The sequence below is a fragment of the Acomys russatus genome, chromosome 15, assembly GCF_903995435.1.
Source record: "Acomys russatus chromosome 15, mAcoRus1.1, whole genome shotgun sequence".
Lineage (NCBI taxonomy): Eukaryota > Metazoa > Chordata > Mammalia > Rodentia > Muridae > Acomys > Acomys russatus.
Window position 1 is genome coordinate 60,223,191 of NC_067151.1, and position 61,253 is coordinate 60,284,443.

The following is a 61,253-nucleotide window of genomic DNA, read 5'->3' on the forward strand; positions in this document are numbered from 1 at the left end:
GCTGTTTTTTTTTCCCCAGATTCCAGCAGCTGTGCTAACTATGGATTGAAAATGTGTCCACTAGTTACGTGAGACAGCTCAGGTCTGGAATTACAGCTATTCATGATGTTGAGGCACATAGGTCACAGATTCAAAGCTACAGATTTGGTTTAGGGCCAGCTTGGGTGATTTAGCAAGACTATGGCTCATAATAAATAATAAACAGGGATGGGCATAGATAGCTCAGTGGTGAAGTCCTCACCCAGCACGTTCAAGACCCTGGGCTCGAGTCTCGGCACTCCTCTTCCCTCTACTAGAAGATTCTACTTTGTATCTCCTTCTACCTATGGATGGCCTCAGATCCCATGACTCCCTCTGCTTGCCCCATGCTTTAGAAACTGCGTGCAGTAGCATGGTTTCTAACTCAATGTCCTTCCCTGGCGTGTCATTCTCCTTACAGGAAACCAATGGAGCCAGAGACACAAGCTACAGAATCTACGTTTCCAGGCTCTCGAGTCTACTAAAAACGCTTTCACGGGTATCTGCAAATCATTATCATACTTGTTCCTGTAGGATCCCCACAAAGAAGTGGAGCATCCCCCTGTCCAGGCCACTGCTTCCCCTATAGGACAGTGAGCTAATGGATAGCTTAGATCTGCCACAGCAGGAGAAAACACAAACGAATAGAAAGGATCTTGTAGACTTCCCTGGAAAAAGAAGAGCCTGCCAGCATTGCTCTGGCAGAGCACCCTGCAGCCTCTCTCTCCCTACAGAAAGACTTCCATCTACGAAGGATACCAGCTTCAAATGCCAGTCTGGAGTTGCAGTGCATTGGGGAGGTAGCACGGAAAATGTCTGTCCAATAGCGCAAAGTGAGCAACCAAGCTTTCACTGGCTTTGAAAGATATTGGGAATAGAGACTGGGCCCTGCCCTGAACACCGGACCCTTCATCACAGCATCACTCCCCTTCAGTGTAAGACAAGACACTGTCCAACACGAGGGAACACAGTGCAGGGGGAGGATAAAATACAACAGTGGTGTTTAGGCACCTGCCCAGCTTGTCCTTCCGACTCCCAGGGACCTGTCCCAGGAGGACATAGCTAAGGCCCTTAGTCCCTAGAGCGACACTTATAAGGGTGTGAATGAAAAACACTGAGAACTTCCTGAGACACAGCTTGCGCTAAAGCGTACATCATATAGATGATAGCCTTTAATTAATATTCATCCATTCTTCCTTCCTCCTTCCCTTCACTGTTTGGAAGATGCTGGGAATCAAACTCAGGATCTTGCACATTCTACCCTGCCCAGCTCTCTAGACCTGAACTAAATCCTCAGTTCACTTTAACATCCCTCAACACATTCTGCTTGTGCGCGTATTTTTCCTTATCCACAATATACCAGTGTACATCTCGATATCTATATGGCATGTTTGAGATGCTCATCCAAATGGATTTAATAGTGCGAAATGACCAGCCAAGCTCAAAGATACCTTCTGTGTAGCATCTACTGGCTTTGAAAGATAATGGGGGTGGGGTGGGGAGGGAGGACTAGAGAGATGGCTCAGTGGTTAAGAGCACTGTCTGCTCTTCCAAAGGTCCTGAGTTCAATTCCCAGCAACCACATCGTGGCTCACAACCATCTATAATGTGTTATAATGCTCTCTTCTGGCATACAGGTGTACATGCAAATAGAGCACTCATATACAATAAATAAAATCTTAAAAGAGAAAAGGATAACGGAAATAGAGGTAGATGGCAGGCACAAAGTTCAATAAAGAAGTGTTGGAGACCAATATTCTTTTTCACTCTATGGTGAGGCGGGACAATATTTTCCTGTGAATATTTTAGAAATAAAGTCAGTTTGATTAAAGAAATATTTGAGAAGTAAGACTTATGAGGCCAAATTGAGGACGATCAAAGGGCTAGGAGTCAGAGGAAAAAAATTTCAACAGTTTTCCCGGAGACTGAAATAAGGATTTAACTGCAAGACACTTGGGTTGGTGGTCTTAATTTCTGAGTATCATCTCTCAACATTGTAGAGTGGATGTGTTCTCAAAGGCTCAGCCAAGGAGGAAAGCATAATTTCCCAGGCTCCCATGAAACTAAATGTTTTCTTGATTTCATTATATTAAACTCCAATAAAAAAGGAAAAGACCCATTAGGCACTGGGTTGTTTCAATCCCAACAGAGACTGAAGGGCGTTATTGTCTTCTGCAGAGAGCAGAGCACGTCCCTGGCCTCTTGCTGCCTCCCTGCTCTGAATATATTTTCAGCCACTGCTTCTGGTGAGCTTGAGAACATTTTCCCCAGTGACTACACCGACGGCTGTCTCTTTGCAGCGAATCCCTTTCCCGTCTGAGGAGTCAGCAGCAAAGAGGAAGTAATTCGTTGCCTTGAGAGGGTCAGGATGCTGTCTTCTTCCTACCCAGCAATAGCTGGCAAAGCAGAGGTGGCGGTGGTGTGGTACATCCTGTCACAACTGGTCAATGGTGAAGAGAATGAGGTGCTGGGTCCTGCCTCTCTTCACCCTAGCCCTGGCTCAGATCCCTTCTGCTGCCTTCTGCTAAGAGGCTTCACTAGGCAGGACCTCCCACGCCCGAGAGAGAGGGAGATCCCAGAGATCTGAAGGAAGGAACAAGGAAAAGACTTGCTTACCCGATTGGACTCCCACAGGAGCTGCAAGGAAACAGTCAGAGAGGTTACACAGGACCAAGGTCTTTGTGCTTTATGAAAGGTTATAACCCTCTAAGGACTCTCAAGCACTTTTTCTTTTTGCCTCATCCTCCTACCCTACTCCTCTCATCTTCCCTCTTTTACATTCTCCATCTTTTCTCTCCATCTTTCTTCTGTCCTTCCCTCTCTCACTCACAAATGATAAACCCTGAGCATGTTCTGAGCAGTCATTGTCCACTCCAAAAAGCTTGTCTATTGCAAGCAAAATTTCAAGAGCTTCGTTTATTGTCTCATCTTTTACCTTTTTATTTAAATATTTTTTATTTTTTGAAATTAAAATATAATTACATCACTTTCTCCCTTCCTTTTCCTCCCCTCCCCCCAACTCTTTCACAAATTTATGGCTTCTAGCTGTATATATGTATGTATACGTCTATATACAATACAACCTGCTCAGTCTATATATTACTTGTATATATATGATTTCAGGGCTGACAATTCAATATTGGGTAGCCAATTTGGGGTCTCTACCTTTAAACTGTCCAGACTATTTTGCTTATGAGAAATGATCTACCCAGGGGCAACCTAGGTGCAAGGAAGGGCCACAAAAGAAACACAGGCTCTGCACCTATTTCACTGACATTAGTTCTCCTTCTTCCTGCATTCTAGAAGCACTGCTGTGCAGGGGGCTATGTAAGAGCGTTGTATTTATAGGCACAGCCTATGATATCTACTATGGTCAGCAAGGCTTGAATTCTATTCAGTGTCTAAGAGATAAGAGTTCAGCCCAACACGAAGTTTGAAGTAGAATCTGGGCCTTAGGGTATAAGATTTATGTGGGTTGTGCATACATTCATTCTAACAGAAAGCACCTTTGAAGTTTTTTAATGAAAATTTACTGGTTTTCTAGAGATCAAACAGAAAATTGAGACAAATAACCGGCCTTTTAGTAAGGTCTCTCTCTCTCTCTCTCTCTCTCTCTCTCTCTCTCTCTCTCTCTCTCTCTCTCTCTCTCTCTCTCTCTCACACACACACACACACACACACACACACACACACACACCTTTTCCTGGGAGCCTTGCTTTGCTCAGTTCTCATTTGTGTCATACCTGCCAGGGCTGCATCAGAAGCAGAAAGCCCATCTCGATACACCCCAGCAAAGAGCCATATGCTCAAGCAGAGTGTTTATGGGTGCCCATACAGAGACAATTCTACCCTGGCACCACCCCAGGCCCTTTTCAGCATCCTACCTACCAAAGACCAGAAGCAGTGACCACAGCAGCATGAGGCTAGAGGCAAGCAGCTCCCTTCCTGACAGGTGCAGCTCGAGTCCTCAGAGCACGTGGACCATGGTTCTGGGATAGAGCCCTGTGCTTCAGTGGGGATCCTAACTGAAATAGAGAAAAAAGGAAGTGGCAAAGTCGTCTGTCATTCAGCACATACCCTGAGCCAGTGGGTGCTGCAAATGCTAATGTCCTTCCTCTTTGCAGAGTTGCTTAGACATGTGTGTGCTCAGGAGAGATGGATCTTCCTGAGGAGGGATGCCTCCCTTTTGTAGATATGTTTTACACTGTACTCCACTGAGATTCAAATCAGGCTCTTGGTAGGGTTCAAAAATAAATCTCCTTTTAGTACTCAAGAGGCAGTCCCTGGTAAGTGGTACCATTGACTGCTCTCCAGAGCTCAGGCCAGGCCAGGGGTTAGAAAAAAGAGGATGGCAGATCTAACACATTATTGTGGGGCAGTGTGCATGCTGCTCAACACTTTCTGTTCAGGAGATGTTTTGGTCAGACACACATAGGAATTAAGACGCAGTATGAACGCAGTATGGCTACTTGAAGGTTTATCTCTGAACCATAGTAGAGAAAAGAGAAGGAAGCCTAGATCTCCCCACAGCAGATCAGTTGCATCCCCCTCTCGCTTAGAGTGATGTAGTCAGAGGAGGCCGGGGAGCAGCCTGCTGTCCGGCGAAGTGGACGCTACATGAAGAGCTCGGGCTTTCTCTCCGCCCAATAACCATAAAGTGGCTTCTCTCCCCCCCCCCTTCATGTCTTCTATTGCATAGTGGCTTACTTCAGTGACCATGTATATTAAAACTAAAGTTCATAATGCTAAATTACAACTTTAACCATTTTGAGTGATGTTACCTATGTCTAGAACTTTCCATCCTCCCTAAATCAAATGCTACTATTAAACATTAACTTTTCATGTCTCCTCCTTCTAGCCCCATAAGCCACCATCCATAGAGACGTTCACACAAGTGGAATCAAACTCTGTGTGTGTGTGTGTGTTTTTATTCCACTAATCAAAATATCTTGAGAATTCATCTGTATCAGAGGAAATGTCACAATTCCCCTCTTTTTCAATGCTGAATAATGTTCTGTTGTATGTATGTATGTATGTAACACATTTATGTGCCATGTCCTATCCATTCATGTGTTGTTAGATACATTGGTTGCTTTTTTTCTCCTAATGAGTAGTTATGTTGAATACCAAGAACAATCGAAAAAACAAGAACAATGGTAACTGCCTACAATGCTTGGGGGTGTCTATGGGACCCTAGTGGCCAATAGCTCCAAAAAACAGGCTTTTAGAAGGGGTATTGTACCCTTGTTATAAGGTAGCTCCATTTAAATTATTTGGGTATGTATACATTTTAGAAATCTTCTAAGACCCTATCAAAGACCCTAGGGAAGGACTTACTATTATTTTGCAAAGCAGATATAATATTAAACTGACTTCTAATGACTTATGCTATACACATAGCTCAGAGCATCTCCCGTAGGAGAAACTTCTCTTAGTAGTACATGGTGGTCAACACAGAGACTCACAACTGGGCAATGTGTGGGGAATAGCAGACTGACGCGTTTAGCTCTAATCTATATCTGTATCTGTATCATCCGTATCTGTATCATCTGTGTCTGTATCATCTGTGTCTGTATCTGTGTTATCTGTATCATCCGTATCTGTATCATCCGTATCTGTATCATCTGTATCTGTATCATCCAAATCTGTATCATCTGTGTCTTTATCATCTGCATCTGTATTATCTGTATCCGGATCTGTATCATCCGTATCTGTACCATCTGTATCTGTATCATCCGTATCTGTATCATCTATATCTGTATCTGTATTATCTGTATCCATATCTGTATCATCTATATCTGTGTCTGTATTTTCTGTATCCATATCTGTATCCGTATCTGTATTATCCGTATCTGTATCATCCGTATCTGTATCATCTGTATCTGTATCATCTGTGTCTTTATCATCTGTGTCTGTATCTGTGTTATCTGTATCCGTATCTGTATTATCCGTATCTGTATCATCCGTATCTGTATCATCTGTATCTGTATCATCTGTGTCTTTATCATCTGCATCTGTATTATCTGTATCATCCGTGTCTGTATCATCTGTGTCTGTATCTGTATTATCTGTATCCGTATCTGTATCATCTATATCTGTGTCTGTATTTTCTGTATCCATATCTGTTTCATCCGTATCTGTATCATCCGTATCTGTATCATCCATATCTGTTTCATCCGTATCTGTATCATCCGTATCTGTATCATCTGTATATGTGTCTCACCCACTCCTTCCAAGGCTCAGGGGTCATTGTGGAAGACGGGACAAGAAATGAATATAGAAGTGGAAGGAGGTAGATGACTACGCTGAAACAGTGTTTCCTGGACAACAGGACAGCTACACCTATGGACTCAGCAGTGCTTGTAACAATATACGAGCAAAATCTGAGATGGATGGGCCGAAGTCCCACCCCTAGCTGAGGAGCGACTGGCAATGGATAGCTTCTGTGAGAGGACGGGATACTTTTATTTAAGGTTGTGATTACTGGTAGGTGATCCATGCTCCAGGAGATAATCTCATACCCAAGATTGACTGGACTTGGTAGGCTTAAAAAGGAGGAGGAAATGGAGGAGACAGGATATTAGGTGGGGAGGGAGGTCAGAGTGGATCTCGGAGAAGTTGGGAGAAGTGAATATGATCCAAGTATAGTGTATCAAATTCTCAAAGAATTAATAAAAATATTTTTATAATTGGGTTCTTTTGTCATTACATTTGAGTTTTTTTGTATATTATGAATATTAATGCTTTATCATGCATTCATTTGGCAAATATTTTCCCTGTTCTTTAAATCACCTTTTCATTTGGTTAATTATACCTTTTGATACACAGAAGTTTAAATTTTTTTTATATAGTTACATTTATTTTTCTTTTATTGCCTATGCTTTTGGTGTCAGAGCCAAGAAATTGTTGTCAAATATAATGTCATTAGCACTTTTCTTATATTTTTAAATTTTTTTAATAGTTCTAGATCTTTTATTTATGTCTTTGAACTATTTTGGGTTAATATTTATAAAAGACATTAAGATTTTTCTTTTATATGTGTATATCTAGCATAATTTTCAAATGTCTTTTAGTTGAAATAAAGTTACATCCCTGGGAGAAGCTAGTTCTTTCCCCCAGAAGTCATCAGTTGCCTAGAGTTCCTTGTTGGGGGTGGACCCCATGAAAATTCCCCTTACCATGTTGACATTGTTTACGCAGCCACTTCTAGGAGACACTTTCACAGCTGACTTCCTGGTATTTTGACTCTTGCACTCTTTCTAACCCTTTCTGAAGATGTTTTCTGGGTCACAGATGAAGGAACTGTGACGTAGACGGACCCTCTGGTGTTGGTCTCGGCATTGCGTCCAATTGTGGTTTGCTTTGATGGCCTTCACTTGTAGTAAAGAGGGGCTTCTTTGACGAGGGGTGGCACTTACACATGTGTGGGTGTAAAGATAAGATTTAGAATGTAGTAAGGAGTTGTGCTGGTCTAGCAAAGTGGAGGTAGTAAATACTTTTCTAAGGTCCAGGACCTCAGGATCCCCTGGAAGCTGGCTAGATTTCCAGTACCAGGCTTGACTTCCCCCCTGGTTAGGTGCCATAAGTCCAACTCAGCAGCTGTTAGCTGCCACAGATATCTGAGTGCTACTTCTCACACCATTATGTTTACCTTACCCTGCTGGTAGTTGTCACGGCTCATAGATGCTGCAGCTGGGTAGGACTGTTAACTGCCTTCCTCTATTGGCAGTATGCATAGTATTTTCTGGAGCCATGGAGGCTAGACTGCAGGGAAAAAGCTTCCAGGTTAGAACCAGCTCACGTCATCTGAGTCATGTGTCCTAAGCATGTGGTGTCTTCGGTAGTATGGGTCCACCCACAACTCCTGAGAGGCAACCACTACATTGACGACCTCTATGGTTTTGGAAGTCACTTGGGCTAACTTGACCAACCCTTCAAAAAGAAGTTTCTTGTGTCTGGAACTATGGATTTTCTTAGTCTATGGTTCTTATGTGGCTTAGCTTCCTTTTACATACATATCTTGTTACATTTACTTGTACTGTATAAAGTTTTAGATACATGTAAATCAATTTAATTCCTTGAAGCTTTATCAAACATTCTTGATGTTATTTGTCCCTTGTCTCTCCTTCTCCTTCTGTGTTGACTTCTCTCCTCCTCCTCTTCCTCAGTTGGAACTTCTATTTCCTACTTCATCTCACCTATATTACGCTATTATGCTTTTCCCTTTCAACAACCCCCTACACATCTATGGTCCCTTTATATGTTCCTGGTTTCTATGGTTACTCACATTGGAGGATTTGGAGCTAGGAACCTCAGCTGAGAGAGAGAGATAATCTTTTCTAGGCCCATCCTTTTGCCTGCAAATTTCTGCTCTCATTTGTCATCAGGTGAATAAGCAATTCATTGTACCATTTCTTAAAATGTCTGTTTTGGTTTTCTTTTTGAGACATGGTCTCACTGTGTATCTCTGTTTGTCCTGGAACTTTGTAGACTAGGCTGGCTTAAAAATCAGAGAGATTCACCTGCCTCTGCCTCCTGAGTACTGAGATTAAAGGTTTCTGTCACCCCAAAAATTTGATTTTATTTTTTACTGCAGTGGTATTGGCATTTCAGTTGGATGACAATGCAATTTCTTGACTCTATTCTATTCCATTAAGCTATGTGAAGGCCATTACACCAGAAGCACACTGTTCTGGTTGCTAAAACTTTGTAGTAAATTTTGGAATCTGAATATTTCTGATTCTAATTTTGTTATGTCTTTGGATTTTGTCTATTAGGCATCTCTTGATATTTCACATGACCTTTAGGGTGGATATTTCTATATTTGCAGAAGCACCTTTGGGATTGTGACATAAATTGCCCTGGACCTCTGGGTAGTTTCAGACAGTATTGACATTTTAATAATAATAAGTTTTCCACTATAAGCATGAATGTCTTTGCATGATTTTTTTGTAATTTTATTTAATTTATTTCAGTAGTATTTCTCAGTTAAGTTTGTCCCTAAGTATTTGATTCTTTTTAGTGATATGAGAATTGTGTCTTAATGTCACCTCTGGATTATTCATCTTTAGTACATAGAAATACTAACTTCAGATTTGTAATTATAGAACACAGGGACACTAATGTGAAAAGATTGTAAGTCAAGGCCAGTGTGTGCTATACAGCCTGTGCTACACAGCAAGGTCTTTATTTTAAACAATGAAACTGAGTCATTGGTTAAAATTACTTCTTTTTCATATATCATTTTATTTTGGGTCTTTTTCTCTGCATCTAGCTATAGATATAATTCATCTTTTCAAAGTGTCAACTCTTGATTTCCTTAATCACAAAATTTTTAGTCTGTAGCTAACTGCTTCTCTGTTAATTATTGTTCGTGTTCCTCTATGAATTTTGCATTTCGTACTTTTTCTTTTAATATTCTACTTCCTTGATGTCCAATCTTTGGGGGATTTTTTTGCTTGTGATCTTTTGCCTCTTCTCTTTTTTCCTTCCTCTTATCTCCTCTTCCCTCCCCCTCCCCCTCCTCCACTTTTTTCCCTTCCTTTTTTCCCCCCGAGACAAGATCTTACTATGCAGTCTAGGCCGTCCTCAAACTTGCTGTATTTCTTCCCCAGCTTCATTTTTCCCCCTTTTCTGGTGCAGGTGTTTATTGGCACAAACTCTCCTCTTAGAACTTTTTTTTTTTACCATTGTTTTGAGACAGTGTCTCATCACCATGGTTCAGGATTCAAAACTGTCATCATTTTGCCTTAGCCTGCCAAGGGCTGAGGTGATAGATGTGTGTTACCGCGTCCAGTTTAGAACTTTGTTCTTGCTGTTTCCCACAGGAGTTGATATGTTTTGTTTCTACTCAACTGATCTCTAAGTTTTAAATGCTCCTGGCCACTGAGGAGCATGTTGCTTGATTTCTGCACATTCGAAGGGTCTCTTAATTTCTCTAACAGTTCTCCTCAAGTGCTATACCATTGTAATCAGAAGAAATATTCAAAACATGTTAGATCTCTCTATGTTTGTTGACTGTTTTGTGGCTTTACGTTGGTCCAATCTGGAGGATATGTCTTGTGCACTTGGGAAGAATACGTATTCTGCTGGTTTTGGGTGGACTATTCTGTAAATGTTTGTCGCACAGTGTCGAGTAGAGTTTGCATATGTTATACCTTTGTTGATTTTGTCTGGGTACAATTTCAATTGTTGATAGTCAGATGCTGAAGTCCCCTACTACCTTAGTTGGGCTTCCATTGCTTTGATAAAACACCACCTACCAAAAGCAACTTGGGGAGGAAAGGGTTTATTTAGTTCACATTACCAACTTACAGCATTCATGAAGAAAAGTCAGGGCAGGAACTCAGGACAGAAACCTGGAGACAGGAACCTGAGCGGAAGTCATAGAAGGATGCTACTTACTAGCTTGATCCCCATGGCTTGCTCAATTTGCTTTCTTGGACTCTCCAAGATCGCTTGTCCAGCAACAGCGACACCCACTGTAGACTGGGCTCCTCTACATCAGACATCAATCAAGAAAGCATCCCCACAGTCATGCCTACAGGCCAACCTGATGGTACATTTTCTCATTTGAGGTTCCTTCTTCTGAGATGACCCAAGACTGTGTCAAGCTGGGGAATAAATAAATGGGCAAGTCCATGCACTGCTTGTATCACAACTCACGTCTCCCTTCAGATCTAACACTCTTTGCTTATGCTTAGATGCTCTGGCACTGAGCGAATGTGTTTATCATTGTTACAAAGTCATCATTAAATTCTTTACTCTTGAGATGTAATATGAATAAATTAATAAAATATACTTTAAAATTTCTTTACTCTTAACAAGTTGACACCTTTAGAGTTGCATGATGGCCTGGCCCTGTTCTCTTAATAAAGCATGTATGAAATGTAAAGTCTGACTCATCAGCTACAAGTCTCTAAAATGTGGTTCTGGTTCTTACATCTTTTTCTATGGCTTTATCTTTTGTTTATGTGTCTTTTCTGGCGAAGTTAGTCCCTTCAGACAATATGGAGTGGGTCTTGTAGTTAATCCATTTAGCTAATTTTGTTTCTTTTCGGTAGAGATTACTGTACTCTTGGGATTTACTGTTGCCATTTTTGTGTAGTTTTCGAATAGCTTTGTGCAGTCTTGCTTCCTGTCTTCCTCTGTTGTCACTTGCTCTGTGGTTTTGTGGCTTGGGGAAATGCTAAGCTGTTTCCTCTCTCATTTGTTTATCTGTTGTATCTGAAGATCTTGTAGTTGTAGCATGTTTAACACAGTCCCAGCTTAATTTGGCTTCATGGGAATATTCTTGAATTTTCCACATACAAATTTTATAGGAGAGTTAGCATCTTTTTATATGTGTATTACTGAATTACTTGTATCTATAATTATTGGACATTTTCTAGAGATTGAAAAGATGTGTATACTGCCATTATTGTAATGTGATATGTGAGTGAATTTGATTATGAATTTGTCCCATTGTCTCTGTTAAACTGAGATGTTTTGACAGATATTAACTCATTGCTGACATTAAGGCACTCCACAATTTCCATTTAGCATCATTGGTGTGATGATGATGATGATGATGATGATGATGATGATGATTATTATTATTATTATTGTTTTTGAGACAGAGTTTCTCTGTTTAGCAGCTCCTTTAATTGCCATACATTCATTTTTATTTTTTAAATTCACAATTACAGATTTTGGGAAAATGTACAAAGAAATTCCACGTACCTTCTGTCTGGCCCGCTGAGTGTCAATAGTATTTTATGTGACTATGAATGCAGGACACTGCTAGAGATGTAACTTAGATCCATAGTCTTCCATGTTCTATTCCAGAGGGCTCTGAGTATCTGGGAACACTCTTGCAGCCTCCTTTTCTTCCAGCCACTGCTAGGGATTACTGATAGATCATTCACTGCTTTTAGAAAGATCTGAATTTTCTCCCTACTCAAACCATCTGGGAATCACAGGCAATGAACCCAGGCACTTAGCATGGATCACATAGTAACTAAGCCTGCTGTTTTGTGATGTAAGATCTCCGCCCCCCGTACCCTGGGCACTTTCAAGAATGGGTATATTTGTCTGTTGAGGCTGAAGCCTCTTCCTTCAGCCTCTCCCCACCCCCATCGCACCCCCACACTGTACTGCTCACCCCCACGCTGTACTGCTCACACCCACGCTGTACTGCTCACACCCACGCTGTACTGCTCACCCCCACGCTGTACTGCTCACACCCACGCTGTACTGCTCACACCCACGCTGTACTGCTCACACCCACGCTGTACTGCTCACCCCCACGCTGTACTGCTCACACCCATGAAGTACTGCTCATAACCAAAGAAAATTTATCTTAAATCTTTTCTCTCCAATCTCCCTTTTTGGTACTCCTCCCTGAAAATCTAACAGAGTAACCCAGAGAACGTAGTTAAGACTTCACCAGTTATCAAGGGGATACAAGTTGGAAAGGAAGAAGTGAAGCTATCACTATTTGCAGATGATATAATAGTATACATAAGAGACCCTAAAAATTCTATCAAGGAAACTCCTACACCTGATAAAAACCTTCAGCAAAGTGGCTGGATACAAAAGTAACTCAAAAAAATCAGTAGCCCTCCTGTATACAAATGACAAACAGGCCGAGAAAGAAGTTAAGAAACTATACCCTTCACAATAGCCACAAATAATATAAAGTATCATGGTGTAACTCAAACCAAGAAAGTGAAATACATGTATGAAAAAAACCTTCAAATATCTCAATAAAGAAACTGAAGAAGATTTCAGAAGATGGAAAGATCTCCCATGCTCATGGATCAGGAGAATCAGCATATTAAAAATGGCCATCTTACCAAAAATAATTTACAAATTCAATGCAATTCCCATCAAGATGCCTACAAAATTCTTTACCAACATTGAAAGATCAATTCTCAACTTCATATGGAAAAACAAAAAAACTCAGAATAGCTAAAACAATCCTGGACAAAAAAACAAAACAAAACAAGACAAAACAAAAAAACGATCGTCTGGAAGAATCTCCATCCTGGATCTCAAGCTGTACTATAGAGCATCAGTAATAAAAACAGCATGGTACTGGCATAGAATAGGCTGGTTGATCAATGGACTTGAATTGAAGACCCAGAAATAAATCCACACACACCTATGGACACTTGAATTTTGACAAAGAAGTCCAATCCATACAATGGAAGAAAGATAGCATTTTTAACAAATGGTGCTGGTCTAACTGGATGGCTATGTGTAGAAAAATGCACAAAACTCAAGTCCAAATGGATGAAAATTCTCAAAATAAAACCAGACACACTTAATCTGTTAGGAGAAAAAGTAGGGAAGAGCCTTGAGCTCATTGGCATAGGAGACAACTTCCTGAACAGAACACCAACAGCTCAGGCTCTAAGGTCAACAGTTAATAAATGGGACTCATGAAACTGAAAAGCTTCTGTAAGGCAAAGGACACTGTCATTAGAACAAAACAACACCCTACAGTCTGTGAAAAGATCTTCACCAACCCTACATCCAGCACCGGCATAGCAGCTCACAACTCTCTAGCTCCAGTGTCAGGGGATAACGCGCCCTCTTCAGGCCTCCACAGGCACTGCATGCATGTGGTGCATGGACATACATTCAGACAAACACATAAAATATAAAGCTCCCCTCCAAAAAAAAAAACCAAACCAAACCAACCAACTAAACAACCAAACAAAAACAAACCAAGTCTGGCTCTATTCTAAAATCTTTACTATGAGTGCAAATTTTACACCTTAATCTACTACTACCTTTGTAGATCAAGTTATTTTTACTCGAAGGACTTGATCTTAGCCATAATGTTGAGTGTGGTGTATAATAGGCAACAAATAGTTATTGGATGACATAATGTACCATGCACTACATAGAATGGAAGAAGGAAGGGATTTATAAAGTTTCAAACAACAAAGAAATGATAAATATTTGAGACAAAAGACATGTTTTAAACACTACCCAATGTATGTATGCATTGAAATATCAAAATAATATGTACAATTTTCATGATTTTATATTGCAGTTAAAATTAATGTCACAACTTTTGCTGATGCTGGATAGCTGTTTATTAAGGAAGAATTAAAACGTTTACTGTGTTGAGTCTCTAGTCAATGCGGCATCATAATTTTCTATAAATTTAGTTATTTGCATCAGTTTGATTATGAAATGTTTCCCAAAGGCTCGTGTGTTTCCCCAGCTGGTACAGCTCTTCCAGAAAGTTGTAGAAGCTTTAGGTGGTAGGGCACTGATGGAAAAAGTGGGCCATTATGGTTAAGCCTTCGTTTTCTGTTCTTGGCTTCCTGTCTGGATACAATGTGGCCAGCTGCCTCATCCCCCTTCCGCAGCCCCACCCCTCCTGCCCCCCACCTCCGCCCCACATAATGCCCCTGACAGGCTATGTCTTTTTAAGTAGCAAACCAGAACAATCCTTTCTTTCTTTAGGTTGCTTCATGTGAGAGATTCGATTGCAGCATGGAGGAAATTAACTAACACAGAAAAACTGGTACAGAGAGTGGGGTTATTGCTGTGCTAGCCCCAAGCATGTTGTTTGCAGGCCTTACTGGTTTGCTGGAGGAACGTGGAAAAGTTTGTGCCTTTAGCCTATAAAAGCCGTAGAGTGGTTGTTAGCCACAGTAAAGCCATGTTGTGGCATTTCATTACACAACGGCAGGTCTCAGACTGAAGTAGCTTTGTTCCCTGAGTTAAAGTAGCTTACTTTTCTAGATCTTTGCCCTCCATATCCTCTCTACCCTGAGTGCTGGCTGAGCACAGGAGATGTTTATCAGTCACCCCACATCCACCCCATCACTCACTGTGCATCCCTAGCAACTACCAACTACAGGCTGAAAAGAAAAATGTTCTACCCCCTTCCCTCTTTTCTGTTTCTGCCTTACAGTGATCCCAGCCTAGAACCGAACAGAAGGCTCTCTGGTTCTTAGCCTGAGGCCTCCCACCCCACAGCCTTTTCCTGAATAAACCCTGTACTGTTGTTGAATTGTGCCTTCCCTTGCTTGTCTGTTTTTCTCACTGAGTAGGAACAGAAAGAACTGGGTTGGCTGTTCTGGTGGGAGTTTGGAGGACCAGTGTCTTAGTTAGGATTTTACTGTTGTGAAGACACACCATGACCATGGCAACTATAATACAATAAAAACATTTAATTGAGGCTGGCTTATGGTTCAGAAGATTAGTCCATTATCATCATGGCGGGAGGCATGGCAGCATGCAGGCGGCCGTGGTGCTGGAGAAGGAGCTGAGAGTTCGCCATCTGGATCGGCAGGCAGCAGGAAGAGACAGTAAGCCATTAGGCCTGCACTGAGCTTCAGAGAGCTCAAATCCAACCCCCTAGTGACACATTTCCTCCAACAACGTCACATCTACTCCAAAAAGACCACACATCAATAAGTACACTTCCTAGAGTCTATGGGGCCATTTTCCATTCAGACCACCACAGCCAATAGGATTAAAGAAATTCACGAGGAGCTGGGCACGGTGGTGCACACCTTTAATCCCAGCACTCGGGAGGCAGAGGCAGGCTAATCGCTGTGAGTTCAAGGCCCTCCTGGTCTACAAAGCAAGTCTAGGATACAGAGAAACCATGTCTTGAAAAATAAAACAAAACAAAATTCATGAGGTTGGATTCTGGCTCCTGAGGGTTTGGAAGGGAACTAAAGGGACTGGATAGATGGTTCTACTGTTCAGAGCACTTGCTGCTCTTGCAGAGGACCCGTGTGGCAGCTCACAACTGTCTGTAACTCCAGTTCCACAAGCTCCAATGTCCTTTTGTGGCCTCTGAGGACCCCAGGCATATACGTGGTACACACGTATACATGCAGGCAAAATGTTCATCACATAAAGTAAAAATAAATCTTAAAAATAAAAGGAGGGAACGAGAGCTCTTTTGGGAACTGGGCTAGAGGCCATTTGTGGGATGATCTGGCAAAGAATCTGGCAGCAGTCTGCACTTGCGCTGAGAATCTGGTGAGCAAAGTACAGTCAATGAGTTTCAAGTTAATTAGCTTATAAGAATCAGCTCCAGTAAGGAGAAACCTTGTGCTCTGTATTGAGACTACAGCAAAGGTGCCCTAAGGGCAGAGTGCATGTGCAAATATGTACCCGTGGCATATTCCAACTTATTAAAATGCATATTTGCTTGAAAGGAGAATGCCTTAAAGGAGAGTGATGCAGTAGGGGTTTCCTCCTCAAAAGAACTGCTTTCGGAAGTCTCTTCTCTGATTTAGCTACCGTGTACATGAGAACAGTGCATCTTTGGTTTAAGGGAGCAGATTAACTGTCGAGTTGGCAGCAGAGCCTGTAGGGTCAATTTTCTTAGCAAATATATTTTATTATGAACTTATTAACTGAGAGTCTCTCACTTTATAACCCGACTAATCTAAACAATAGAAAAGAAGGTTAAAGAATACGATAATGAAACCGTAAGGATATCACTTCTGAGGAACGATTCTCCTGGCGTAGTCAGCAGGATTTCTCCTGCTGGAACCTGGAGCAACCAGAACCTGGAGCCTCAGCCGGAGCCCAGGACCCCAAAGCCGTCCCTTGAGCGGTTCTCTCTAGAAGTGTTTCGAAGTGGAGCGATGAACAGCCAAAACTATCCCAAGTCTCCAAAGGCCTTGCCTCCTGTTTTTGGCCCACATTTATATCTCCTCTCAGAATTTGTTTCAAGGATGTTTTTCAGCTGGTTAACAACCAATCTCCCCCACACGGTGGTTCAACTTCTAAGGGGATAAACATCACCGGCTTTCTCACAAGTCTTTTTCCATCCCCCACTTGTGATCTAAACAAAAAAACATGTTTAGCTCTCCTTCAGCAGCCTTGTCTACAGGTACTTGTTCTGTAGGCATAAAACATGCAAGGTCAGTGGCAGGTCCCAGTGACACAAACCAAGGTTTCAGAAAGCCACTGAGGCCAAGTAATATATGGCAGGGTTGTATTTCCTACAAGAAGGCTATGGTGTGAAACTGTGAAGATAAAACCTAAGTTTTGAAAGAGACCCCCCCCCCCAAATGCCATAGATCCCAGGATCATGGGATATCAGTCGAGGAAAACTGTAGGCATGGTGCGGAGCTAGCTCAAGAGAGAGGCTGTATATCACTCGGGGTTATGCACACCCCTGGAACCCAGATGTTGGACAGGACACTGCAGGATTTAACATCTGGTCTACCCCTTCCTTATTATGGTCTTCCGTAGTGAGCAACTCATGTTTAGATTTTACGAGGACTCATAGCAAAGAGATTGGCTTAAATTCAAAGGAGTCTTGATTTTTTACTTGGAGTGTTGTTGGCACTGCAAAAGTTGTAGAGACTTTTAACATTACAGTGAATACATTTGTGCATCATGGAATGGCCATGAACCTGTGGGGACTAGAGATAGAATGCTGTGGCTTGAATGTGAAATGTAACCCGCAGTGATTGGCGCTCAGCTACTCAAACTAATGCATAGTTGTTGTTTTAAAATATGTGCTCTCCCATGCCTCTGACCCCCCAAAGCAAAGCATGCGGAGCATTTGCTGTAAACATCAGAAATAGAGTTTGAAATCAATCTTACGAAATGACTATCCACCATAAAGGTTGCACGCAACATTGGGATATTGGTCGTGGTGTTTTGTCACAGCAGTGGAAAAGCGACAGAGATAGAAGTTTTTCTGTGTCCCCAGAAAGAGGAAAACAACGTAGGAAAGAATTACCCAGCAAAGAACGGGGTCATGTGCGCAGAGTGCCCCGTCTATATTCACAGATGTCAGGGAACGCTGCTGAAATCATTTCCTTCTCTGTCTCCCACAGGAAACAAGTGTCTGGAAACAGCACCTGCTTAAAATGTTGTTTCTGAATAAAGCTGGTGAGGCATCTCAGAAGGGAGAGGGCTGGTTCTACATGAGAGGACTCCATCCACTACCATGACTTCCTCTTTACCGGAACAGAAAACGGTCATGGTCAACTTAAACAGGGTTGATGCCTTTTTTTTCCCCCCAAGACAGAGTCTCTCTGTGTTAGCCTTGGTTGTCCTGGAGTCGCTTTGTAGACCAGGCTGGTCTTGAACTCACAGCAGTCTGCCTGCCTCTGCCTCCTGAGTGCTGGGATTATAGGCATGTGCCACCACACTCAGCTGATGCCTTTTTTTTTTTTTAAAGACTGTCCAGGGACAAAAAAAAATCATCTAGGACAGGCCTGAGTAAGATGGTTAAGATTTCCAGGGATGAAGCTTTCTGGAGAAACACTCAGGGATTTATCATTGCTTTCTCTTCAGGAGAAAATACTGACTGAATGTGGAATACCACATTCAGTCTCTGTTTTTTCATTATTCAAAACTCTAACTTACCTGCATGTTTGGAATTCAATGTCACGTTGAGTTGTTTAAAATTTACTATGTAAAGCTATTAGCAAAAGAATGTTCATTGTTGAAGCATTAATTGTGTTGAAAATAATGAAATTATTAATGTTAGGGGAGTATTTAGATGGTTATAGATCCACAAAATGGAATGTTATATAGTTATACATGAAGTAGATTTTTAAAAAAACATTATTTGTTGTGATGGGACCTGGGCACCTGGAAATAGTTCATTGGTAGTGTTTGTGGGTATGCATATTGGCTCTAACCTTTGATAAGTGGTTGTCTGGATCCTTGTTTGCTCTGACCAAACTTGTTAGGCTGAGGAACAGCAGAATTATGCTTGGTTTTCAATCCTGGCGACACTTTGTGTTGGTTTGTGAATAGGCTGTCAGAAATGGTCTCAGCTTAGCTAGACACAGGTGTGACCCCCGAGCGGTGGAGTTGAGCCTCTGTGAGCTTAGAAGATTCTTTCCGAGACATAGTTGGCCCACTGTGTTGTGCTACTAATCCTGGGATAGCAGAGACAGCTCTGGGTTGGGACCCATGTTGGTACCGTGTGGGTAATGGATGGGGTGACTGACAGTCAAGTGGCTGGGAAAGCAAGTCTGAGGGACCCAGCTGGAGTTTTAACTTGGTGACTGTGCCAGATGAGGTGTCTGACAGGCAGGCAGGGTATGGGCAACCTGCCTGGAATTATGGGAGGACTGCACGTGGTGCTTCTGCCAGGCAGTGTGTGGGAGTGGGCGCCTGAGAGGAAGGCAGGTGATGAAGTGGCCTAGGTGACCCCAGATACATGACGAAATTATGAAGTGCCATTATCACAAGCTCTACTTCAAAAAAATGTCTCTAAACACTCCTGTTTAAATATCAATTTGTGAAAATTAATCTAGAGATCACAAACAAAATTTATTACAGGAAGAAAACCAATTTGTTCCCCCCTCCCACCTATTTATTTATTCCCTTTACTTCCTGATCTCAGCCCTGCTCCCTCCCTCCTCTCCTCTCAGTCCCACTCTCACACTCCCTCCACCATCCCCCCAATCCTTTCTTTTCAGAGAAGGTAGGGGCACCCATAGGTACCAACCCACTCTGGCACATCAAGTGGCAGCAGGACTAAGAGCATCCTCTCCTACTGAGTCCAGACAAGGCTGCCCAGCTAGGGGAAAGGGACCCAAAGGCAGGACAACCCAAACCTGTTCTTAAAGAAGAGAACATAATGTACTCTATTGCTGCAGGGAGGCCAGTTCCAGCTTCCATGGTTCAGGCCCTGAGACAGGAAGGGGTGTCTCTGTAAAGTGGAGACACTGACCACCTTTTGTCTTTACTTATACAATCGCAATCCTGCTCACCTGAGCAGTGACATCACTGGTTATTTTATTTAAAGAAGTCATAACATCAGCACTACTCATCACGGAAAAAACAAAACAAAACAAAACTCCAATAGTTTCCCTTCCTCCTTCCCCCTCTTCTGCGGTGTCAATCACCACCACCCCAACCTGTGGACATGAGCACCTACCCAGCAGGCAACAAAGGCAGTTAACTCCTGACAAAACCCAGCCTACCTCAAAGAAGATGATGAGCATCAAAGAATCTCCTTACAGAGATGGCTTCAAATGTGGCAAACCAGCCACTGGGCAAAATGTCCTCATTTTGACCACTGACAGAATTTTGCCTGAAAACGGGCAAGCTTGGATGCAGGCAGAGTCGATAGCCAAACTCTGGGAAGGCAGGGTAAGCAAGTCCTCAATAGTTTCTGCCTCACAAATATGTCTGTCAGATATATTGGGCCAGAAGGCTGAAGATGATGCTCCAATGTTATAGAGAGTTTTGGGTGACTGTTCAGGCAGCAAATCATCTCTGTCATCTTCTCATTTGGGAAGCTGCTAACCTGCACTCCCTGTATCCTCAGGTAATCAATTTTATTCCTTCTCTGATGGGGTTGAAGACCAATAGTTTAGTTTTACAATTAAGCTTTGTTGTTTAGGGGTTAAGATGTTGTCAGGTCTAGATAGATGCTTTAAGTTGATAATGGCAAAATATGATAGATATTGATTTATATTCATAATTTTAGACTCACCAAAATAGGAAAGATGTTTTCTTCAAGGCTGCCAAATACAAATAACCAAAACACTATGAATGTAACATTTACATAATTCCTGACTGTTTCGTGGTGGTTCTTGCTGTAGGTAGTTTATTGTATATATGTGTAATAATATAAGTGTATATGTAAAAAAACATACTTAATAAAGAAATTGTAAAAGAAAAAAAAAAGGAATGCATTGCCCTCTATCTTCATTGCCACCATGTTGGGTCAGTAATGGTAAGAGGAGGATGAAAGTGCTTCTGGGTAATGAGGAGCCTGAAGAGTACGGGGAACATCTTCAAAACTGCAGTGCAGCCCTTGTTTATTGATAGATAATCACGCTCAGCTGGAGCTACCTTGTCTGTGGCTGTCCCCCCCCCCCCCGAGTCCTGCTAACACCACCACAGTACCTCACCTGTCCCTCACAGGGATAACAATCCTATCATTCGCAGAGGGAGTGACTTCTCAAAACCACCTGAACGCTGATGGAATGTTCTTACCACGGGCCCTGAGTTCTGGCACCTAAATAAATAAGTCAGACACAGGGAAACACTCCTATCATAAGTGAGTAAATGAAAAATCAGATAATAGACCTGCGGTAGCACAACCCAAATCTCAGAACAAATAATTCCTAAAGGCTATTAGTCTGTGATTTAGACCTAGCAACTCAGTTTTCACAGGATCAGGGGTGAACACACGCCACTGAACTAGTTGTTTGTTTAGATGCACTGAAGACTCATTTATAAACTCAGAGTTCAAGTTATTTTTCTTTAATTTTTAAAAGTTTTATTCATTATATATGTTTCTTAGGGCTCAAAACCCTTAGTTAACTATAGGTAATACTCTGGTGTTTTTTGTTTTTGTTTTGTTTTGTTTTTTTAAGAAACGTCTTTTTTAAGAAGCATCTTTCATTTTTCCTATTCAATTTCAAAACACACAAATATTCTGTAAACAACAGGAAGAGCCAAGAGAGCCTGTCAAGCCTTTGGTTTGTGTGGTCAGCTGTCAGAATCCTCCCTGAGCGAGGGGAGGGGAGCTGCAGACAGGGAGAAGTGGGCCTGGTTTCGCCCACTGTAGCCCAGCCATTTCTCTACGGCAGTTCTGAAAACGACCAAGTTGGGAGTGCTGGGGGTTCCGAAAGGAGGGGACATTTATTTGACTAAATAACACAGGTCTTCACTTCCAGGATTTGCCTTGCAGGTGGCCACTGTTGAGTGTGAGGGGGTTCAAGTGGGCAGCAAGACCCCCAGTGGACAGGTCCTGGCCAGGGCGACCAACAGGCACCTTTGAGTATGTTCCAGCCGAGTTATTCTGGTTCAGTCAGCTAGGATTGTCTGCTGGTCTATGGTCTGCTTCCAGTTAAGTCTATCTTTTTTAAGTCTTCTGGGGTAAATCTCCACTTGTTCTCGGCTGGCAGGGGTGGTATTTGGGGGCTGAATTATTTCCGGGCCTGCTGGCAAGAGGTTGACAAGGAACCAGTGACCAGTTCTTCTAGGAACTTCTGAGCTAAGACTTTCAGACCCCCGGAGAGTGTGAAGAATTTTTCAAACCCATGCTCACACACAGTCGTGGGCACCTGGCTGGCCAGCCTCTTGTAGTCATCGAATAAAATGATGATCTTGCCATGAGCGTTTTTATACTCAATAATATCATTTGAGTAGGGGTTCATTGTCCTGGATAGAGTTGTAACTGGGTAACTGTATGCCCCAACAATGTGACGCTGCTGGTAAGAGTCTCTGTCGCGCACATCCAGCAGCAGGAAGGGGCAGTCGGATAAGGCTTGTCTTTGCCACTAGGTTCTTCTTTCCTCATGAGCCCTTTGTCTACATCCAGTTCCGCAGAGTGGAGCGACTGGAATCCGCTCCGGTGCTGTTGATGAACGGGACAGGACTGGGTGATTTTACCCCAGGGCTCCCTTTCCCGTTGGTCTTGGCAGAGTTTTCAGCATCCGTCTCTGAAGTTGCAGAAATCGTTGTCTTCGAGCCTTTGAATCTCCTCAGCTGTCACTTCCAGTGTTTGATCTGACAGGGAAGAAACTTGAATGGCCAGCTGGGCAAAAGTGGTAACTTTTAAGTCTCTTGAAAAGTTCATCGTTTTTGTATTTATAATTAAAAAAAAAAAAAATCTCTTCTGGCTTCTCAGTGGATTTGGTCATACTGTTACCCGTATCCAGTCTTGACTTGACATGTTGATACCTTGGGTTCTGTGGAAGCCATCTGGACACTCAGGGTTCCCAGTGTGCCTCCGGGCAGATATATTTGCTCCAACCGACCACACTCAGGGTTCTCGGTAATACTCTTATTATTACTATGACAGTTAAAAAATAGAAGTCATTCAATCATTCATTTAGCAATTCAAACATGTATTCCTTGCTTACTCATGTTTTTGGTGAATCTAATGATAGAGACTGATTCTTGAATGACATACAAAAATACATGAAATCCTTATTTCTAGAGTTACAGTTTAATGCAACTCTAGATATGGGTGATGGTGCCATGTGCATGTAATCCCAGCATTTGAAAGGCAGAGGCAGCTGGATCTCTGAGTTTGAGGCCAGCCAGGGCTACAGACTAGTACAGCCAGGGCTACTCAGAGAAACTGTCTCAAAAAACAGACAGACAGACAGACAGCTATTAAGAATTTTGTCATATGTGCCTCAAAGAAAAATTATAAAATGCTACGAGCTGACAAATAAGGTGGAGACATTTATATTTGGCTTTAATGAGTTATGATTCTTAATTGTGACAGAAATCCAAATTTAAGTTTAAAAAAAGAAAACGGAAGAGAGAGCATAATATCTATAAAAACCCTGGGTTTTCTAGAAAAAAGGAGCCTGAAAATAGTTTAGTTGCTGACAATATTGGGGGTGGAGTGGGAGGAGTGTAAGCCCAACAAGGGTGAGGGAGAGGGAGTTAGAGAAGCACAGGTAGGAAGAACTGTGATGTCATATGTAGGAAGAACTGTGATGTCATAGATAGGAAGAACTGTGATGTCATAGATAGGAAGAACTGTGATGTCATAGATAGGAAGAACTGTGATGTCATAGATAGAAAGAACTGTGATGTCATGGGTAGGAAGAACTGTGATGTCATAGGTAGGAAGAACTGTGATGTCATAGATAGGAAGAATTGTGATGTCATGGGTAGGAAGAACTGTGATGTCATAGGTAGGAAGAACTGTGATGTCATGGGTAGGAAGAACTGTGATGTCATAGGTAGGAAGAACTGTGATGTCATAGAGAGGAAGAACTGTGATGTCATAGAGAGGAAGCATTGTCACACTGGCCTTGAGCACATAAAGCCTGAAGGAAAACGGGGTCATAAAATAGGCAAGTTAGCAAGACTTCTCTGGGGAGGCTACCGTGACACTGTTCCTCAGAAGAAATGCCGAGTCCATGTGATTCTCTGTGTCCTGAGTAGTGGTGCTGCATCCAAGCACTAGAATGGCACTTCTCAACCCCAGAGTTATGACCTTTGAAGGTCCTTTTCCCAAGGGTCAGGGTCACCTAAGACCATCGGAAAACACAGGCATCACAACTCATAACAGCAGCCAAAATGGCAGCTATGAAGTAGCAACAAAAATAATTTTATGAGGGTCACCACAGCATGGCAAACTGTCCCAAAGGGTCACAGCATCTGGAGGTTGAGTCACTGCCCTAGAAAGCTTAAAGTGGCCAGAAGTGGCGTAAAGAACTTGCTACGCAAACTGTGGTAGAGTTGGATTCTCCATAAAGAAAGCCGCTCAGCTCCATGTTGGTGGCACATACCCTTACAGCTGGATCTCTGAGTTCGAGGCCAGCCTGGTCTACAGAGCAAATTCCGGGACTGCCAGGGCTACACAGAGAAACCCTGTTTTAACACCCACACACACATCTACACACACACACATCTACACACACACACACACACACACACACGCATTAGGACGATGATTGAGATGATGGTTATAATGGCTGAAGCTGCTGAAACCACCATGATTTATTTCCCACCACAGGGGCCTCCCTGTTCCTTCAGCTGCCTTCACTTCGCACCAGATTACTCTAAAAATATTGCTTGATAAAAGAAATGTGCAAGGCCCGCAGGAGAAGGACGGCACTCCTGGTACCTTTATCTGTGGACTGGGAGGGGCTTCTGTTTGCAGCAGGTGCTGGGGACACACGTGTGCCAGGTTTGCCTTTTATTCTAGAACAGGGCAGCAATTCCCCTAAGCTGAAGAAGGCTGGCAGTGAAGTCATCTAAAGATGTGCAGCCGTAACTGTGCATCACACTGTACAAAGACAGTGAAGTTTTCAGAATGCAGTTCTTGGAGAGACAGGGAAGTTAATTTGCTCTCTTTTGGTTTTTCTTTGTTTCATTTCTTGATACCCTTTTTATTAATTGACACAAATCTTTCCGGGTGTTCTGAGCTTCTGTAGATGATCGGGTCAAATGACTCCCATCAAAGGTCGAAGAAAGTTGAGAAGCACTGACAGTTGATCTTGGATTTTTTTTTTTTTTTTTTTTTTAAGCTTAAAACTTGCAATTCTGCCACTGATGGTCACATTGCTAAATTTTCAGCTCCCTGCTGGGAATGGAGTTTTTAAATTTTATCAGCACAAACCTGTAATTGATTCTTGTGGGTGAATACCCACTGGGGTTTTCTATGTGGCTTTCTAACAGTTCCTGGGAATTGGGGCCGGTATTTATGCTCCTTGCAGCTCAGCTCACCATGCCCTGTTTGAAATATCTTTGAATATTATGGTGTTTACTTTTCTCTTAGTGTATCTTTCTGAAATTGTATTACCAGTACTAGGGAGATGGCTTAGAGGTTAAAAGTGCTTACTTCTCTTTCAGAGGACCTGGGTTTGGTTTCTAGCACCCACATCAGGTGACTACAAACACCTCTTACTCGAGTTCCAAGGGATCTGACACCCTATTCGGGCCTTCACTGTCACCAAGCACACACATAGTACATTTATGTAAGGGAAAACACTCATACACAGTTAAAAAAAAAAAAAAAAGCAGGGTGTGTGGTGTGGTGGCTCACACATTTAATCCCAGCACTCAGAACAAGAGCACTCAGAACTTGAACTCTTGTGAGTTCAAGGCCAGCCTGGGCTACTTGGTGAGCTCCAGGCCAGCCAGGACTACATAGTAAGAACCTGTCTCAAGAGAGTGGGGGTAGACCCAGTTCATTGGTGGCTTTTATGCCCCTGCCAAGGATCCTTACTTGGTAATAAGTTCACTGAAGAGTCAGAGTGGCAAAATCCTGGCAGTTTATTTCACAAAGTCAGGTGTCAGCTCTGGGTGACCATGGAGAACAGCTTTTAAACCCCAAGGCAAGCAAGTTTGTCCATTACTGGATTTTGTTCATTTGTTTGTTTGTTTGTTTGTTTGTTTTTGAGGAACCAGAAAGGCACAGTCCTGTCATGTAGGTCTCATCTTTCTATTTGTTACTTACATGTGTCTCTTTTCAGCAGCAATGACAGATTCAAGACTTTACATCTCTACATTTTACATGCTGTTTAGTTGAAGGGTTGTCCAGTGTATGACCTTGCAGGCAAGCATGGTTGTTAGTACTGTGTGTGTGTGTGTGTGTGTGTGTGTGTGTGTGTGTGTGTGTGTGTGTGTGTGCTGGGGATATTTAGACTAGCTGACACTAGTAACTAAGCTGGCTCAAGGGAATTTTGAAAATAAAGCATCAGTTTTTAGTTCTTAACAATGCAAAAACGCAACCTTCAATTCAAAATGGATAATAGGCAGTCTATTCTGGCTCTGGAACACAGAGTTAGGTTACCTCCAATTCCATGTCCCAACCTTGTAACAGTTTCATGGCAAGTTTATAGTAACAGAGCAAAGAAGTTACAAATCAAGACACTTTCAAATACATATGTAGAAACGGTCAGGTAGGTGGGGTCCAGCAAAGCTGAGGCTTGGATGCTCTCTGACAGTGTTCTCAGACCCCTGGACACTTGGAAACCATGTGTCTGTTCCTGCATTCCAAAGTATTACATTAACAGTCACAAAGATGTTACTTTGTGAAGAGAGGGGGCAATACATGGCTATCAAGTGGGATAAAGACACTCCAAGATAACTCGGCTCTGCCCTTCAACATCCCAGCCTCCCCACGCTATTGAAACTTGCAGACGTTTCTGTGGAAAGTGCAGTTCTTTTCAGCTGCTTCCCTTCATATTACAGTAGCTACCTGTGAGATGTGCATACTTTTGAGGTTACTATTTTAAAATGGTTGCTAAGATATCTAAATGAGATAGTTGGATGATACCTGAGGGTCACCTGACAGGATTACAATCAATAAGGTGACATCTACATCACAGCCATGCAGAAAGGTAGGATGTTTTCTGCTGTACACAGAGACTGAGGAAAGGACTAAGACCCTACCTAAGGTCACATACATTTAGTCATTACCTTGAATTCGCCACTATTTTAGAATAAAAATATCTAAATTTAAAAGCGATACACTCTCTGTGTCAGCAACCCTTAGAGAAAATGTTAATTGAGCTGGGATTATCCAGTCTCCAGGTTGGTGAGAGGCTCCAGGCTGACCTCCCCCGACCCCACCCCCTTATGTCCCCACAATTACCTTGTCCCTCCAGCTTGCTGCAATTAGAGATAGAAGAGATTATTGCTACGGATGCTCCAGGAAGGCAGAGAGTTTTAGAAAGTGTTCATCTAACAGCCCTAGTGCTGAGTACCAACACCCAGCAGAGGAAGAAGATGCAGGGACGCCCAGCTTTCGTTATGCAATGAAATTTCTGTTTTATATTTGCAGTTAGCAAAGGAATCATTTTCACTAAGCTGACCACAGCTTCTGACTTATGTGTAAATAGTAGGAACACAGCTCTGTCACCTTGTTACAATCTTCTAAAGACCCTTTCAAAGTTGTAGCAATAACTGTGAAGAAAAAGGCTTTAGGCTTGTCTTTTTTTTTTTTTTAAGATTTATTTATTTATTATTATGTATACAGAGCTCTGCCTGCGTGTACATCTGTAGGCCAGAGGAGGGTGTCAGATCATATTATAGATGGTTGTGAGCCACCATGTGGTTGCTGGGAATTGAACTCATGACCTCTGGAAGAACAGTCAGTGCTCTCAACCGCTGAGCCATCTCTCCAGCCCCTTGTCTCTATGGGGGATTTGCACCAGGCCACTAAACCTTCCAGTTCTCAGGACTTACCTGCTACCCCTTCCCTCCCTTTCAGACTCTTGGGACTTTTGGATCTACCTCCTCGACCCCTACTGTAAAGCCTCCTGACAAAGCAGGAGGGAACCAAGGGAGGAAAATAAAATAAACATCTGGAGTAGATGGAAGGAGGGAACTGGGTAGGAGAGGGGGGTCAGGAGGGTAACAGGGGTGGGGATCAGGTGTAGGGAGGCGGGGGTAAGACCAGAAGAGAGGATGGAAATTGGTGGTGGGGGGCATTTCTGAGACAAGGGAGGCTATGGGGGGGCCTAGCAGCTGGGGTGGGGGTAGTTAAAGAGCCTGGAGTAGCCACCTCCTGCAGCTAGGTGATACTTCCAGTAAAGGGAGGGCCACCTATAAGCCATCTGTAAAACCTTCAACCAAAAAATTGTCTTGCCCAGAAGAAATGTAGGGACAAGGATGGGACAGAGATTGAGGGAATGGCAAACCAATGGCTGGCCCAACTTGAGACCCACACCATAGGAGAAAGGCAACCCCTGTCACTATTAATGATACTCTGCTATGCTTGCAGACAGGAGCCTAGCAAAATTGTCTTCTCAGAGGCTTCATCCAACAGCTGATGGAAACAGATGCAGAGACCCAAAGCCAAAGAATAGGCTGAGCTCTGGGAGTTTTGTGAAAAAGTGGGAGGAAGGCTAGAGGGAGCCAGAGGGGTCAAGGACACCACAGGAAGACCTACAGAGTCAACTAACCTGGGCCCATGCGGGCTCACAGAGACTGAATCACCAACCAAAGAGCAAGCACAGGCTGGACCTAGCCCTCCTACAGATATGTAGCAGAAGTTCAGCTTGGTCAACATGTGGTCCCCTAACAACAGGAGTAGGGGCTGTCTCTGACTCTGTTGTCTGCTTTTGGATCCCTTTTCCCAAGCTGGGCTGCCTTGTCTGGTCTCAGTGGGAGAGGATACACTTAGTCCTGCTGCAACTTGAGATGCAACTTGAGGTACCCATGGGGGGAGAGATTCCCTTTTCTGAGACGCAGAAGGGGAAGTTGGGGGAGGGGCACGAGGGTGGAACTGGGGGATGAAGAAGGGGGGCTGGGATCAGCCATGAAGTGATTTTTAAAAAAGAAAATAAAAGAAACAGCAAGTCAGCACTAGAATGTTAACACTTGCAGCCACACTCTAAAGAAGGGAAGAAAAAAGCCTGAAGGGTTAGTTGCTCAGCAGTGGGCAATGTTTAAATCAATTATGCTTGTGTAATGAAGAGAATTTAAAACCTCCAAACAGGGTCCATGGAATTAGAGAAAGTACTGTAGCCCTGCAACCCTCTTCTAGCTTGATGATATATAATCTATATCCTTTGTTATAAGCTTTAAAATAATCCAGTGAGTGTGATTTCTTGAATTTTGTGGGGATCTTGCACAAATTACTCAAAATCAAGGAGGGAACTGGGGAATTCTGACACAGCCGGACGTCCAAACGCACAAGTTAAGCAACCTACGGCCTTTGTTTCTTATCTAGAGTACACTAGTGGAAGTCAGGGGCTGAGCCCTCAAGTTCTGAGACCAGATGCTATTTCCAGACAGACAATGACAGAGCCACATCAGATCAGATGCTACTCTGGGATCTACACTGTGGCTGGGACGCTATGCTGCCGGGAGACGGCATGCCTGTATGGTGGTAGAGATGGGTAAGAGACTAGGGGGTGGTGTGAGGAAGAAGGGGGCATAGAAAGGAGGCAACATAGGCAGACGGGCAGCTTCCTCTGTATGGGCTTCATTCTATTAGGGGAGTGTGCTCAGAAAAGCCCTGGTGACATGGCAGAAATAGATACTATGTAAGTGACTCCTTAGAAGTCACCAAGGCCACATCCATTCTGATCTTGGAGCTGGACCACAGTCTATGTCAGGCACATCTCCAAGTGTGTACTATCCTTTAATAAACAACCTTCTTTTCTATGTAACCATCCATATGTCTCTGTCCAGTTCACTAGGAAGAGACACAAGAAATTCCAGCAGCCTTTTTCCAGGCTCAGAGCCATGCCAACAACAGGGACAAATGTCACGCCTCTTAGGATCTCAGAAAACTTTTGTGTTGATTGTGGTTGTGATAGTATTTAGTGCGTGCTGTCTCTCTGTGTGTGTAATGACTGCAAATCTGGCGATGTTTAGAATCACTATGGGAAAAAAAAACCCTCTTGGCATATCTTTGATGCTTTATCTGGATTTGGTTGATTGAAGTGGCCGGACTCATCCTAAATGTGTGGTACCGTTTCAAGGACTAGGGCACCTGACTGAATGAAGACAAGAAATCAAGCTGCACACGCCCGTGGTGTGCTCTGTCCCTGACTGTTGCATCATGCTCCTGACACTGTTACAATATAGATATCACAGATAACAGACTGTACCTTTGGACTGTGAGCCAGTGTAAACCTCCCCTCCATTAAGCTGCTTCTTGTCAATGCTTGGCCACAGAAACAAGAAAAGTAACCAATACAGTGGTCCAGAGCAGGCGGGAACAGAGAGGTTTTGTTTTCAACCCAGTGGCTCTCTGGCTACTCCAGCACCTTTTAAAAATTGAATGTCATTAAGGATTCACTTCTATACCGTGTATTTCCATAAATAAGAGACCGTTGACCACATCAGGTATAATGGGCAAGCTGAGAAAGAAACTGTAGAGATGGCAGAAAAGGAGATTCCAGACCATGAAGAATTATCATGAAAAAAAGCCAGTTGGTAAAGGAAGACTGTCAACCTCTCCCACTGCTGCCTTTAAATAACAAAATAGGGCAGGTTTATGAAAAGCGCCTTGAAGCCTGTTGTGGTGGTGCCCACCTTTAATCCCAGCACTTGGGAGGCAGAGGCAGGCGGATCTCTGTGAGTTCGAGGCCAGCCTGGTCTACAAAGTGAGTCCAGGACAGTCAAGGCTACACAGAGAAGTCCTGTCTCAAAAAACCAAAAAGAAAAAAAGAAAAAAAAAAAAAAAAAAAAAAAAAAAAAGAAAAGCTCCTTGAATCTGCAAGTGTCAGAGGAAGGGCTGCTACATGAGTGAGCTGTAAAGGGGGCAGGCAGTCAGTTCATGGTTCAGGCTTTAGCATATTGGTCTACCCTCACTATCCGTTCCCACCAATGTCTTTTTCTACAGATACTGGGGCTTGCAGCCAGACTCTGGACGGAGAGCTGAGAGTGGTATGGAAGAGAGGAAGGGGTCTGGAAGGACCAGGAGGGGTCAGGAGCTCCACAGGGAGACCACTAAGGCCAGTGGATCTGGACCTAGGGGTGCTGCACAAACTGATGCGCCAACCAAGGACAGTGCATGCAGAAGTACCTAGACCCCTGTTCAGATGTCACCCGTGGACAGCTCACTCTCCATGTGTGCGGGGAGTGGAGAGGGAGGAGACTGCCTCTGACATGAACTCTGGTGCCTGTGCTTTGATCACTACCTCTTAGCGGGGCTGCCTTTCAGGCACACAGGGAAGAAGATGCTAGCTATCCTGATGAGACCTGATAGACTGTGACCAGAAGGTGGGAGGAGGTACCCCTCCCCCCTTTTGGAGGTCTAGGGGAGGGGAATAGGAATGCAAGAGGGAGGGAGGAAGGGAGGGTGGGAACGGGAAGATAAGAGTGAGGGGATAACAACTGGGATGTAATGTGAATAAACTATAATAAATAAATAATTTTTTAAAAAAAGGAACCATGTATTTCTGTCACTATCTGTGTCCCCTGACCAATTCTTTGTTCTAGTACCGAAGAGGCTGGACATCTGTGTGTGCCACCTGGATTCGGATCCTCAACTCTAATCAGAGCTAAGTCTATAGATGAGTCAACCTGGAAGGTAAGGAAACATCAGGGATCACGTCGACACTGCACATTCCTGCACATTCCAGCTCATTCCTACTGTTGGGCTGCGATTGATGGAGGAGACCTGGCAATAACAGGGCAGATGGGCATCTCCAGAAACAGAACTGCTTTATTCAGAACAACTGAAGGGAACAGAGACTGGGTTGCTGCTGCTGCTGCTGCTGCTGGTGATGGTGACTGCAGTGTGTGTGTCTGCTTGCGTGCATGCGTGCTGCGTGCACCAGCGTGTTGGAGATTCATGGGCCAGAAAAGGATGGGATGGAAGAGCCCACTCGAAAGTCGTCTCTCCAGCAGTCACAAAGCAGATACAACTCACAGTACATTGATCCTCTTATCAGAAGTGCCCAGGAACCTAACAGTTCACAGGCATTATCAGTGCGCTTAGTTCCCACACAGAGCTTCTCAGTCCACCCAAAGCTTTCTGTCCTTGACCCTTCACCTACAATGCCCATCCGTGGTGTTCCAAGTTGAGTAACAAATTAGGATTTTGCAGCCCTGCATTAGTCCCAATTAGGTATCAGAATAGTGACATCTGGTGGTGCCAGTTAAGCAACAGCTCCACAGCACTGCCGCCAGGTGTATTGTATTGAAACCGAGCACTTGAGTGTGTGGGAAGCCAAAACAAGCGAGGCAGCTAAGAAACCAGAACCGGAAAGACACTGAGCACTCCAGGAGAGCATGGCTGTTATTTCTAAGCATTGCCGACCGGAACAAAAAAAGTGTAGGGTTTTACTTGGAGGGCTTGTGCACACTCACATAGGAAAGTGCTTTAGAGTTGGGCACACGCTGATTACTGATTGTTAAGGGGTTTGCTCTAAAAACAGTCCTGTGAGGAGGGATATAGGATATGTTAGACACACTCAGCTCAAGAGAACGTGGCGAATGTTCACGGGGTTAAAAGGGCTGGGTCTACTCAGTTTGCCATCATAAATAACAAACAAGAATGCCTCTGGGCATGCTCAGTTTGTACCAGTATCGAAGCGAAAGAAGGCTTTTTTTTTTTTTTTTTTTTTTTTTTTTTTTAGGTACATTAATATAGACTTTTGCCTTAATTAGATTTTGAAAGCCTTTGAAAATTTACATTAATTTTAATGACTGAGAAGTCATTGGGGACAATAATCAAATAGTAACATATCAGGTAGCTCCGCCCCCCCCCCCATCCTTCCCTTCCTCAGAAAATTTTCTGTTTTTATCATCAGATAAACTGGACCTTAAGGTCTGAGGATGCCAGGTGTGGTGGAACCTGCCCATAAGCCTAACATTCAGAGACAGAAATAGAACTGTCTGAGGCCTGCCTGCTCTACATCGTGAGTTCTAGGCCAGCCAGCACTACATAATAAAATCCCCTGTTTAACTTCGAAGAAAACCACAGAACCAGCATTCAAGGAGTGGCTGCAGGTCCGACCTAGGCTCTCCTCATGCATGTTATGGTTACACACCCTGGTCTTATGGGACTCCTAACCGTGGGAGCAGGGGATGTCTCTGACCCTGTTGACTGCTTTTTGGGACCCCTTTCCTCCTACTGGGTTACCTTGTCCACCTTCAATACGAGAGGAGGTGCCTAGTTTTACTGCAACTTGGTATGCCATGGCTGGTTGATAGCCATGGGAGGCCCACCCTTTTCTGAAGAGAAATGCAGGAGTAGATGTGGAAACAAAGGCTGGAGGAGAAGAAAAAATGTATTCATGATGTAATATATGAGAGAATAAAAAAAAAAAAAAAAAAAAAAAGAACAGAAGCAAACCAAAAAAAAAAAAAAAATTAAAAAAAAATTAAAAATCTAAAACCCACCTAAGGTTAGTGCCAATGGGGTACTTGAGGATAACTTGAAGACACTACAGGACTTCTTGGATGCTCAAGGTTTCTGTAGTTTCAATGTACTGAATAACAACAGAACAAAAAAATAAATATTCAGAATTGTAAAGTTTTTTAAAGATTAAAATACGTTTGTATGTATGTGTGAAGAATGTGTGTGTGTGTGTGTGTGTGTGTGTGTGTGTGTGTGTGGTGTAAGAGCCCAAGGAGAGCAGAATAGGGTGTCAGCCCCCCAAGTGGTTGTGGGAACTAACTCAGGTCCTTTGCAAAGGCAGCAAGCACTCTTAACTGTTGAGCCATCTCTCAGCCCTGACAGGTATTTTAAAACAGTGGTGCTTTTATTATTTAGTTAACTAAACTCTTGAGACAGTTTCAAGTGCATTTATAAAAGTAACACATCATATTTGAAACTTTTGGCCAATTGTCTAACTTCTTTGTATGTACTTAATTACAAAGCAAATTATTTCTATGTATGTGTATAAGTGGCTGTTGTTTCCCAATAAAAGTTACAAATTTGATGTTTTCAAGCAGTAAAATACTCAGTTTCATCTAGAACCACAGTTCTTTTGGACACCTGTCACTTTAACTATTTAGTGTTCTTTTATAATCTAATTAAAATAATAGATGGATATTCCAGGATTTAGATTCCTCCAACTCAATGGTGAGGAACATACATATCTGGGGCAGCATGAGTCTGAGTTTAAAGAATACTGTACTGTGGCCATTTGCTAGACCCACCCCCTGCTTACTCAGTTTCCTGTCAGAGCTGGGCAGTTCTGACTTGGGTGCATAGTTTTCAGAGCAGCTGGAAAGCTGGCTGCTGTGTCTATCATGTGTATTTTTATAAGTAGAGATGTGATTCATACTGTGGTTGGAGTTGATTATTTCTGCTATTAGGCAGGAGAGTGATTTTATAAATCGTTAAGAAAACCTCTCACAATACTTAATCACCTGCTTATTACACATTGTAAAACTGGAATTTTTTGATCAATGTGTTAAGTATTCTAATATGCCATATAGTATTAAACATATTGCAGCTATTCAAAACATTAAAAATACAAAAATTGTTTCTAAAAAGGTAAAATATATTAATGACACATGTTTTTCTTATTTCATCATCTCCGTTCTTATTCCTATCTTTCCCAACCAAAGATTATTATCATTAAAAATAATTTTAATATTTTGATATAATGCTGAATTTTAAATATTAGGAATTTTCTTAAGTGCTAATTATAGAGACCTGAAGTAACAATGTCTTAGACTCATACTTATTTGGTTGTCACCTAAAAATATGTCTTCCCTAGCTGTCCATGCTGCATGCTCCAGTTACCACCTGCTCGGCAATGTATGCCCAGTGATGCACCAGTGTCATGACCATTATGGGGGCAATAACCAATTAATGGATTTGAGAATTGCTTTACAGGAGTTGATTCATGCCTAGTACTGTAAGTCTGGTCAAAAGCCCAGGGCTGGGAATGGCACAGGCCCAAAGGCAGAATCTATCTCAGTTGTGTTAAACGGACATGCTTGTTTGCAGCCGTAAATTACTGCTGCTTTGAGCTTTGATTAGAGAAGCTCGCCCCCCCTCCCAACCCCCCATTCCCCTCCCAACACCCCATTCCCAACCCCCCCCACCCCCGCCGCCTGTGTGTGGTGGTTAACGCGAGAATAAGTCACTGTCGAGTTATTGATCCTAAATGGTGTATGTATGTGCTTGGAAAGGAATACACTTGGTGTCACACAAAGACCTCACAAACAAATTACAAGTATCTCAGCAAATCAATTTCTTTTTGAAGAATAGTGCGCTGGGAACCAAACCAGGCTAGAGGCCAGACTCTGTCAGAATGGCTATCTCTCGTCCCGGACACGTGTGACGGCTACACCTCATTCTACTAATAGGAGCTCAGATTTACAATCTGACATAATTGGTGCAAAGGGAAAGGGGAGTTTAGAAATATGGATGCTTGTACTGTTTCTCAAAACTCTCCAGACACTTATTATACATGAAATGTCTATTACTGTTTATATTGTCCGCTTTCCTGAAAAGGTAACCCTAATTGCCACTAAGGCAATGATAGAATGGCTTCTTTTTAAATTTTTCAGTGTTAATTTTTTAAAATTATTTCTATGATTTTGATAATTATAATATAATTACTCATTTACCCCTTATTTTTCCTCCATCAAAACCCCTCCATACACCCTTCCCTGCTCTCTGTCAAATTCATAGCCTCTTTTTTCATTAAATGCTAATGCATGCATATCTATACATGTGCATATATAAATACATCCATCCATTTATATGCATACGTGTACAGACACATGTATTACTAAATACAACCAGTCTGTATAGTGTTACTGCCTATATGTTTTTAGACTGATCATTAGTACTGAGTAGCCAATGGTGTGCTCTTCTCTGGAGAAGACTGTATCTCCCACTCTCAACATTCCCTGCCCATAATTATTTGTGCAGAGATGAGGACCCTGGTCTTCCCCCCACCTGTTTTGGTATGTCTACTGTTGTCCTTGTGCAGCTCAGGTTTAGGTAGTCCTGCTGCTGAGATGTTATGACTGACTATAGCTTCTGTCTTCGTTAGCATCACTATTGCTGGAACGAAACACCATGACCAAAAACAAGTTGGGGAGGAAAGGGTTTATTTGGCTTACACTTCCACACCACTGTTCATCAGGAAGCTTGCAGGTGAATCCAGGGTAGCTGGTGACAGGAGGAACACCATTTACTTATTTGTCTAGGAATCAGTAAAGACATAAATAGAAATAAAAACATTTCAAACCAGAGTAAAAATATAATCTTGAAAATGTAAAATTAGGTAAGGCTTAATCCTGTAATTAATTGCACCAGGACTCTGGGCAACAAAAAGCTTCAAAGACAGAAGCTATAGTTGGCGGTTAGCAAGGGTTTGAACAGGGCTAGCAGCCCTTAGTAACGATGTCAGATGTAGCCACAATTTTCCCAAAGCAAAGATGGAGGTTAGTCATGTGATTGCCCTTAGCCAAGATGGCAATGAGACAATAGCTCCACCCTCTTTCCCAAAATCAACATGTCGATCAGATCAGCCACATGTTATGAGTAGCCAGTGGCAGGAAGTTTTGAATGTGCTACTGTGCTTGGTGGCACACACCTTTAATCCCAACACTCAGGAGGAAGAGGCAAGTGGATCACTGTGAGTTCAAGGCCAGCTTGGACGAGTCCAGGACAGCTAAGGCTACACAAAGAAATGCTGTCTCGGGTGAAAAAGAAGAAGAAGAAGAAGAAGAAGAAGAAGAAGAAGAAGGAGAAGGAGAAGGAGAAGGAGAAGGAGAAGGAGAAGAAGAGGAGGAGGAGGAGGAGAAAGAAAGAAAGAAAGGTAAGAAAGAAAGAAAAGAAAGGAAGGAAAGAAAGAAAGTGCTGCTGCGGCCAGGTTGCCCTGTTGCCTAGTCTCCAGCAAACCCACTGTGGGAAAAGGGGAAGGGGCCAGGTGCAAGCGGTGGCAAGAGAGTGGTCACATGACCAGGCCACATGGAAGAATTTACAAGGAGGAACTCCTGGTCAAATTCAGACAACTAGCACAAGAGAAATAGAAGGAAATCAATAGGCGGTCCTCGAGCATCCCAGAAGTGGTCTGGGAAAGCCAGCCACCTTGGAGCCCCACCAGTATGCTAACAGTTCTCAGTGCCCACAGTTGGTGCTGCTGTACCAGGCGCGCGTGGAAAGACAAAACGTTCTCATTCTTAGCACAAAGAAGGAAGAACAGAAACGCTTCCCAGTTGACACAGCTCCTTCCCTTTGAGGGATTTTCCAGAAGAACTCCCCAGTGATTTCTATTTCCATATCTTTGCTGAGGGTGCAAACAAGTTGACACCCTGTCTACAAAGGGCGGGAGAGAGCTTCTCACATTACCGCCTCCTGCTGTTACTATAAAAGGAAGCACTTCTGCAGAGCAATCTGCAGTCTTGTCTGTCACCCCGTCAAGCACCTTAGCCCTCCAGTGATTGTGGACCAACACTGTACAGAGATCAGAGGTCCTTAAGCTGAAGATTTAAAACTCTGTTTTAGAGTTTCCATGCCAATTAAGACCGGTAAACCCATGCCTATAATTCAAGAGTCTTTGAGCTAAACGCTCTTGGGTTCAAGTCAGATCTCAACAAAATTGCAAATCTGATTAGACTGTGATCACCTTTCTTCCTCAGTCCTCCCAGAGACTTCTTTCCCACTAGATTGGACTCAACTAATTGCACTCTAAATTTCCTTCATATTTTAGTTACTAGGAGCACAGCTCTCACAGACACTTACAGAGCATAGAATTGCAGCCCCCGAATCAGAAGTAATAGCTTGGAGGTGCAGTTCTCTTAATTAAGAGAGGAGAATAAAAAACACACAAAATATGTAAGAAGGTTATAGAAGATTATAGAAGGTTATAGAAGGTTATAGAAGGTACGAGAGAAGTAAAGGGATTGGAATAAGAAATATAGTCTGATATCAGGAAACCAAAGACTTGGAGGAAAAGGGATTTGGAGCGAGCAGATTCTGTGATAGTGAACTTGGGGACATTTCCTACAAAGGCTTTTAGGAGGCCATCCTGCGTGCTGCACCATTCATCACATTTTTACAAATCTCTCTTTTTTTAAATTTATTTTTATTTCATGTGTATTGCATGTACATCTGTGTGAAGGTGTTGGGTTAGAGACAGTTGTGAGCTGCTATGTGGGTGCTGAGACTTGAAACCAGGACCTCTCAAAGAGAAGCCAGCGCTCTTAGCCCAGAGCCATCTCTCCAGCCCTACAAATCTCTCTCTCTCTTTTTTTTTTTTTTTTTTTTGCTACCTCTTCAAGACTTAGATCAAGGCTTTTGAAGGTTGCATTTCTGCATTGTCTTTTTCAAAATGCTGCATTGTCAAAATGGTTTTGGTGACAAATCAGGAACCAAGATTCCTTGAAGGAAAAAAAAAAAAAGCCACTACATCGATGCCACCAGTTCAGTGCCAGGCAGGTCCAGATAGGCTCCCAGGATAGGCACAAGCCAGAGACCAGAAGAACCCCACCTGTAACATCAGCCCCGGGTGAGAGTGAGCCTGAGACAGCTGGTCCTCACAAGGGAGCATGTGGGCGACTTCACATTAGTGAGCTTGAGATGACCACTGACCACCAGTCCGGTGCCACACAAGCCTGGGGTGGCAGACCATAGCACTCCTGAGATTATCTCAGATACTCAGAGGCCCAGGCACTACTAACAGGAGCAAGTCAGTAAGGGAGAAATGGAAGAGAAAGAGAAACCGAATGATGTGGGCACAAGAAAGAGAGGCAGAACCAGACACGTGATGGTAGGGAGGAACAGCCTGATGTGAGTGACCGGTGGTGCCTCCTGGGACCATGGTGGGGTCCTGGCCTGTGGTGCCACTGGGGGCACACCTAGGTTCGTGGCCCTGCATCAGCTGCAGCACAGCTCCTCACTGGACAGCAGAGTAGAGCCGGCCTTGGTAGCAGGGGTGGCTGGAGAGCCACCCCAAGGGTGCAAGAGCAGGAAAGCCGGCAGACTGACCAGCTCAGATACCTCTCAAGCCCAGGTCCAAGGCTTTCATTTGGCCCACCCCAACATCTTCTACCCCATCGATGGACTGTTGGAGTGCATAAAGGGGCCAGTCCTACAGATCCAAAACTACAGGATCTCCATGACACCGGGCAACAACAGGATATCTGAGAAGAGTCCCAGTGAGGTTCCAGCGTTGACAGAGTAGCAGAAGTCAGCGGCCTCGAACCAGACCAACAAGTCATTGCAATGAACAGTTGAAGCAAAGAACTGTGGCACACTACAGCTTCAACAATGTGTTTTCCCTCTGTTGTGGAGGAGGTTGCAAGAGTAGTTGGTGGGTATGAAGGAAGAGAGAGAGATGAGTGAGACTGGGGTGCGGGAAGCAAAATCCACAGAGAACCAATTAAAAAGTTTTTTAAATGCTTTGTCTATTTTAAATATTAGACAAGACTGATTGATGAGAACTTCATAATTGTGGAGAATTGGAAATGCTGCAGAAGAACTAAAATTATCTTGAGATTTATTCTCTCTCTAATAGTCACTCATTATTTGCCCTCGTGTCTGATCCAACACCCTGTTGACTATTAGGAAAAACCTTTGGGAATGTATTAACTTACCAAAAAAGGTAACAACATAGAAATGGAGTTTTAATTTTTAAATTAATTAATTAACGCATTTATTCACGTTACATCCCCACTGTAGCCCCGTTGCTTCTCTCCTCCTGGTCCTACCCTCCCTCTCTCTTCCCTCTCCCTCCTCCTCTAGTCCTCAGAAAAGGGGAGCCTCCACCACAAACCTACCCCCATATACCAAGTCTCACCAGGACTGAGCGAATCCTCTTCCATAGTAGCCTGGAAGGCAGCCCCATCAGGGGGAAGTAATTGAAAAGCAGGCAGCAGAGGCCATGTCAGAGACAATATCTGCTCTCCTTACTAGAGAACCCACATGAAGACCAAGCTACCCATTGGCTAGGGGTCTAGGTCCAATCTATGCATGGTGCTCAATGCTTCAGTCTCCACAAGCCCCTTAGGCCTTGTTAGTTGGCTCTTTTGGTGGTCTCGTGGAGCTCCTGTCCCTCTGGGTCCTTCTATCCTTACCCCAACTCTTCCACAAGGCTCCCTGTGCTCTGCCCAATGTTTTCCTGTGAGTCTTACCATCTCTTCAAATGGCTGCTGGGTGGAGCCTTTTAGAGGACGGCTATGCTAGGGCTCCCATCTACAATCATAACAGAGTATCATTAATAGTGTTAGGGGTTGACTCTTTCCCATGGGGGTGGGTCTCAGGTTGGGCCAGGCAATGGTTGGACATTCCCTCAATCTCTGCTCTATTTTTATCCTGGCACATCTTGTAGACAGGGTTAATTTTGGGTCAAAGTTTTTGTGGGTGGGCTGGTGTTCCTCTTCTTCCACTAAAAGTCCTATTTAGTTATAGGGTGGCCTCTTCTGTCTCCATGACCCCTGCTAGTAGGAGTCTCAGCTATGCTAATCCTATCTACCCGTGATCATGGGAGATCTTTCCAACTTCTGGTATCTTCTTCTATTTCTCTCTTCAGGGATTTGAAGTTCTTGTCATATATGTCTTTGACTTGCTTGGTTAGAGTTCCACCAAGATACATTATATTATTTGTGGCTATTGTGAAGAGTTTTCTTTTCCTAATTTCTCTCTCAGCCCATTTGTATACAGGTGAGCTATTGATTTTTTTTTTTTTTAGTTAATTTTGTATCTAGCCACTTAAAGTGTTTACCAGATGTAAGAGTAGAATTTTGGGGGCCACTTATGTATACTATCTGTTGAGGCTTGCTTTGTGACCAACTATATGGTCAATGTTGGAGAAGGTTCCATGCAATGCTGAGAAGAAGGCATATTATTTTGTGTTTGGTTGAAATTTTCGGTAGATTTCTATTAGGTCCACTTGATTCATGACATCTGTTAGTTTCATTATTTCTCTATTTGGTTTCTGTCTCAATGATGTGTGTGTTGGTGAGAGCGGGGTGTTAAAGTCTCCCACTATTAATGTGTGGGAAAACAATGTGTGATTTAAGCTTTAATAATGTTTCTTTTACAAATGTGGGTGCCCTTTTTTGGGGGCACAGATGTTAAAAATGGAAATGTTCTTTTGGTAGATTTTTTCCTTTGATGAGAATGAAGTACATTTCCCTATCTCTTTTTAGTTGAAAGTCTATTTTATTAGATATTAGGATGGCTACTCCAGGTTTCTTCTTGGGTCTGTTTGCTTGGAAAGCCTTTTTCCAGCCCTTTACTCTGAGGTCAAGTCTATTTTTGTTGCTAAGGTGTGTTTCTTGTATGTAGCACAATGTTTGGTCCTGTTTACACATCCATTCTGTTAGCCTATGTCATTTTATTGGAGAGTGGGTCATTGAAGTTGAGAGATATTAATGACTAATAGTTGATAGTTCCTTTTATTTTGATGTTGGTAGTGGTAGTGTGTCTGTGTGCTTGTCTTCTTTTGGTTTTTCTATAATGAAGTTATTTATTTCCTGTGTTTTCCTAGGTGTAGTTAGCCTCCTTGGGTTGGATTTTTTCCTTTTAGTATCTTCTCTAGGGCTGGGTTTGTTCATAGATATTATTTAAATTTGATTTCATCATGGAATATTTTGTTTTCTCCATCTATGGTAATTGAAAGTTTTGCTGGGTATAGTTGTCTGGGCTGACATCTGTGGCCTCTTAGAGGCTGTAAGATATCTGCTTAGGTTCGTCCAGCTCTTAGAGTCTCTGCTGAGAATATGATAGGTCTGCCTTTGTATATTACATGGCCGTTTCCTTTGCAGCTTTTAATGTTTTTTCTTTGTTCTGAACATTTAGTGTTTTGATTATTATATGGAGGGAGAATTTCTTTCCTGGTCAATTTGGTGTTCTGTAAGCCTCTTGTATGTCAAAAGCATTTCTTTCTTTAGGTTAGGGGAAGTTTTCTTCTATAATTTTGTTTAAAATATTTCCTGGTCCTTGGAGTCAGGAATATTCTCTTTCTTTGATTCCTATTATTCTTAGGTTTTGTCTTTTCATTGTGTCCTTGATTTCTTAGATGTTTTTTTGTCAGGAATATTTTAGATTTAATATTTTCTTTGACAGTTGTATCGGTTTCTTTGATTGTATCTTCTATGCCTGAGACTCTTTCCTCCATTTCTTATAATTGTTGGTGATGCTTACCTCTGTAGTTCCTGCTCTCTTTCCTAAATTTTCCTTCTCCAGGATTTCTTCAGTGTGTGTTTTTTTTTAATTGATTCTATTTGCATTTTCAGGTCTTAAAATTTTTTATTCATTTCCTTCACCAGCTGATTGTATTTCCCTGTACTTCTTTAAGTGATTTATTCATTTTCTCTTTAAAGGCCTCTATTTTTTTTTAACTGTACTTTCCTATATTTCCTTGAGGGATTTATTTGCTTCCTTTTTAAGGGCCTCTATCATCTTCATAATCATAGATTTAAGGTCATTTTCCTGTGTTTCAGCTGTGTTAGGATATCCAGGGTTTTTCTGTATTAGTATGGGTGGGTTCTGGTAGTGCCATATTATCCTGATTTTTGTTGATTGTGATGGTTGTTCCTGGAGCCCTCTAGGCTTCTCAGGCATGTGGGTGGAGGCCTGGGTCATGGGCTGGAATCTGGGTCTCCTTGAATAGCCGTCAGCTCTTCTCTGCTGGTTGTATCCTAGTTGGACCTAAAGTCAGGGGATAAAGGTGTAAGCATCTAACTCATGCGATCCTGAGGTCTGGCAAGTCTCCTCAAGATGGCTAGTAGCCCAGTGAATCATAAGCTGGATCTGTGTGTCTCCTGAATTCAGAATAGTCCTCAGGATGGTGAGAGTATCTGGGAGGTCTGAAGCTGGAACTGTGTGTGTCCAGCAGCTGAGATTCCCCTCCTCTCTCGAGGAAAACATGGACTAACTCTGCCATTTTGGAGTCAGCAGTATAGGCTCTTGCTTGCTAGGCAGTCACTGAGCTCCTTGTACTCAGAATCTTTGAGGCTGGGCCCACCATCTTGGACCGACACCTTGTATTCTCCTGTTGTCCAGCAGGTCTCCACAGGGGGACGGGTGGACCTGAGGACTGGAGGCTGTGTCCCTGCTATTCAGGAACCATCCTTAGGGGGGCAGGAGGAGTCTGATGTCTGGAGGATGGAGTTGTGCATCCTTGGAACTCAAGAGCTGTGTTCAGATAGGCAGAAGGTGCTAAGTGACTGGAGCCTGGGACCGTGTGTGCTCCTTGGCCCCAGCAACCATCCACAGGATCCTGGAACTGTGTGTCCCAGGAAACACAGACATTGGCATTTTGGAGTTTGCAGCCCAGCCACTCACTTGATCTGCAGTCTATGATCTCCTGCTACTCAGACATCATTTGCACTGGGCACCACCACCTTGGAGTCTCTCAAAAACATTCAGGGTTTTAATTTTCCAAGGAGGTTCAGTATAGTCCAAAAATAGATTGAGGATTACAATTATGATGAGCGTTTGAGGTAGAGTTGTGGCTAGATGTGGGTATAGGAAATCTCAAAGATGCCCTTACTTAAGTGACTCCTTGGGATTTGAACATACAAAAGATAATCATTCTTCTAATGAAGACTAAGAACATTATCAGCAAAGAATGCCCAAATGTAAATGTTTACTCATTTTTATCTAATATTTTTCTGATATTAACAGGGTTAAAAGACAAAGTTACAACATGTAGAAGAATAAAATTAGAACACTACATCTTGCCCTGCATAAAACTTCACTCCAAATGGATCAAAGTCCCCAGTATAAGACCTGATACTCTGAAACTGCTAGAGGGAACAGTATGTAGTGTGCTTTAACACTTTGGTGTAGGTAAAGGCTTTCTGAATTAGGCTCTAGTATTACAGGAAATAAGACCAACATTGACAAATGGTATATTATGAAACTAAAAACATTTTTGTACAACAGTTAACTGTTGAGTGAGAAGGTAGCTCCAAAATTGGGAGAAAATATTTGCCAGATACACGGCTGAGAGGTAGTATCTAGAATACAAAGGAAACCAAATTAAATGCCAAGAAAACAAACAATTCATCTAAATAATGGTCCAAGAAAGTAAATGGAGAGTTCTCAAAAAAAAAAAAAAAAACTTGTAAATGACTAAATGACTAGGAAATTCTTTTTCTGAGAGTTCAGCACCCTTTACCAGTAGGGAAATGCAGATATGAAGAGACAAATGGGAAACTGGGGAGTAGGCTTTGATTGGGAAGTGGGAAACGGAGGTCAATACGCAAGGACGGGGAAGGAGGAGGGAGAACTAACACGAAGAATATTTGAAAATGCCTTAAGGAAACATTATTTTATACTGACCTAAACTCACATATAACACATAAGTGTATTTGTGTGAAGTATTAACCAGGGCTATGCTCCTTGGACTGGCAATGCTCCCCCGAGAACTATATAGATCATCTAACAAAGATCTTAACACTGGGCATGAGAAATCTCTGTTTGAGTTGTTGGTCAAGGAAGTTCAAGAAACTCCCAAAATACCATAAGCTGTTGCTTCTGCCCTTAGTTGCCTTGCACAAGGTGAAGGTCAGTCCCCGTTTCAGAAGACACCACATACTTCAGACACAGGACTCAGAAGATTTGAACTGATCTGACCTGAAAGCCTCCTCCCTGAAGACTAGCTTGCATAGGGCTAGAAGGTGCTATAAAAGACGCCAAGGCAGTAAAGCCTTCAATAACCCTATCCAGGCACGATGCCTGCAAACCACAATGACCAGCCTGGCAAGATGTCTCTAAAGGTGCAAAGGCACCACTCATATCTTAGTAGTAACCACAGCTCGCTAATTGGATTTAAGGACTGTTCAACAGGAGGGAAATCAATGCTGGACACTGGAAAACTAGCAAACTAGCCAGGGCTAGTGGGATTATGGATCTCAGAAGAGAACCCACAACTGCCATTTTACCATACCAACATCATTCCTAGCAGCATTCTAAATACTTATCCTTAAACCAAAGATAAGTGTCATTCTCCTTCCTCATTAAAAAAAAAAAAAAAAAAAAAAGCATCTCCTTAGCAGATGGAGACCATCACACACACACACACACAAAAAAACAAAACAAGAAACAACAAAAACTTCACCCACCCTACATCTGATAAAGGACTAAAATCCAAAATATATAAAGAACTCAAGAAATTAAACACCACCAAACCAAATAACCCAATTTAGAAATTGGGCTTAGAACTAAACAGAGACTTCTCAACAGAGGAATATCGAATGGCTGAGAAACACTTAAAGAAATGCTCAAGGTCCTTAGTCATCAGAGAAATGCAAATTAAAATGACTCTGAGATTCTATCTTACACCCAACAAAATGGCTAAGATCAAAAGCTCAAGTGACAGCATGTGCTGGCAAGAATGTGGAGAAAAGGGAACACTCCTTCATTGCTGGTGGGAGTGCAAACTGGTACAGCCATTTTGGAAATCAATCTGGCACTTTCTTAGAAAACTGGGAATAAGGCTACCACCTCAAGACCCAGCTATTCCACTCCTTGGAATATTTTCAAAAGATGCCCCACCACACAACAAGGATATTTGCTCAACTATGTTCATAGCAGCCTTATTCATAATAGCCAGAATCTGGAAACAACCTAGATGTCCCTGAGTTGAAGAATGGATAAAGAAACTGTGGTACATTTATACTATGGAATACTACTCAGCTATTAAAAAACAAGGAAATCTTGAAATTTGCAGACAAATGGATGGAACTAGAAAAGATCATCCTGAGTGAGTTAACTCAGATCCAGAAAGATACACATGGTATATACTCACTTGTATTTGGACACTAGCCCAACAGGGGTGTCCTCTGAGAGTTTTCATTTAGCGTGGGATTGGGATAGATGGTGGGACTTTCTATTGGGACTCTAGGTGAGAGAAGTATGGGAGAATGGGGAAATGGAAGGACCCAGAGGGTCCTGGAACCCTACAAGAAGACCATCAAGGCTGGCAGATCTGGACCTAGGGCCATCTGCTCAAACTACTGTACCAACCAAGGACCATGCATGCAGTAAACCTAGACCCCCTATTCAGATCTAGCCAATGGACAGCACATTCTCCACAGTTCTGTGGAGAGCAGGGACTGATTCTGACATGAACTCTGGCGCCCCCTATTTGACCACTTCCTCTTGGTGGGGAGGCCTGGTGGCACTGAGAGGAAGGGGAAGCAGGCTACCAGAATGAGAATTGATAGGCTGTGATCATATGGTGGGGGAGGAGGTCCCTTTCTGTCAGAGGTCTAGGGGAGGGGAATAGGGTAAAAGAGGGAGGGAGGGGGGAACGGGAAGATACAAGTGAGGGGATAACAATTTACATGTAATCTGAATAAATTATTTAAATAAAAAAATTTTAAACCAACAAAAACAACACACACACAAAAACCCATATCTGATTAAAAGATAGAAAGTAACTGACCATAGGTGTCCAGCCCTAACTAGTATATCTATAGCACAATTCATACAGCTAAGGCCCAGGGATCTCAGCAGAAGAGGAGGCAGGGGGCTGGACAGGTGGCTCAGAGGTTAAGAGCACTGGGTGGTTCTTCTAAAGATCCTGAGTTCAATTCTCAGCAATCACATAGTGGCTCATAACCATCTATAGTGAAATCTGGTGCCCTCTTCTGATAGGCAGGCATACATGCAGGCAGATATTGTCTTCATAATAAATAAATAAATCTTTAAAAAAAGGAAAAAAAGAGGGTGCAGGAAGTCTGCTAGGAGATTGTATCTCCTAGATTGACAGGAAGGTCACACCCATTACACCACAATGATGTGGCAAAAAAATAAAATAAAATAAAATAAAAAACAAAAAGCCTGAACAATGACAACAGCAATGGACATGAAAGCATGGTGGGGGGAACCTCAGAGGGCCCCAACCCTAGACAGAGACCTACAGACAACTACTAGCAACTGCTAAGAGAGGTAAAATTAATCTTCTCTGGAAACAAGCCCCCTAATTGGTTATGCGTTGCCAAATGGCCAGCCCTTAAATTGTGCATATACAAGCAAAACTAAACTGATTTAATATGTATATGTAACAATAGTGAAAGAAAAAGAAGCCATGAGTTTGAGAAGCAGTAAAGGGGACATAGCAGGGGTGAAGGGAGAAGGGAGAGAACATGAGAGGGCTGCATGGAGGAAAGGGAAGGGGAAGGTAATGTAATTACATTTTAATTAAAAATTCAAAAAATAGAAAAAATAAAAATAATTACTCTAAGAGTCTCCCCTTGGCTCATTTAGAATGGTCATCATAAAGAACACAAACAAAACAAAACAAAAACTTCTGGCATGGATATTGGGGAAAAGACACTCTTTCACACTGTTAGTTAGAGTATAAACTAGTGCAGCCACTTTGGAAATCAGTTTGGAGGTTCCTTAAAACACTAAGAATAGATCTCCCACACGCCCCAGCCTGGGCGTCTATGCTAAAGGATCTGCTTTAGTTAGGGTTTCTATTGCTGTGATAAGACTCCATGACCAAAGTCAACTTGGGGAAGAAAGGATTTATTTCATCTTACAGCTTGTAGCTCATCATCCAGGGGCGCCAGGGTAGAAACCCAGATCAGGAACCTGGAGGGGTGCTGCCTACTGGCTTGTCCCTTGTCACTTGCTCAGCCTCAGTCTTTAATACTACCCAAGACAACCCACTGAAGCATGGCACCGCCCACCGTGAGCTGGGCTGCTCGTCTAGAAAATGTATCGTGCCCCGCAGGCTTGCCCACAGGACAGTCTGGTGGTGACAGTGTCTCAGTTGAAGTTCCCTCTTCCCAAGTGACTAGCTTGTGTCATTTGTACCAGCAGAGGGCCTACAGAGTGAGTGGCTAGGGCTATTACTGACATTATATGGCACACACACACAATACACTTTTACACAGCTATAAAGAAACACAAAACTATAAAATTTGCACGAAAATGGATGAAATTGAAAAAATTACGCTAAACAAGGTAGCCCAGTCGCAGAAAGACAAATGCTGCGTGTTTTATTTCGTTAGCTCCTAGCCTCAGGTCTTTAGTTTTATGTGTTTCACTTGGAGTACCTCCAGAAGCCACTAAGCTTGAGAGGGGACATTGAAAGGGGGCAGTGTGTATGGGGTAGAGTGGCCTGAAGGGAGAAAGTATTGTAGTACATAGGCAAAATGACAATAAAGAGGGGAAATATTAGGAGTGGAAGGGTTCAAACAGAGAGAGGGGGTGCAGAGGTGAGGACAAGAAGGAACTGGGAGAAGGGGGCTAATCAAAATGAAGGCAGTACCAGAAAATCTTCAGAAACTTTCTAACAACCCAACTAAGAAACATGAGAGAGAGAGAGAGAGAGAGAGAGAGAGAGAGAGAGAGAGAGAGAGAGAGAGAGAGAGAGAGAGAGAGAGAGAGATTGAAATTGAAGGCCAGCAGCCAGCAAAGCTAGACAATGCTTGTTCTATGGGTTACAAAACAAAAGCTGCAATAACAGGCATGGAGTATTTCTCTATTAGTCATTGGTCAGGGGAGCTGCTTCTCTGTTGACTGCCTTTCCCGTGCCAGGTGGTGTTATGTAGGCTGCTACTGCTTTTGCGGGGACAGGAATGGGGAGTGGGGGCTATTTTGAGGGGTAAAGGCATCTACAATCTTACCCAGCTGTGGACCCCGGGAACTACAATACAAACCTTCCAAACAAGGCAAAGCTTCTTGGTCCTTTAGCGGTGTGACTGTTATGGCAATGACTAACTGCTCTCTAATTAGATTTGAGGCCTACTGCAAAAGAAAGATGCCATGACTACTACTACAGACCTGGTCAAAAACCAATGACTGAAAAGGTTTTAGATTCTAAAGGGGAACCCAGAACTGTTACTTAGATGAATTGACACAGCATCAAATCACCTTCTAAACATTTGTGTTTACACCTACAGACGAAGAATACTCTCAACCTTAATCAGAAAAGTCTCTTATTATACTAAATGGAAAAAAATGTATGGGTATACAAGATGCTGAAAAAAAAAAAAAGGATGGTCAAGGGAATAAATATTAGGAAAGCATCTGTAAAAAACTAAAGGGACTGGACAGAGAAGAAGGAAATAATAGAAGCTTCCAGGAGAGTAACCAGAATGCATTGTAATGTGTATAAAACATGTAAAAAAAACTATAAAAGTAAAAACAAGGCATAATGTAATTAAATGTCCAATAATTTGAGACAGAATTAAGGGATAAGCTTATGCTACCCACCATCAGACCTGATTTATACAAATCAAGAGAATGGACTGACTAGAAATAAAAGAAAACACTGTGGAGTAAGGACATCTGTGAGAAAGGGTAAATGGAGGGAAAGGGTTAGAAAAGTTAAGGAATTAAAACCAGAGATGGATCAATTTGTAAAGTGCTTGACAAAATTTCTAATCAAACACAAGAAAGAGGCCCAAGGATTTTAAACTCCAGAGGTGATCCCGTCAGTCTGGGGCACCATGGCAGCTGAGAAACACACAGAACATGGAGGCTGTGGTCTCCCTCAGGTCACAACAAAGCCACAGTGGTCTCCTTTTCCACGGGCACACGCAGTGAGAGGTCAAGAGCAGGGCAGACAGGAGATGGCAGTCCAAGAGTGGCATCCACAGGAGGAAGCCTGCTAGCCTGGCTGCCTAGGCAGCATCTACTGGCTGGCTGTGTCCCGCTGGCCCCCAAACTGGCCCCAGCCATTTTATGTCCCCACTGTGCTCTGTCTGAGCTTTTCTGGACCCACTGACAACTGCCCCTAAAATGAAACATTGTACCTGAGGAGCTAAGAGCCTGGGCATTGCTGATCAGAGACCTCAATCCATGTCTCCCCAGCTTCATACCAGTCAGGCAGTCAGCCAGATACCATAGCCCTTTGGGGGCAGTTTTCTTGGCTAGGATTTGCCCTGCTTTTTGCTAGCATCATCACATTTTTATTTCTGCATTTCATTAGGTAACAGGCATTTATGTAATTTGATCTCGATTAACCCGCGTTCCTGTTCCTCTTTTCAATGGGACTCAAAAGTGACAGTAAAGAGAGTGGTTCCTATGATGCCTCAGAAGCAGCAAGAGGGGAGGCAACCACTTCCTGGAGCCAGTTAGTGCCCTGTGCCCCAAAGCTGCTCCCCTGGACATCTCTGATCCAAGCCTCGTGATGGACACAAATTCCTACAAGGAAAGGCCCTTCACCTGATGATTTCTGACTCCATGGCTCAGCATCAGGCCATGAGAAAAGAGGAAAGTGGCACTATCCTGGGAGGTCCTGCTGCATTGGGAAGTGTCCCCACCATGGCTGGCCACCATTGTACTGTGCTGCCCACCATGGAGGACAGTGAGGGTCCCCTGGAGGCACACACTCTTACCTTCCTTGGGAATAGCATGCTGGGAAATGCCAGTCTTCATCACCAAAGGGAGGTTTTCATTGACCTGTGTGACCAAGAAGATGATTTGGTTTCCCCTGGGCCCCAGGGGCCTTCTGTGTGTCTGCAGCATTCCTGCAGCACATGGCCTTACGGAGGACAGTGTCCTTTCGGCCGGCCCTTTTGTTCACTGGAGCGTTGTGTCTACTTTTGGTGAGAGGGTAGACTGTAAAATGGCAGTGACGTGCAGAAAGGCTAGAGTCGTGCTGCAGAGGCAGGAAGACGGAGACCTGGGTATCCTGTCACCTGCATCCTCACTCGCCACTCTCAGAAATGTCAAGGCTGGTAAAGAAGCTTGCTAAAGTGGTATGCCTCATCCTTACACTCTGCTGTGTGCCCCTTGCTGATTCTCCGCTGTGTTTGACTGCAGAAGGAAGAGAGTTAGAGTCGGGTTAACTGAAGTCGGAGACTCCATCCCCATGCTGCCTGAGGGATTCCTTCCAGAGACTTCTACTCAGGGCGTGAAACGGGACTGGACTTTATACTTTTCAGACAAACACTTATGAGGCAAAATTGAAGCTTATTAACAACAAATGTTAGCGTAGATCTATGCATTTACTTAATAGAAAGAGAGAGACAGGCTGGAGAGATGGCTCAGAGGTTAAGGCCACTGACTGCTCCTCCAGAGGTCCTGAGTTCAATTCCCAGCAACCATATGATGGCTCACAACCATCTATAATGTGATTTGATGCCCTCTTCTGGCCTGCATGTGTATATGCAGGCAGAGCCCTGTATACATAATAAATAAATAAATAAATAAATAAATAAATAAATAAATAAATAAATATTTTTAAAAAGAAAAAAAAGAAAGAAAGGAATAGGGGAAAGAATAAGACACAACTGAGAGCATGGATGTGGGGATCTTAAGGAAGCCATCTTTAATTGTTTTAGTCAAAGGCATTGGACAATTTAGATTGTTCTGAAGTTACATCGCAAAAGTTTGCTCCTTCTCCTCCTCCTCCTTCTTTAAATAAAAGATGTCATAGCTTTCTGGAAGTTGTAATGGGCCTCAAGAGTTACACAAGGCAGTGAAGACGGGGTTATTTTTGTTTAACTTATTCATTATTTTACTGCCAGTGGGGTTTCTTGTGATACATCTAGATATTTGAAGGTTCATAGCTGGGAAAGAAAAAGGCCATACGGAAAGGTAATCAATACTTAGGATCTAATCATAGTTTATTGTTACTTGATCATTTTTATTTGAAATACCACCATAAACGGAGATAGTTTCTCTGTGTAGGGAACCTCCACAGCAGAAGTTAATTGTCCTAAATTCAACTGGCAAGAGGCCTCAACCACAGTCCACGTCCAGGGCTTCTTTTCCTTTCTATGTGCCTTAATGTCTACTATCTTTAGATCCTCCCAATAATAGCATTTTTTCAAGGCCTGAGTATCATAATAAAAGGCTTGATCCTGTCATATATGCCAGAATTCTCTTGTTGTATTGAGACAAAGACTCACCATGTGGCCCAGGATTCCCTGGAAATCATCATGTAGCCCAAACTGATCTAATATTTGTGGCAATCCTCCTGCCTCGGCTTTCTAAGTTCTGGGATTACAGGCATGCACCATCATGTGTTGTATCTAAATATAGAATTTTAAGATACACTCTTATTTCTTAGTCCCATTGTGTCCTTTTGTCCATTCATATAGTGCCCATCCTTAACATTTGGCCAATATGAATAACTTAACTATATATTAATAAGTGCTGTAAACAACATAGGTATGATTAATAACTGGCTGAAATTTTAACAGTATTAATATTTTAATACTAACCTTTGTCACCTGGCAGTATCATTAAGTTGTAAACAGTGATATGAAATAACTTTGTTAGCGTAATTTCTACCAAATTCTAAATAGAAGAATTGAGGCAGGAGAATAGGAGCTGGGTACAGGAGAAGGGTCCAGGTACTAACATGAACGGTGGCAGCAGAGGAACCTGGGAGCCCTACCTCCCTGTAAGCTCCTTCATTCCATAGAGTGTGCCCTTGAGTCACAAGAACCTTGGAGAGGTGAGTACGGGATTAGTGAGCCATAAAAGGTCTCTAGCCCTCTCCTCAGCCCCATTGTGTCCTCTTGGAGGCAGACTCCAGCCCGACACACCTCTAAGCATCTATGTATCTCTCCCTTAATACGGCATCTCCTTCCCTGGAACTATCCACATGAAAGCTTATTGCAGAGAGGCACAGAAACACGGAAACCCAGCGCTGCCCTCAACATTTAGAAGCATGTCTGGGACAGCATGGGGTCTAGACTAAGACACATGCGACATGGGTACTGAAGCCCTGTATCCTAAATGGCAACATCAGGATAACTTCCTTGAGACCAAGAAGAGCTATTTTAGAGATAGTTATACTACCTTATAGGGTTTTATTTGGTTTATGTTATTATGAGAGACCAATATAAACCCTTGACATCTCTCATCTTTCCACAGCATCCAGCCCACTAGTACGTCACTTTTTTTTTTTTTTTTTTTATAACAACGATTGACCTGAAACTACTATTTTACAAATGATCTTCGGCAGAAACACTAAAGCCTGGAAAGGTAAAAACTAGAATATCTGCTTGGGGGAATATTTGAAGTTGTGAAACAGGTTAATCTCATTAATGTCAACCCATCTGTACATCTGGGGTTTATAACAAAATACCAAGATTCTATCAAATGACAAGGGATGGACGCAAGGAATGGCTTTAAGCAGCACTTTAGTGTGCCTGCCTTTACCTGTCTCCTAGTAAATTAAACAAATATCTCAGATAGCCCTCAGAAAGTTTTACATGTGTCCACTGGATTTGGGATAAATGGACACGTCCCTGGCTTATATCTTCAAATACCTAGGGGAGAGTATTTACCTAAAGCTGCAATGGAGAACAATTCGTATATGTATATTCTCTAGGTTCCCACACAGACCATCCTAGATTACCTATTTAAAAAATATTTTAGTACTTCTTTAGTAGTTTTATGTAATGTGTCTTTATTATATTTGCCGCCCCCCTGCTCAGCTCTTCCCAGATCTGCCATCCTCCCTCCCCAACCCACTCAAATTTGTATTCTATCTCCTTCTCCCGCCCCCCTCCCAATTCATCAAGATAAAGCGGTGCTGCCCAAATCTTACTGGATGTATAGTTTTCCAATGCCGTGTGGGTCAACTTACCAGGACTGCAGCCGTAGAGGAGAATTGTCTCTCCCTCTCCAGAAATGAACAGCTTCTCCACGGTGTGACTTGGTGTGGCCTGGGCTGGCATGGTCTTCTGCAAGCTGTTGCAGCCTCTGTGGGTTCACATGTGCAGCTGTCCTCCTGTGTCCAGGAGACACTGTGTTACCGTGTGCCATCCATCTCTCCTGGCTCTTCGACTCTTCCCGCTCCCACCCTCCCGCAGTGATCCCTGAGTCCTAGGAGAAGGAGGTGTGGTGTAGATGCCCACCCATTTAAGGCACTTCACAGTCTGTGATTTACCGCATGTTGGTGGGTTTCTCTTAGACAGTATCTACTGCAAATAGAAGCTTCTCAGATTAGAGTTGAAATACAACATTACGACTGGGCTTAACACTATGTCTAAATAACAGAATAAAAGTACAAGATTCTCTCTTAGGGCCCGTGACCTATCTAGCCATAAGTTCCTGGTGCCAGATATGGGTTTCATATTGTAAACAGAGCTTAAAATTCAACCAGGAAGTGGTTGGTTAGTCACATGATATTTGTGCCACCATTGTACTAATGAGCATGCATTGCCAGACCGGTGAATACTGTAGCTTACAGGATCTGTTTGATGATTATTTTTCTCCCCCGGAAGTGTACATAGCATGCTTAGTACCATAAAATCTAGTCAGTATGAAGGAGGCATTCAGTTGAGAACCAGTTTGGGTCCTCCATGTTCTGTGACTCATGTGCCATTTCTTCAGCAATGAGGTCTGACCACCATGTTCTGGAGGCTAACCAAGAGCAGTGGCCATGGCCTGTAAGGTTTGGAGGTCTATGGTACCTCACGCGACAGCTTCAAAGGAAGTAAGCCATTCCTGTCACTGTTCTTCTTTGTTAACCTCTGGGTCTAACTGGGGCGTTGTTGATCCATTGCACTGTAATGTGGTTCTCAACCTGTGAGCCATGACCCCTCTGGGGGGGTTGCCTAAGACCATCAGAAAACACAGATATTTACATTAATGTAATTTACATTACATTATCAATCATACCAGTAGTAAAATTACAGCTATGAAGTAGCAACAAAAATCATTTTATGGTTGGGGGAATCACCACAACATGAGGAACTGTAAATTAAAGGTTTGCAGCATTAGAAAGACTGAGAACCACTGCATTACAGGGAAACTAAACTCTTCCATAGCCTGAATATTAAATCAGTGTGTATGTGTGTGTTGTGTGTGTGTTGTACTTTTTTTGAAAGGTCTTTAGTGTTACTTGTCCTTCTCCATAACCCCTCCTCTATCCTACCCTACATCCTCCACGCAAATTTAACCCTTCCAGTTTCATTATTCCCTTTTAACCCTTAAAACAAGTATGTTCTCTCTTCCCTAACTTGAAAATCCCTCCAAATAGCCCGAGTAATGAATGTCCTGCCACCTATGAATGCTCCAAATGAAACACAAATATCTGAATATTGAAAGCTTACATTCACAGATGAGAGCAGACATGTGATGCTTCTCTTCTGGGTCTGGGTTTTCTCACTCAGAGTAATTGTTTCCAGATCCATCCATTTACCTGAAAATTTTGTAGCTTTATTTTTCTTAATAGCTAAACAATATCCCATTGTCTATTCACCAATTTTCATTATCTTCACACTTTCATTGTCTATTCATCAGTTGGTGGACATCTAGGCTGCTTCCGCTTCTCGGCTACGGTGAATAGAGGAGCAGCAAGCACAGATGAGTGGGTATCTCTAGGGTAGGACTTGGAGCTCTTTAGCTCTATGCCCAAGAGTGGTACAGCTGGGTCATGAAGTGGCTTAAGCTGTTTGAGGAAGCTCTACAGTGATCTTCATAGTGGCGACGCCAGTCCGCACCCCCACAAACAGTGAATACATCTTCCTCTTTCCTCACATCCAGGCCAGCATTTTTCATATTTTTTTTTAAACTTTAGTCATTCTGACTATGGTGAAATAAAATCTCAAAGAAGCTTTAATTTGCATTTCCCTTATGGCTAAAAATGTGAAACAGTTTCAAAAAGATTTTCACAGCCATTTTTATCTTATCTTCTGAGAATTCTGTTTAGTTTTATGCCCTATTTTTAATTGAGTTGTTTGTTTTCTTGTTAAATTTAAACAACATTTTGAGTTCTAGTCACTAACCCCAGGTGTACAACTGATAATCTTTTTCCCATTCTGTGAGAGGCCTCTTTATTCATGCGATGGTGTCCCTCACTGTACAGAAATTTTTATGAGGTCCCATTTATTAATCATTTGTTTTAATTCTCCTGCTATTGGGATTTGTTTAAAAAGTCCTTTTCTGGGCTAATAAGTTCAAGTGGAAGCCCCACTGCCTCCTCTATCAGAGTCAGGGGTCGTCAGGTCTCATGTGAGGCTCTTGATCAAGTTGGAGCTGAGTTTTATGTGAGGTGAGAGATGAAGGCTTCCAACATGACCATTGTTGAAGATGCTGTCTTTTCTCCAGTGTATATTACTGTCTCCTTTGCAAAAAAAAAAAAAAAAATCTGGTGTTGAAAGGTGTATGAACTCATACATAGGTCTACAATTCTGTCCCATTGATCAATTAATATATGAGCCAATTTTATATCCTGTCCTTTGCTGAGTATATTTATCAGCTGTAGGAGGAGTTTGTTTGGAGGGGGATGGATCTTTTACACTGTAGAATCATCACCCCCAAATAATGATACTTTGATTTCTCTTTTTTTATGTTTCTATCCATTTGCTCTCCTTCATTTGCCATATTCCTCAAGCTGAAACTTTAGGTTTTTATGTTGAACAAGAGTAGGGAAAGGTTTGGGATTTCCTTTATTGTATCCTGTGTATTGTTTTTCATTATGTTGAGATCTGCCCTGTATTCCTACTATGTCTTGTACTTTTATCATGAAGAGGTTTTGGATTTTGTCAAACATATTTTCTGAATATATTGAAATTATCATGCAGGTTCTGTTCTTTAGTGTATTTATGTGGTTGATTATGCTTATTTATTTATGTATATTGAATCAACCCTACATCTCTGGGACCGAGCCAACTTGGTCATGGTGAATAATTTTTTGATGTGTTATTGAATACCATTTGAAAATAGTTTATTGAGAATTCTATACAACAATATGGGCTATGAGGGAAATAATAGCTTGATAAGGAAGAGTTTTGAAATATTGCTTCCTTTTATGTCACATGGAATAATTTGAGGAGTGTTGGTGTTAGTTTTTTGAAAGTATGGCAGATTTCTGTACCAATCCATCCAAACATGAGCTTTTATTTAATTTGAAGATTTTAAGTTACAGATTCTATTTATCTGGGTGTTATGGGTTTAAGTTATTTAGCTAAATTATCATTTAATTTTGGAAGGTTGTATAGACCTAGAAATATGTCGTTTTAAAAATATTTTTATTTAATTTATGTACATTGGTGTGAAGGTGTCAGATCTTGGAGTTACAGACAGTTGTGAGCTGCCATATGGGTGCTGGGAATCGAACCTGGGACCTTTGGAAGAGCAGACAGTGCTCTTAACCACTGAGCCAACTCTCCAGCCCCAGAAATATGTCATTTATATTAGATTTTTTTTTTTTGGTTTGCTGAAGAATAGATTGTTTTAAATATTTATTATTTTTTATTTATTTTAATTTCAAAGAGTAAATATTATCCTCTCTGAGTCTGTGGGTTGTAGCATGATTATCCTTTACTTTGCAGATAATATCTACTTGTGAGTGAGTACACACTATGTTTGTCTTTCTGGGTCTGGGTTACCTTGCTCAGAATGACTTTTTCTCTAGTTCTATCCATTTGCCTGTAAATTGCATTCCCTGTTCCTGGAATAATGACTCATGAGATTAAAAACATATATTTACAAAAACTTAGGCCATATAGCTATGCTTTTCTCTGACTAGCTCATGACTTAAAATAACCCATTTTACTAATCCATGGTTTGCCATGTGCTCAGACACGATGCACTTGCTCTCCTTACATCTTGCTGGCTGAATCTCCTACGCCCAGCTCTATTCCAAAATCCCTTCTGCCTGCAAAATGTCCCACCTTCTATATCCAGCCTCAGCCGTAGGCCATAGGGTTTTTTTTTAATTGACAGGCATTGTATCTATATAATACACAAGAAAGTCCTTCTACAGGGCATACACAGATCTCCCTGGAATGGGGAAATAGAATAGATATTGTAAGTAGACTGGGGCCAGGTAGGGACAGGAACAAGAGGGATCAGGTGGGGGAGAGGATGAAAGGAGAGAGTACTGGGAGAGGCAGCTGGAATTGGGGGACAATTTGTGGACAAGGTAGAAACCTAATGCAATGGAAACTCCCAGGAACCTATTAGGGTTACCCTAACTAAGTCTCCTAGTAATTGGGGTATGCAGAGCATAAACTGGCTCCCTCCTATAACCAGGCAAAACTTTCAGTAGAGGGTTTCAGAGATCAACCCAGCCACAAAACCTTTGATCTACAATTTGTCCTGCCTACATTGATGTGCTAGGGTAAAGGTGGCACAGAAGCTGTGGGAATGGCTAACCAGTGATGGGCCCAGCTTGAGGCCTGTTCCATGAGAGGGAGCCCACCCCTGACACTGCCTAGAGGACCAGAAACCAGAAGCTGGATGGCTCAGAGACCTAGAATAGAACTAAACACAACTGACAGAAAAAAAAGGCAACGAATGATGCCTAATGATTGTCTGCAATACTCATAGACTGGTGCCTAGTGCAATTGTCACCCAGCAACTGATGGAAACAGATGCAGAGACCCACAGCTAAACATTGGGTAGAGTTCTGGGAATCCTGCTGAAGAGGAGTGGGAAGGATTATAAGAGTTAGAGGGGTCAAGGGCACCATGAGAAAACCCACAGGATCAACAAACCTGGACTCACAGGGACTCACTGAGACTGAACTGAGAATTAGGGAGCCTGCATGGGTCTTAGGCCCTCTCTATGTATGTACAGTTGTATGTCTTGGTGTTTGGTGGGACTCTTAATAGAGGAAGCAGAGGCTGTTTATGACAATTTTGCCTAATTTTATGACCCTTGTCTGCCTACTAGCTGGCCTCATTCAGCCTTAATATAAGGAAAAGTGCCTAATATTATTGCAACTTAAAATGCCGTGTTGGGTTGATATCCCTGGGAGGCCTGCCCTTTTGTGAAAAGAAATAGGGAGGAGGTGGGGGCATGGAGGAGGTGGGGGCATGGAGGAGGTGGGGGCATGCGAAGGTGGGGGCATGGAGGAGATGGGGGCATGGAGGAGGTGGGGGCATGGAGGAGGTGGGGGCATGGAGGAGGTGGGGGCATGGAGGAGGTGGGGGCATGAGGAGGTGGGGGCATGGAGGAGGTGGGGGCATGGAGGAGGTGGGGGCATGGAGGAGGTGGGGGCATGAGGAGGTGGGGGCATGGAGGAGGTGGGGGCATGGAGGAGGTGGGGGCATGAGGAGGTGGGGGCATGGATGAGGTGGGGGCATGGAGGAGGTGGGGGCATGAGGGGTGGGGGCATGCGGAGGTGGGGGCATGCGGAGGTGGGGGGCATGGAGGAGGGGGGGCATGGAGGAGGTGGGGGCATGCGGAGGTGGGGGCATGAGAGGTGGGACATGAGGAGGTGGGGACATGGAGGAGGTGTGGGGGCATGGAGGAGGTGGGGGCATGGAGGAGGTGGGGGCATGGAGGAGGTGGGGGCATGGAGGAGGTGGGGGCATGGAGGAGGTGGGGGCATGGATGAGGTGGGGGCATGCGGAGGTGGGGCATGCGGAGGTGGGGGCATGGAGGAGTGGGGGCACGGAGGAGGTGGGGCATGGAGAGGTGGGGGCATGCGAAGGTGGGGGCTGGAGGAGATGGGGGCATGGAGGAGGTGGGGGCATGGAGGAGGTGGGGGCATGGAGGAGGTGGGGGCATGGAGGAGGTGGGGGCATGGGATGGTGGGGGCATGGATGGAGGTGGGGGCATGGAGGAGGTGGGGGCATGGAGGAGGTGGGGGCATGAGGAGGGGGGGGCATGGATGAGGTGGGGCATGGGGAGGTGGGGCATGGAGGAGGTGGGGGCATGGATGAGGTGGGGGCATGGAGGAGGTGGGGGCATGGAGGAGGTGGGGGCATGCGGAGGTGGGGGCATGCGGAGGTGGGGGCATGGAGGAGGTGGGGGCATGGAGGAGGTGGGGGCATGCGGGTGGGGGCATGGAGGAGGTGGGACATGGAGGAGGTGGGGACATGGAGGAGGTGGGGGCATGGAGGAGGTGGGGGCATGGAGGAGGTGGGGGGGCATGGAGGAGGTGGGGGCATGAGGAGGTGGGGGCATGGATGAGGTGGGGCATGGAGGAGGTGGGGGCATGGAGGAGGTGGGGGCATGGATGAGGTGGGGGCATGGAGGAGGTGGGGCATGGAGGAGGTGGGGCATGGAGGAGGTGGGGGCATGGAGGAGGTGGGGGCATGGAGGAGGTGGGGGCATGCGGAGGTGGGGGCATGGAGGAGGTGGGGGCATGGAGGAGGTGGGGGCATGGAGGAGGTGGGGGCAGAGGGAAGGAGGGGAACTGTGGTCAGGACATAATTTATGAGAGAATAAATTTTAAAAGAATAACTATTATAATTATTTGACTTTCCTCAGCATTTAAATGTCTCCCTTTAATATTTAATTTTATTAATTTGAATCATTTCTCTCTTTGAGAGATATCACCTCAGGCAAAAGGATGGAAAAAGACATTCCAAGCAAATGAACCTAAGAAGCAAGCTGACATAGCTATTTTAATATTTTAAAAAATGGACTTCAAACAAAAACTAATCAAAAGAGATAGGAAAGGACACTACTTTCTCAAAGAAAAAAATACACCTAGAGGTCATTGCAATTTTAAACATTTATACACCAAACACAAGGGCATGCAAGTTCACAAAAGAAACACTATTACAGCTTAAATCACATATTGGCCCTCACACAGTGACAATGGGTAACTTTAATACCCTACTATCACCAAAAAGACAGGTCTCCCATACAAAAATTAAACAGAGAAATGTAGTGAGATTTTTTTTTGTTTCTTAAAAAACCCAGTTACGTTATGTTATTATATTTTTGTTTTAATCCTAGGTGTGGGGTATGAGGCTGTTTCAGTTTATCCACAGCTGTTAACTACAGAGGTGTGATCTTTGACAGCTGCAGATAGTTTAATTCTGGGGACTCTGAGAGACTATAAAGTGGGGAGCCCCAAGAGGATCTATGGTGGCTGCTGCTCACAGCGTGCCCTCCACCCTCTGTGGCTGCCACTAGTTTGTCCTGCATTTGCTGTTGAATTTTCTATGGCTGGTTTGCTGGTTTGCTGGACTGCTGGACATCTTGATGATAAAAATTGAACTTGCCCTAAGGAACTATGTCTCTAATCAGTAGGAAGTAGACTATAGAAGTCTATGGCCTCCTTTTCCCTTTAACCTTCTGTCTCTCCTACCTGGTTTGGGGACTGGAAGGGATTAGAGTGGATAAGGGAGGTAAAAGTATAAGAAACCAACAAAGTATGGTAAAAAAAGAATATGCACCCAGCTGTAGGGCTTGAAATAATGGAACATCTGGTTTCCAATATCATAGAAGCAATGGCAAGGTATGAAGGAATGAATATACTGTTTTGGTGTCAGCAAAAGGCTTTTTTTTTTTCAGCTGCTGCCCCTAGATTCTCTTCTACTTTGCTCCTAGAGGGGGTTTCCTGTTTTTTTCTTTCTTTCTTTCTTTCTTCTTCTTCTTCTTCTTCTTCTTCTTCTTCTTCTTCTTCTTCTTCTTCTTCTTCTCCTTCTTCATCTTCTTTCTGCATTCCATTTCAAATGAAGTTGGGAGAATGGCTAAACAACTGGAAAAGTTGTGAGTGGATACAGAGGGGTCTAAGAAACAATAAAACAAAACAAAATGGATAAAATAGGAAAAACAGAATGGTCACTCTATTCTCTCA

At 43.1% G+C, this 61,253-nt stretch overlaps 1 protein-coding gene and 1 pseudogene across 1 annotated transcript in view; both read right to left on the reverse strand.

Moving 5' to 3' along the window:
* The window catches only part of LOC127199054 (Fc receptor-like protein 2), an 11,897-nt gene extending 10,966 nt beyond the window's left edge, over positions 1-931 (reverse strand). The window contains exon 1 of the mRNA XM_051156920.1: positions 778-931. Within this exon, the coding sequence (XP_051012877.1) occupies positions 778-931 (154 nt within the window). The remainder of the gene's footprint in view (positions 1-777) is intronic.
* A 20,712-nt stretch (positions 932-21,643) lies between these two features.
* Positions 21,644-53,439, reverse strand: LOC127199055 (centrosomal protein of 41 kDa-like; annotated as a pseudogene).
* Between the last annotated feature and the right edge of the window lie 7,814 nt (positions 53,440-61,253).